Source organism: Lissotriton helveticus, chromosome 9 (assembly GCF_964261635.1).
Source record: "Lissotriton helveticus chromosome 9, aLisHel1.1, whole genome shotgun sequence".
Taxonomy (NCBI): Eukaryota; Metazoa; Chordata; class Amphibia; order Caudata; family Salamandridae; genus Lissotriton; species Lissotriton helveticus.
Window position 1 is genome coordinate 568,439,189 of NC_136070.1, and position 71,502 is coordinate 568,510,690.

Sequence of the window (71,502 nt, forward strand, 5' to 3'; positions counted from 1 at the left end):
GTGAAGCTAAGCTTCACTTCAAAGGTGTGGGAGGAGTGCGGCTGAGGGAACAGACAGCGATTTGGTGATGTGCAAGCGCATTTTAGGTCAATGCGCTTGCGCATTGACCTAAAAGCCACGGGCACAGCACCAAATCGCCACAGTTAGGTAAACTTTGTTTATAGCCCTATAGTCTCGCTTCTCTCAATGCGCATGCGCATTGATAGGTCACGAGACCTAAAAAACCAGTAGAAATGGCTGATTGTTCCCTTTTATTCCTTTCACTAACTACTTCTTTCCCTATTTCTTGTAACTGTTCTTTCTTGGCCTGCTCTGACATTCTCTTACCCTTTTCAACTTTATGCAATTCCTTCTGTTGCCTCCTATGGGCTTCTTTTCTCCATAACTCTACTGAGTCACTCTGTGACTGGCGGACTCTCTTTTTCTTCGATAACTGTTCTTCTAATTTTATAATACATTCCATGTCAAAAGTACCATTTTCAGGCCATCTATATCTGTGTTCTAGGTCTTTAGTATAATCCACCCATAAATCACAATAAATAATTGCACCGACACCATGTTTTGCATACATGAAGTGTCCTGGAGTATCCCGAGGAGGAAGGGGAATTTCCTTCTCAAGAATACTCCTTTTGGTTGCCATCTTACGTATTTTTGGGAAAATAGGCATGATGGCAAGACATTCAAAGATTTTAGAAGTGAGAAAAACACAAACAGAACAAATATCTTTACCGTACCAACGAAAGAGGTGAGTCTGTCTTTTATACTAGTTTAGTAGTCCTCACAAAATAAGTGAGAAACCCACAAAAACATGTATCTTTACCGTGCCCACAAGGTAGTGAGTCCGTCTTTTATACTAGTTTTAGTAGTCCTCACCAAAGATAGGTGAGAAACCAACAAAACGCGTATCTTTACCGCCCCCACAAAAGCTGTGGGTTCGTCTTTATACTTTTCAGCAGTACTCACCGAAAAATAACTGGAAGGCCTCTTGAAGATTTTGGAAAAACGCGGCGCGCAGTTTCAAGGTGGGATTTGTAGAACCTCGGACTCGTCTGCTTCGCAGGTTGGGCTTTGGTTCAGGACGTGTCGCTATTTCCTCACCACCTCGTGTGGATGCTGGGCCGCAGTCGGTCCCCCCTCTTCGCTTCGAGGGAGTTAGCGGGAATTCCCCGCGTTGTGCACTTTTGAAGTCCGTCAATGGTCAGGAGGGGACAGTACCGGGTCCAATATCGCCGGCGCGTGGGGGAAAGGGAATGTCCCTGTTCCGGGCGCCAATTAATGTGGTAAATTAAATTTACTTATTACCTAATTTCTGAATTTCTATGCTTAATAAATCATAATTTCTTGTCAATGCAAAGCGAGGAGTCTGTGGTGCTCAAATGAAGGAGGAGGAGACCAATAACTTGAGTTAAGGGGAGCGCTTCCAGCACCAAGCGGGCACAGGAGCAATCTCTCAAGTCCCTCTCTTGAAGTGGGGTGTGTTTATTTTCAACAGCAGGACATTTATACAGTCTTGGTCACGAGGCAAAATAGAGGAACAAACAGGTCATGGCAGATAGAGGAACAAAGATCAGCAAGAGGAGCAGATTGTGAAGAAATGGGGGCGTGTCTTAGGCTTCGTGAGGGGACTTGCGATGTGAAATAGTCTGACAGTTGGAAGGGGGAGGCTTCCTCATTTGGGGTTTGTGCTCGTGCTTCATGTCAAAAAAGAGGAACTATCTTGTGTAAAACAGAGAGCTATCTTGCTGGTTCTGGGAGTTGGCTGAACCACAAGAGTCAAAAAGAGGAACTATCTTGTGTAAAACAGAGACCATCTGCTCTCTGGCTTGCAGTAACTAATTCTTAAAACAGGAACTATCTGCTGGTTCTGGGAATTGGCTGAAGCACAGGAAAGGGTGGTCAATGAACTAAGATGCCAGGTGCAGGGTGTCTTACAGTTAAGAACAGGAACTATCTGCTGCTGGTTCCCAGAATTGGCAGAACCACAGAAATGTGTGTGTTCACAGTGTACAACCTTGTGCTTCCTCTTTCAGTTGGGGGTGGTCACAGGGCAGTTGGTGTGACAGGCTGAGTTACCAACAATGGACAGGATGTGGCTGAGTCTCTGGCACAACTGGGGGAAGGCACACAGGCAGGCTTCTTGGAATTGGCTCGACCACAAGGAGCAGGGGGTTGTGCAAGTTTCAATGGGGATGTGAAGGACAGTTTACAGACAAGTTGCTGAGAGCATGTCACACACAAAATGGGTGTTTGTCTGAGAAAAATGGCTACCAGGCAGAAACAGGGAAATGATGGGGCACAATTGTCAATTTTATTTCCACATTGCTCGTATTGATGGTTTTAACTTCTTACACTCTTTGGCTACAGCTGAAATCTGTATTGCAGTAGCTAATTACATAAGAGACTCCATTGCGATCAGAAAACCTTATGAGTAAAACCTGTAAAGAGATTTTACCTTTTTTTTTTTTTCTGAACAAAATGTTATTGAGCTGTTGAAAAATTGCATAAGACATACAGTGTTCCGAAGACCCGGAAGGACTGTGAGCATGAAATCAACAATCACATTGCAAGCAATTCAATCAGTCATTTATATGTAAGAACTAACCCCCAGTCTCCCCTCCCCTCGTCCCCCCCAACTCCCTCGCCCAAGCTCCCCCATCCCTCCCTCTGCACAGCGCCTATACCGTCTATGTGTAGAAAAGTATACAGCAAACGAAAACAGTGAGTGTGTAGTTCTCATCACGCGGGCTCAATGTCCAAGTGTCTTTCACCCGGTCCACTAGGTGCTGGCGGCTCCAGGAACAGCCCCCTGTACTCTGCCCACCTGTTCCAGATTTTATAGTGTTTGCGGGGGCAGCCTCTGGCCTCGAAGATCGGGCGCTCCAGTCCCATGTAAAAGTCAAGTCCCCTTTTCCATACTCCCAATAAGGGGGCTCTGGGGTCTTTCCAGGCACGGGCCACGTCTCTCTTAGCCGCCATGAGACCCAATAACAACAAGGGGCATTTATAAAGAGTGCCTCCCACCCGTTCCAGGATGTGAAGAAGGCCTAGTTGCGGTGTGCGGGGTAAGTCCCAGCCCAGCACTTCCGACAAACAGTCCCACACACCCGTCCAGAACCTCCGTAGACCATCACACGCCCAAACTGTATGTAGGAAAGTGCCCATTTCTCTGCCACACCTCAGACAATCAGGAGTCACAATCAAGCCTGCCTTCCACAGTCGTTCCCTGGTATAGTATGCCCTGTGTAGATACTTGAACTGAATGAATCGCAGTCGTACCGCAATGGCCGCCCCTCTGGGAGCTTCAAGCGCCTCTCTCCAATCCTCCTCCTCAAATGCCCCCAGTTCGTTTTCCCACTTAGCCCTCAGTGCATCCAGCGAGGTTGAGCAATGTGTGACTAGTGTTTGGTAGATTGTTGAGATTTTCTTGCTTTCTAATTCCCCCATAAATACCTTAGCCTCCAGGGGGCTAAATTCGGGCAGCGAGTCGAGGTTTCTCAGGGCAGGGGCAATGGCGTGACGGAGCTATAGGTATCTGTAAAATTGGGTTTGGGGCATATCATATTCCTCACGTAGCTCTTGAAACGATTTGAGGGTCGTGCCCTTGACCACGTGTCCAACGGCCCGAGATGCCAATCGCGTCCCAGCCACGAAAGCCCTGCAGGGACTGCAGCCCCGGCAGCTGCCCATTCTGCCACAGTGGAGTCTCCCTCGTCAGTCTATTCCACCATCCCATTCGACGAAGTGCCCCACGCCATATCTTGAATACTATCTGTGTGACCATTGGAAGCCTCTTCTTTTTAGCAGCCGAATACAGTAAAGTGTGTATTGTATCTGGGTCCATCAGGAATCGCTCCAGGGCGTAGGCGGGATCACTTCGATCCCCATACCACCAGTCATTCAGTATTAACAGGTGGGAAGCCTGATAATAGGACAGAATGTCCGACATTGGCAGGCCGCCACAGTACGTGGAGAGAAAGCATGTGCGGAGCGCTACTCTCGCTACTCCCCCAGCCCAGAGGAAATTACTAAGCGCCGAGTCCACCTGCCGGAACCAATGCGGCGATATAGGGTATGGATGGTTCTGCAGTTGGTATACGAGGCGCGGGAGGGCCACCATTTTAAAGATGGCTGAGCGGCCATACACGTTTAGAGGCATACGGGACCACACAGTCATGTCCGAGCGGATACGCTCCCATTCGGGCACAACATTGCGCGTCCAGGAGACTCCGTGCATGTCGGTCAGGAATATCCCCAGATACTTAATACCTCCCGTTGCTTCCTGTAGTGCCCCGGCCCAGGACCCCAGATTCCGACGCGCCCCCAGCACCCACAGTACTGATTTACGCCGATTCAAGCGAAGGCCCGAGACCTCCCCGAAAATCTGCATAATATCAAGGACCCGCAGACCGGATCTATTAAGGTCTGTTAGGAAAAATAGGACATCGTACGCGTAGAGCGCAATTCTGTCGGATGGTCCCGCATTCCACTCGATGCCCCGCAGCTGTGCATCCATCCGGACCCACACTGCCAGTGGCTCCATGGCCAAGGCGAACAGGTACGGTGATAGGGGGCATCCCTGTCTGGTGCCTCTACCTATGGGAAAGGAATCCGACACTGCCCCGGCCACCCTCACCGAAGCCGTGAGGTCGGTGTATAATAGTTGTAGATAGGATAAGAAGCGTGGCCCTAAATTCAGACGGGACAAGAGCGCACGAAGGTAGATCCAGCTTACCGAGTCAAAGGCCCTATCTATATCGGCCAGAAGAAGGGCCGCTGGGACCCCCGCTGCACTGGCCGCCTCTACCGCTACCTGCGCACGCCTGATATTGTGTTGTTTTGCCCTACGGGGCATAAACCCGGCCTGGTCTGGGTGGACGAGGTCTGTGATGTATGGGAGAAGGCGATTAGCTAGTGCCTTTGCCAAAATTTTTGCTTCGGTATTTAGTAGTGAGATCGGCCTGTAGGATTCGGGTTGGTCTGGGGGCCTTCCTGGTTTGTAGAAGACCACAATCTCTGCGTGCCGCCAGTCCCTTGGAAGTCGGCCGCATTCCCTGGCTGCCTCTAATGCTCTACTATAGTATGGGCCTAGTTGGAGGTGAAACTTTTTTAAGAATTCGCAAGGGAAGCCGTTGGGCCCGGGGGCCTTGCCTGTGTTCAATTCCCCAAGGGCCGTACTCAGCTCCTCTGCCGACAATGGAAGCTCAAGTCCAGCCCGCTCGTCATCCGAGATCGATCTCGGCGGAAGATCGGCCAGGAATTTATCAATGTCGCCGGGTGAGAGAAGCTCCCGGGGGGCGTATTGTGCGTCATAATATCGTGCAAAGCTAGCCGCCAAATCCGTCGGGGCTGTCATAGTGTTCCCGGTCTCATCCCGAAGACATGGTAGTGACTGCGCATGGAAAGTGCTCTGACAGATTCTATAGAGCATCGAGCTGGACTTGTCGCCCCACTGATAGATCCTACTCTGGGTCGCTAGCCACAACAGTCGAGCCTCGTCTAGCTGCAAGGAGGCATAAGACTGCTGCGTCAGCAGAAGTTGTCGTACCTCCTCCTCACTCCCGCCAGCTCTACATCTGCGTTCCTCATCCCTAACGTGATCCGCCGCCTTAGCTAGATCTTCCCTGCGTGTTCTGCGGGCGGCAGCGCACCAGGCAACATCCACCCCGCGAAGTGTGGGTTTCAGCGCCTCCCAGAGGGTCATGGCATTTATGTCTGGGTGTTCATTCTCACTCCAGTAGTGAGCAATAGCTTCCCTCATGTGAGACGGATATGGTTCTTGCTGTAAGTGCCATGTGGAGAGGCGCCATCGAAACGGCTGCCTTCTCCTGTCAAGAAGGAGGTCAAGTACCACCGGAGAGTGGTCCGACAGACCACGCGGCAGTATCGCCGTGGCATCCACCCTTCCGACCCAGGCGTGGGGGACAAATAAGTAGTCGATTCTAGAGAAGGACTTGTGAACTGCTGAGACGTATGTATATTCACAGTGTAGGGCATGTTGGTGTCTCCACGTGTCAACCCATCCCATACCACTCACCATGCCATTCAGTTTAGTATGTGTGTCCGGTGGCATCCCCCCCCCCAGCCTATGTCTATCCATCCGTGCATTCATCACATCGTTCCAGTCTCCGCCTATGACTGCCATAACATTAGGAATTTCAGCCCAGACACCAAACAACTTTTCTATAAGAGCACTCTCCAACGGGGGCGGAGCGTAAACACTTCCAAAGACTATCCGCTCAGTGCCTATCGTGCCCTGATGAACACATATCTGCCCTGTCTATCACTCCACTGAGTCTCATGAGCATAGGACAGCCTGCGGTGCACCAGGATAGCCACCCCCCAGGACCCTCTCACAAACCCCGCATGAAACACCTGTTGGTAACCATATCGCTGTAGGCTAAGAGTCTTTGAACCCATGAGGTGGGTCTCCTGCAGCAGCAACACATCAGCTCTCTCCCTTTTCCCCTGTCGCAGGACCGCCCCTCTTTTAATCCTGTCCAGCATCCCCCGCACATTCCAACTCATGACACGCATAGCTGCCCTCTGTAGGCCTGATTCAGAAGTTTCAACCGCCATTCATAAATAGAAGATTGGATATCCCGCACGCTAGAGGCCACACACACCCATCTCGCGTCAATAGGACCCAATAAAACACTGTGCAGACTTCCCCATCCCCCTTCCTAGCTCCCCCGCCCCACCCTGACCCCACCCCAACAACATTCCTCCCCCACCAACACCCCTGTTCAGATGCGCAACTACCCAACCACCCCCCAACCCCATACCTCACGAACATTGAAGTACCTGTCGCGGAATAGGGTATCGCCAGCCCCCAACGGGAGGCCGGGTACCTACTATGCCAATGGATCCCCACCCAACAACCCCTGCAATTCCTACTTACCCCCTACCCAACTAAGCTAAGAACTCCGTGGGTACGTTCGCCCTCATTCAGGCATCCCCCAACCCACATCAACCCCTTACACATACATTATGATGTAAGCAATCAAGCTGATAGTCATAGTTAGAGCCTTCACCACCTAAGCAACCATGTTCCACTAGGAAAGCCTCGCGCCCCATGTCAAGGATACGTGAACTGTCTCGGAGCCTCAGGACGCCGACGCCGGGCCGCCTGCCTCGCCAATTGTTTCGGTCGCCTCAGTGTGGGCGGGTTGGCCCTTCGGGTATCGTGATCGCCAGTTACTACTGCTACGTGACCTCCGGGGAGTCCTCGGGGGTCGGCCCGAAGAAGATGAGTCAGAGTCACGACCCGGAAGGGTATGTACCCTGATGCGAACTGTTTCATCTGTCCAAGCAAAGACCTCCTCCGGCGAATTGAAGAACTGTGTCCGGGACTGGAAGACTACTCGGAGGCGGGCCGGGTACAGCAAGGCATATTGAATTTTTAGTTCTCGTAGGCGCGCCTTTGCCGCCGTGAAGGATTGTCGTTGTTGTTGCACCAACCTAGTATAGTCAGGGAATATGAGGATCCTGTGATTGTCATACATTAAGGGTTCTTTTGCGCGAGCCTGTCGCAGAATAACATCCCGGTCATGGTAGTTGAGCAGCTTGGCTATCACCGGCTTTGGGCGAGCACCCATAGGTGGCTTCGGGAGAAGTGCCCGATGCGCCCCCTCAACCACAAAACAACGCGACAGGGACTCCGGGGGGAGCCACCCCTCCAACCAACGGGTCAGGAACGCCGCCATATCGCCTTTCTCGCTGTCCTCCGGAAATCCCACGAATCTAAGGTTGTTCCTCCTGGCTCGACCCTCGGCGTCCTCAACCCTGAGCGCAAGGCCCTTCTGAATCCCTTCCATGGCCGCCATTTTCTTTTTAAGGATCACCACGTCGTCTTCGACCCCTGTGATTCTGGTCTCGGTTTCAGTGATGCGGGCCACCGCATTGCGAAGATCTTGTCGGAGTAGGGTGACGTCCGCCCCCACAGCCCCAATTTTGGCATCAAGCATATCTCTGGATTGCGTTATTGCGGCCATGAGGGCCGCGTTGTCCGGACCTGGGCCTGCGAGCCTCCCGCGGCCCCGGCCCCGCCACTCGGCCCCGTGAACTTGTCGATCGGGCCTTGTTTCGCAGTGTTGCCACTATTACCGCCTCTCGTCATAGTGGGTCGCTGGCACAGCGATGCGGTGCAGGGCAGTAGCAGGGGCACAGGATGAGTGTTCCTTCCTGGGATTGGGCCCTCGGAGGACGCCCCCCCGTCTCCTCAATTGCCACTGGGGTATAGACAAGTCCCTCGGGGGATTACAGTCACAGCGCTGCCGCGGCGACCCCTTTCCCCGGGTATAGGCACCAGGCCGCAGAAACTCGCTTCCTTCGTCGCTGATGTACTACTAGGGGGCGGAAGCCCCAATTTTCGGCCAACCGCACACTCCGTCTGACTGCTGACCGTCTCCGTCGAATCATGGGTCGGGGCTAGCGACTCAGGACAGGCCCGCTAATCACCCCCACGCCCAGGGCCCGCAGGTCCCTCTTCGGCTCCCGGGCCTCCGCCTGTGGGGGCGGGGGGAGGGGAGGACAGTCTGTGAAGTCCGGGGGGGGGGCCCAAGGATAGAGCACCTCACCACGCCCGGGTCACAAGGCTCCCGCGGTCCGATAAGGCCGCCGAATGGGAGCAGTCTCAGCCGAGGGTGCTACCCCTCCCCCCGCAGCGTCTCCCGCCTGGAATGGCGGCTTACCGGCCTCCGACATCGCAGGTCTCCGAACAGCGCCTGGAACCTCTGCAACGGCCGTCCGCCGATCACTAGGCGGCCCCAGGTCCGTCTATCGCCAGGTATGAGGTCAGGCGCATTCCACTCCGCAGCGCGCCACGTCAGCACCCCTCCGGCCGGGCACGGGCAAACTCGAGGTCCCGGCTTTTCTCTGGCGGTACAGGCCTCCCAGCCGCCGACGCCCGGAGCACCCACTGCTATGTCGCCAAAATCGCCACCGGGCCTCCGCTGCGTCCCCAGTAGTCAGGCTCTCCACCAGGGACGATGTGGGTGAGGGCGACGCAGGATTTGGACAAGGATAGGTAGCCGGCGGGACGGAGCTCTCTAGAGTGCGTCCGCCATTTATTTTGAAAGTTTTATATAGCGCGAACAAGATCTTTGCAGATAACAGAGCGCTTTACATAGGCAAGGGAGGGTGGGTACACGAGGGAATGAAGATCAATTAAAAATAGTATTATTTTATTTATTTATTTATTTTGAAAGTTTTATATAGCGCGAACAAGATCTTTGCCATGTTCGCCGCTTCGGCCACGCCCCCGAGATTTTACCTTTTTATTGTGAATCGTGTATGTATTGTATTTTAATCATTTTAATTTGTAAATCTTTTCATGGTTCTCTGAGCTGAAATAAAGTTATTCTTGACTTGACTGGCTCTATACTCCATCATGATCGGGGGGAGCTCCATCTCACCATATTTCCCTCAATTTTGCATGTCAACGGGGTCATATTCCCGTCCTAGTTTTCCTCTGGGTCTCATGTGTTAGAAATTGGGTTTCTGGTTGACAAACGTATGCAGCCTGTCCAAGCAGAAGCCGTAATCCTAGTCAGGGTAAGCTAGAGCCACACTAAAAGATAACCTGTGTTCACCCTCTGATAAATTGGCATAGAGCAGTGAGGCTTATATAAAGAGGCAAAGTGTAAATTATTTTTGCAACACACACACACACACATTCTCTAGATTAATAATAAAAAACGGAATATATTCGTAGTCAAGCACTGAGGACCGCCATCTAGGGGACATTGCCGTCCCAACATTCTTAGAACACTACATATTGATCTCTGTTCAGTATCTTCCAGGAAATCCATTTTATGGCTGACTACAACTATGTTTGGATGGTTCCATTGACTGGAAAGTGTTTCTAGGTTTCATGCCACTCTGGGGTATGTACGAGGTGGATTATTTTGCCACACATTTGAATCACCAGCTGCCAAATCTTTTCAACTGGCATCCGGATCTTAAAGCCTTGGCCACGTATACCTTTCTACAACAGCGGTACAGACTTCTTAATTACCCCTTTCCACTGTTTGTAATGTTTCCAACACTGCCTACCCAACTGAGGTGGCTGAGAGCTGAGATCGTCCCAATCACCCCAATATGGAGAGCTCAATTGTGCTTCCAGTTTAGTTGGCCCTTACAGTGGCCTGACCAGCACTTAATCAGTTTTTTCCCCATTGCTTAGAGAGCTTGAGGGGTTAAGCTCAACCTTTTCTGGTATTCGCCGTACTCCAGCTAATGGCATGGAGAGTCTCTGAGGAATGGGGAAGGAGTCTCTGATGAAAAGTGTCAGAATGTTCATCTAAGTCATCTTGTATATCCTTCAGGCTTGGGCTGGTAGCACAGAAATTAGATAGCAGTCTGCCTGGAACGGGTTGGTTGGTGTCTTGAGCAGCACATAGATCCCATGGAGTAATATATAATACATATCTGCATTTTTCTGGTGGAGACTGCAGAGCGAGCTTGGGTTCGTTTACAAGACTGTAGACCTGTAACAGTTCCACTACTTCCGACGGTTATTCTGCAGCGGCCAGTACACCAGTTGGCGAACACCTGTTGATCAGGAAACTGCTGGGGGACAGTAGGATGACTCCCACCAGAGCATCAGTGTTCATATTTGTCAGATGTAGAGGCATAATTTAGTTGGGAGGATGGGAGACTCAGTCACAAAAGTGATGATATCCCAGCGATAGTATTTCATGTGCCTTAGTATATAATATAATGGACTTTTAATATGATGGACGGGAAATCCCTCATGTTTGTGACTGAGTAACCTGTCTGCCAAACTCTAAATCTGGCCCTAAAACCTTATGTTTATGGAGTTGTAGCTTTCTATGTCAGATGTCTCCATAAAGCAGTTATCAGCTAAGTTAGCTATGTCACTGTGCTTGTTTCTTTCAGGAGAGTGTCAGATGTTAAAGTCATACAACTAGAGGGAAAAACCTTTACCCCTAATGTTGTCACTTTTATTGTGGTAAGAACGAAAACATCCAAAGGAACAATTTCCTACCGAGACAATCCCAAACTATTTATGGTATGTTACTTGAAATTCAGGCCCGGGGGTGGTGAGGAGCAACTTCTTGTATCATATGTCAAATCTTTTAACCCAGTATTTCCTACTCATTCTTAGAATACAATCTTAAACTATTTACGGTACCTCACTTAAGGGAGTATGAGGAGAGGATAAGGGAATTTGGGTCCAGAAATGTGAGACAACTCATCATATCATGTGAAACCTGTTCACCCAGCATCCACAGCAATAATAGCTCACTGGGGTCAAATAGGTAGTATATTTTGCTGGCAGTGCTCTAAACGGATAGACCTTCAAGGATATGCGATGATTAAGAGGTACTTGTTCCAGTGTGTTGAACAGTTAGAAACAAGATCAAGAAGGAGCAATCAATAACTATATCTTCGCTACTAAGCAAGGAAAGAGGAAGTGACACTAACACTGTAATGAAGCAGTACAATGGAACAAGTTACTATTATGTTGCATGATTTAGTTTACTGACACGTTTGTCATGAAAGACCTATTTTTTTAGGTCGAGCCTACAGCAGCGCATGCGCTGTTGCTCGACTTTTAATAAGTGGGTTTTAAAAGTGCTTCCCACCGGCTTTTGCTGGCCTAATGTTTGCGATCACGCGAGGGTGAATGTGCACAGCTGCCAGCTTTCTGCGCCCCAGGCGCCATCTGGAGTGTGACGTGATTACTTCACTTTGAGCGCTGCTGTGTGCGCACCACTTGCGTGTTTACCGGGGCGCGCGTGCACACAACTCCCTCCGCCTCTCTCTCCCGCTGCAGCCCCCATCTTGGCATTCCCCGCGGCCAATGCTTGTTTCTTTTTGTTTCACTGAGCGGCCTCCCTTAAACGCATGAGAAGGGCGTTCCCTTCATTACACAGACGTGTAGGACAAGCGCTTTCAAAATCTACAGAGCCTCGTATCCTGAGTCTCTCTTCCCGGGCCCCACCCTGCCAGCCCGCAGGTCTTGGTCTTGTCTTGTCTGATAAATCCACAGAGCACTCGTTAAACAGGGTTCTGAAACCACTTTGTATGCAGAGTCTAACCATGTCGTCAAGTGAACTGCAAAGGGAGCTCTCTCCTTTCAGGGCAGTAATTCACTGCTTTTAAAACATTTACACCGCACAGCCTGCTCACTGCAGACTTGTTCTCACCATGGACGGATAAAATCAACCATACTAGCAGAATACAAATTTGTGACCTGCATCTCACAGCAGGCACACTGCACTTGATTGATAACATGAAATACATTCGAAATAGCTTTGTGAGCATTATACGTACACAGACAGCAAAAGTATTGCTTGCAGTATATACTTTGTGCTTACATTAATGCAGTGTTGAAAAACCAGTCTTGAAGGGTGTTAGACACTCACAGTAGGTAGCACACGCATACAGCTGAGCACCGAATCCAGTTACATGGGAATAAGGGAAAACTAACCGTGAATGGGAGCTTCTCCTGTTGGGGGACGAACAGATATTTTGCACACCCAGGAAAGCATGCAACTTGAACAACAACCCATTAGAATATCGTCTCCAAGTGGGGTATTGGTATACACATACGGGCCTCATATAGACGTACTATATATAATAACCTGAAACATGACAGACATTAAAATGTCATCATGCACTTTTCCACAACAAGTACTTTATTGCCATCTTTGTGCGCTTTGATTCAGTAATCGTTTTTCAGGATATCTGCATGGATCAGCACTTAGCAACATAGTCGCCTCTACCGATGCAGTGCTGTATAGAAGCAGCTTACTTTAGGTAATGTGAGCTAGAATAAGTCTTCTGCAACATAGCATGCAGCCATGCAACCAAGATTGTGAGGCTTACGAATTTTTGCATTTCTTATTCCACTGGACGTAAAAGAGCATGTCCAAAGTATTCTCACACTGCTTTCTAGCAGGTGATCTTTTGGGCATTGAAGCCCCACACCTGCTACCCGCCAGTAGCTATCAGAGAAAATAAGGAATGAAACACAGTATACCACAAGCATGAAATGCATTCAATGAAAAACACGTTTCTTTCTGCAAAGTTGAGGATATATTTCATGTGATTTATTGTCTCCATACTAGTTCACATTCCTTGATCCGGACGTGTTAGCCAATACAAACAGAGAGCCAACATATGTTTCATCATAAAAACTTTTTCAAGGCTGTAAAAGATAATGGTAATCAGCAATGATAGTATTCAGCACATCGGTAGAAAGCGCCTCACTGAAAATATCTGTGTGCTAGCAAACATGTACTACAAGCAATGAAAAGTTTAAGAGCAAGGGGCCTTAATAAGCCTCTGAAATGTCCATGCATTGTGTGTCAATACGTTTTTGTAGAAAGTACCTGGTGCAACACAGGGCCTTGATAAGCAGGTCTGTTTGTGAAGTCTCCCGAGTAAGATTGCCGGAAACAGAGTGAGCTTTAAAGCAATGTTGTGACTTTGGCCACCAGCACTTATTTTGCAAAAAAATAAAATAAGCACAGACCAGAGCATCTATCAATCTGGTTGCACTCACTGTACCATCTATTCATCCATGCATCAATTATGCATACTATCCATCCATTTAACCGTTTCCATTATCCAGGGCATTCGTCTGGTCATGCATGCATGCGTCCATCCATCCTTCCTAGACAGACGCTGCCATTCACTCATCCACCCATCCATATACGCATTCACAAGAACACCATTCATTAATCCACATGCAATCTTCCATCTATCCATCTACCTACCCATCCATCTGTCCATCATGCAGAGCATTCATTCATCGATCCATTCACCCTTACAGACACACTCTCCTGGACATGCTTCCACCCATTCATCCATGTACTTTTTCACCAGAGCATCCAGCCATTCCCATACATTATGCCATCCATACCTCCACCCATCCATCTTTCCTTGCACCCATCCATGTTTCCCATCTCTAAAGCTCAAATGATCTAAACATGCTCTCCCATTAAACCACTCATGCTTTTAAGTCAAAAGAATAGAAACGTTGACATTGGCTTGCCATGCATGAATGTTTTTATTTTTGGTGAGGCCTCAAGAAGTTTCAAGTTTGAAGAGCACCAAATGAAGACAACCCTCTAAGTGCAGACAGTGTCAGTGACAGCCTTCGTCCTTAGTGCACAGTCCTACAAGTGCATGCTGTAGGAGTTGCTACAGACATTATTAACCTGCAAACAAAAAGCAAAAACTTCTGTTTTCCTGCATGTTAAAAGAAAGCTTTTTGTATTTCTTTCTTTCTACTGCTAGAGTTTCTCGAACGATGAGTCATAACTGAGATTCCTGCCTTGTAATAGAATCTAAGCAACAGAAAATCATGCAAATTGCAGAGAAATTGCAACAGTAATTGGAGTCCCAGCACACATCCTCAAATCCTTTTTCTTCAACATAATAACCATATTATTCGTATTCATTAGCACTAATTCAGCAAAGAGCAAGATTTCCTTTTATAAGCAGACTTCGACACACGATTTCCAACAATTCGGAATAAAGCATTGCTAAAGAGTGTGTGCCAGCCAAGGCTGTGCAAATGTTCTAAGTTTGACAAAGCATAACATTATGCATTTTTGTTAAACTTCACCAGCGACCCCAAAATGCAAACAAGGTGTTCCTGTTCTGTAGTGATAGTGTCTCTGCTGCCGGTCAAGGCGTAAGAATACTGCTCTCCATCTGCGGCATTGCTGTGTTCGGTGAGCTTGGTACATCCCTTTTTACTGTTCCAGAAGTCCCATAGTAGGACTTTCACCAGAAATAGGGGGTGGGATGTAGCCTGTTTGAAAGCAGCCATTTTGATTCTTACATTTTATTGTTATTCAGAGATAGCAACTCTGAGCGACAGCATGGAAAACAATTTCCTACGTCCTGCTCAAGGGAATGCACTACCGAATGCACAAACCGTGCCCTAATACGCTGGAAATTTAAAAAATGTGTCTACTGTCAGGCAAATAATATTTTTTAGAAACGTACAAGTAGACCACTTATTGTGCACTTGAATATAACACAACATAATATAGTATTGTATTGTGCTGTGCAAAGCAGTATAGCATAGTACTAAGTAGCACAAAACATGATACCCAACAGTATACTGTGTGGACAGAACTACAAGAACAAGCATTTGCAATGCAATAGGTCTCGCATTTGCTAGAGTTGGAGCTATTGGCATTGTAAATGACAATGCCTTTTATTCATTTGTTTTGAAAACCTGCAAGCGGTACATAAACATGCACTTTGTACGTATAGTTCTTGCTTAAAGCAAGGCTGTCAGTAAAAGAGACAGCCAGCTTTGCTTCTCATAAGCAAGAGCTAGAAGTACAAAGTGCTTGTTTACGCAAAGCTTGCAGATTTTAAAAAGTATAAATAAAAGGCATTGTCATTTACAATGCCAATAGCTCAAACTCTCGCAAATGCGAGACCTATTGCATTGCAAATGCTTGTTTTCTCTCTCTAACCTTTTATATGAGCTGCTAATTGAAGGGCACACGGCATAAGCCTCGCCTCCCTGTATCAGATTAACCCTTTTAGACGCTGAAGCTAGCAAACTTCTCATTGTTCCTATTAATTTCTGAACTTCTATCTTGCAGCTATAAAGCACGAACTCGCTCAAGGGCACTAGAAATCTTTACGTGAGCACCAGTTACCTTACACAAGGTCACATTTTTATAGGCACCGGAAAATTGTGTATTGTGCCAAATCACGGGATGTTCAATGAGCCGGCCGACGCCGGGCTGGAAAATGGTTCCTCACTTTCAAAATGGCAGCTCTGGTCGTAACGCTACACCCTCTCCCTCGCTTACTACGAATAATCTGCTAAATTACCAACAGTCACCTCAAGATTTGAGTTTTACCTGGTGCTCTCGCACACTCCTATGTTCAGGGTGAGGTTCGCGCTTTATAAAATAAATACCAATATAAAGAAATGAATAGCACTTTAGCAAGTGTCGGGAATAAAACGTCTAACCCCACTCTCCGAGCTCCCACTGTGCTCTGCCGTGTGAACTATAAAGCGAGAGAAAGCAGACACTCCTCCGAATTTCTCGTAAATTACTTTTTAAATCTGGACTGTACGTACGTTCAGTTATTCCCCCTGACAGAGTCACGTGCATCTAAAACACTTTTATTTTGAAACTCCCCCTCTTTTTTCACGACACGCCCATTAAAACGACATCATTCCCAGCATGCCCTGCCCTGGGCTATATAATGGCAGGTCGCCATTTACTCAGCCTTCTTTGCAGCGTTGCGTTCGTGAGGTAAGCTAGTTATCTTTGGGCGGTTCCCTTACCGTCGTGTCTTTCGCAGTTTGGCTGCTTTGCTAAAGGCTTCTCACACGTTTGTCCCTGCCCGGATTTTGTGTCGAATGTATCTATTTTACCACCCTTTGCGTTGCTGGATGCGTAGTCTCCTTCCCACTGGAGGGGGCGTTACACGATCCTGCGTCCACACGCTCAGCCGGAACTTTAACGCACGTTCTGCGACGTGGCTGTCAGTGCACTTTTTAATAAAGTGTGTTTTTTATTATTTTTTGCTGTTGCAATCGTTAAGCTTTGCTGCTCCTGCATTTGTGGTCTTCCCTGGTATGAGCACGCATAATTCACTGTTGTAAGCAACGCAGTGGAGAATATCTGTTCTAAATGTTTCGCTAGATACCGAGTAAAATGCAAGTACCCAGCATCTACCGACCCTCTTACGTGAAATATGAAGGGGCCGAGTGTGAGCAAACGCAGACCCGGAACTTAACTCGACCACGTGGGGTGATTGCCCTTTCTGCAGTCTTCCTATGATGAGACTTTTCACAGACCTGTTCTGAATGTCCGTGCGGAAGTGTTTCTCTGAGTCAGACTGCGCCCCACGTGTCGTGCCACTTTATGAAATGTTACTTAAAACTAATAACTTTATCTAGACTCTAGCATCTCCCCATACCCTTGTTTTACACTTCTGCTGCAGGTACCTCGTTTTAATATTGACTTTATTTTTTTTTTTTAGCTTGACGATATGCGTCTGGGCCTTACTGAAAGGCGGGTGAGTAAATTCGAATCTGCTGGTTTCTCAATGTTGTATGCCCACAAGTTGCAGCGTCCTTAGTCGTAAACCATTTTCTTGAGGCAGTCAAAATACAAATTGTTTTTATGAGCAACTTGGATAAACTTCCTGATGTACTTGCAGTGGCCCTAGTCTTCAAATGGACATTACCACATTTAACCCCCCTCTGGTTCTAGTCATTAAGTAGAATACCGCCATTAATTGTCCTATTATAAATTTAACAAACTACCTAGGGTCCTTATACGCCTCGTCGGGTGTAGTAAGCGCTGTAAATGCAATGATCATAGAATTAGATAATTCGTCTTAAGCCAGTTTTTCACAATTGACATTGCGGGCCATTAACCGCAGGCATCTTATCTTTGAGTTGTTTTGCGGGGGGATGCTGTGCTGCAACGATGATAACCGAACTCTCTCTTTCTGACTGTCAGTGGAGACTTCTTTACCAGATCCTGAGCAGCAGAGCCTAACCACATGTGAAGGTGTTAATGTGCTTCCTTCCAGCACATCTAACGTTGGATTTTTGTTTCCTCTCCTAGAATGACTTGCCACATGTCGAAACGGCTACAACCAGGTATGTTCAGCTGCAAGCAATTTGAGGTGTGGGCCTATAATGTAGTAATCACTCGGTAGTATAAAGTGCCTTAAGACTGTCTAGCGATGATGTTTACCAAGCACATAGCTGACCTTTTGTGATGTATCCTAACGCTGAGCTAGTTGCCCTGCTTTTAGATTGGAACTATTTGTGTCGGTGAAACTCTTATGCTTCCATTTTTGCTTTCAGGCCTTGGGCTCCTGCTGCAAAGCGTGATACACAACCCTGCTGACTTTGCAGGTAAGTTTGTGTACCTTCATGTCACGATGGACTTGGTGGTTGCGCAGGGAATAATAAAGATTTGTCTCGTGAGGAGTGGGCGCTCTTCTGACATTGATGTACTGTTGGGTTCCCCACACTATTAAGCAATTAGCGCGAACTGAAGCTTTAACATCGACGCTCGAGAGGTTAAACTACTTGTGTCAAGCGTCTTAAACAACGTGCCGAGGATTGAGCTGCGTGGCTCAAGCAACTTTATTTTTGACCATTTTAGAGTTGTTTAAAGCATACAGGCCATCTTTTCAGACGAGGAATAATATAACCACACTCCTAGTTTAGCTGCACTCGTAGAATGTGGCAGGTTCTGCAGTAAATTCATTCAATGCGTATCTTTTACACACATGGCACCGAGGAGAGTCAGCATGTCGGACGCACAGTAATGTGCCATTTCTTCATTTTTGCGTTCTGTAATCATTCACTGGTTTTAAATTATTACGCCAAACTAGTAGCCCAGGATTCAGTTTTCTATGCGTTTAATGCACTCGCAACAAGGGTTCTGTTCCGTGATGAATTCTATAGACAAGCATATGGCTGACTGTATAGTGATGCCTTCTTTAATCTGAGAACAGAATGTAAGGGCGGGCGATGCCCAGAAAATGGTGTCATGGGCAAGAGAACTACTTGGATCCTTAGTGGCTGGTAATGCTCACACGACTAAGTCCCTAGAATGTAGTAATAAACCACTCGGTAGCTTGTAGTGCCTTAAGCGATGGTTATTAACAAGCACATAGTTACGTATCCTGACGCTGAGCTAGTTGCCCTGTTTATGAGTAAGACTAGTTGTGTTGCAACTCTAATGCATCCATTTTTTGCTTTCAGGCTTCGCGCTCCTGCAAAGCGCGTTACGCAACCCTGCCGACTATCCAGGTAATTTTTTGCACATTCTTATCGTGGGTTTTCATGCTCTGGTTACTTCTGCAAATGAGGAATTTTGAAGTGGGCGCACTTGTGACATTTGTAAAATAAGTACTATTGGGATCAACTACTCCTGTCAAGCGTTTTGAACAACGTGTCGCGGTTTGAGCAGCCTGGGTGAAAGCAACGTTGTAGTGTTTGACCATTTGATGGCACACATTCCTCCTGCTGACTAGGAATAATATAAGGTTCTACACAATTTTTACCTCCACTCAGAGAATTAGGCAGGTTCTGCAATAAATTCATTCAGTGGGGATCTTTTTCAGTACATGGCACCGAGGGGAGAGCCGGGATTTCATCTCCAGCACCCAGTTATATGCTATTTCTTAGTACGGTATGACGTGCAGTATATTTGCGGTTACTGACTAAATTTTTGACGCCAAACCATTTAACGCACTCCAATGGTTCTGTTCCGTGATGAATTCTATAGACAAGCATATGGCTGACTGTATAGTGATGCCATCTTTAATCTGAGAACAGAATGAAAGGGCGGGCGATGACAATAGTGTCATGGGCAAGAGAACTACTTCGATGCTTATTGGCTAGTACTGCGCACACGACTAACGCGCTTTGTTTTTCCCCTCCAGGCTGAGGCTCCATGAATGGACACTCAAAAGGTAAGTGCTCGTCTGTTAGGATGGGAGGACAGGGTTCTGATATTTCTTTACCTCCCCATGATGTTTTAAGTCTCGTTCGTCTGAACCTCTGTGAAGAACACTCATAGCATGGTGGAGTTCTGATGGTGGCAAAGCGGTCAGGGTGCGTGTGATGGTGTGACTACGACATGCTCTTATACCTGCTCGTCTTTTTTTCAGATCAGTCTTGACTCGCCAGGAAGCAAGCGTGGCAGGTAAACTACGTTTTAAAATGACTTTTAGGCTGGCTGCGGTAGTCTGAGAGGATGACATGGGTTAACCCATTAATAGCTGGACGACTTCGGTCTTATGGCATCTAAGTCACCAAAGCCCTGATCGGACTGCCATCTCTCACCTTTTCAAATGTTTACTTGGTGAGTCCGATACTGATGCAGTCTTTATTTTGTAGGTGGCTGTACTGATGCTGAGTGGACTCCTTTCAAGGTATGGATTACTACAGCTCTGGAAGTGTCGGGGAAGCTCTTTAGTTTGGGTACAAGGATAGGTTGTAGAGGCCTCTATTGCCGCCCCTCCCAAGTAGCTGTGATATTTGTGCCACTAGCGCGTGGTCCTTCTGCTTTTTCGGTAAAGAACAAAGCATGCATATTTTGGGACCTAGCCTGCCACAGGGAAGGAGTAGGAATATGTTAAGATCTCTACTGGGGGCCTTCCTAGTTAGGATTACCACTGCTCTGATGTAGGTTACATTCCGAAGCGCTGTCTGTGATGAGTACACTAGCTCACTTTGATGCCTTGTGAAACGTACCGAACAACTGAGACAACGCTGACGGGCTGGGAAATGTTCTTGCTCTAGCTGCTCACTACCTCACCATACTTTCACATTACTTTCCCGATAGGTCTCCACGGCTGACCGATGTCTTTCAGTGTCACATGGTAAGTTGTATTCTGGGGACGCGCTGTGGGTGTCTTGGATGTGCACTGATATGATGATTAACTCATGGAATCTCGTTCGGCTGAAAATTCTGATGAGACCTTTTTTCTGACAGTTGGGGTGTGGGGTTCTGGGAGTGTGTACCGTCTGAATAATGCAAGTGACGAGTTTGAGTTCAGTGTTTAAAATGTGCCTGTTTTTGTCTTGTAGATTGAAGCGGTATCCTAATACTTGTCTGGGATGAACTGCTTTGCAGGTAATATACTGGATGCTAGAGCTCGCATGTCACCCGCCCCTCACCCAGGTTATTTAAACCACCTCGTGGCTTCAATATGAATGCTGCCCTTTCCCAGGTGCCTGCAGTCCCATCTGGAATGATGAACTTGTAACCACTATACCTTGAGCCTTGGCTATGATAATTCTCGTCGCTATCCTGACTAGATGGGACCAGTCTCCCTGCCTCGCCCCTCCCATTTGAATTATTTTTTCGTTAAGTCTTTCCTTTTGATTTACAGGCGCAGCCTCTCCAGTGGGTGTCTCAGGTGAGAACGACTTAAAACTCTATTCTATAGAAGGGGGTGCGATGCTTAGCCTTTTATGTACTGCGGGGACCAGTCGAGATGATGACATCCTCACATGTCTTACTATCTGTCTGGTGCCAGAACCTGCAAAGGTGAACCCACTGGCACCACTGGTGTGATAAGAGGACAACTTGTTCCAGATGGAACAGTCTGACAGACTTGGTTCAGCTGTCAACATTCAGCTTTAGCTGGCATGTACTGCTGAGTCTTAGTATTGTAGTGCTTGCTGACTATGATGTAGCCAAACTACGGGTAATTTGTGAAGTACTCAGATTTTGGTGTGGTTTGTGGTACAAGGAAAATGGCCACAGACTAGAACAAGACTGCAAAAAGGAGTTTTTTTGGGGGGTGGGATAAGGGCGTCATTGACTTGGTGAATTTGGGGCCTTGTTGATTTGCTACATTACGAAGAGTGGCTTCACGCTGAACTTGAGCATTCTCTGCCTTCAAGAGATGTGGGCTGTATATTCATTTAACTTGTTATAACGTATTTTCACCTGCGACTCATTCACTCTCGGCGAGCAAAAGGAGGCCTGATGGTATACATCTCCAATCTACTCTCAATCCAGGAAATTAACTCCCTTGAAACTGGAGGCTAACTTTCAAATCACTCTTGATATAAACAAACTTGATATATTTATCCTAGTTAATTTCTATAACCATTCTAACAGATATGGGTATTGATCTCTCCTTAATCAACTTCTTCCGAAATGTGCTCCCAACGCCACGGCCAGGGTGAGATTTGGAGCTGACAGCGCCGTTTAGGGGTGTCGGGCAGGGAGGTGTCCTGGCGCCCTTCCTTTTTTACTCTATACAAATGGCTTAGAAACAGCAATGTTGGAGGGGTGCCAGGACCTTCCCTTCATAATTGCCCAATACCTGCTCTCTACGCAGACGACGCTGTGATCATAGCACGTACTTCCCTGGAACTCACTCAATAGATAAAATACCTATGTCAAAATTAGACTTAAAACATTCATATTAAAAACTTTTATAATGAACGCAGGGCCAAGACAAAAAGACTTTTATTAACCATACCGAGGTCTATATAATATTTGAAAAGATCAACTGGGACCCCATCAGTAAAGGAAGCTTTACGCATCATCCCTTAAGGGGGGAAAAGTGTAAATCAAAGGGCTGTTTTAATAGCGCCTGTACCAAAGCACTTTTTAATCTAAACTGCCCTTCAAATTCCAATGAGACGAGAGAAATCATTTGACTTGGAAAAATGTATCACTCCGCAATAAATGCTAGGAAAGCTGAACTGGTTGAACTTAATTAAAGCTGTTCAATGAAAGACAATATTGCTTTCTGGAAGATAAAATCCCCTTGTCTGGATTCAGGGAAACTGATAAAATAGATATAGCCATCGATGAATCATCTTGGGTGGAACATTTTTCAGACTTTCGGATCAACTGACAGTGTACTCAAAAGTCCAGAACCAATTGGGGCTGAACAGCTCCTGTATTAAAACCGCATTTCCTCCTCTCTTTAAACTTCACCCAGTCTGATATTGAGTTTGCCTTCATGTAAATGTAAATGTAGTATACTTGTAAAGCGCACAGCTGCCCCAGCAATGGGGCGTCCCGGCGCTGTATAACTCTGGGGGAACCCGTCCTGGCTTTCCCTGTGGGATGGTCCCTTGCTGGGAGTCCCCAAGGTGGAGCCAAGCATCCCTGGAATTGGTGGGGCCGTTGTGGAGATTAGGCAAGCTAATGCCCAGAGTTGCCGAGTGGAACCCCTGATTAGAGTAAGCACCGAAGCGAGAATTATCGAGTCCGCTGACCAAGGTCCACGACCCTGCCGCGTCGGGAATTGAACCCTGGTCCCGGCTGACTTCTGCTCTCAGGCCTGCCGCCTCTAACCAGTGAGCCACACTACATGGCAAGCAAAGGCGGCAAGGCGCCAGGCCCTGATGGGGTCCCGGTTGATCTTTTTAAATATAATATGGACCTTTGGACGCCAATTCTGCTAAGGGTTCTGGAAGCAACCCGTACAGTAGGTTTGTTAGATTCTTGGTCCGTTTCTATCTTGGTCCCTGTATTTAAAAAAGGTGATCGTCCAAGCCCCATCCTGTTATTGACCATCTCGTTACTAAACTCTAGGAAAAGTTGTTGGTCGCATTATTCTTCAGCGTCTTCAACACTGGGCTGACAATGAGATCCTGTCAGATCTCCAGTACAGGTTTAGGGAAGGTATGGGCACAACTGAGCAAGTTTTAAATGTAACTCTTTTAATGGGTAAGTATGTTAATGCGAAGGCTGGGAGACTTCACATGGCATACGTAGAACTAAACCGCTTTTGTTTGCGTAAGCCATTTGAAACTGGGGCATTTTAAGAGATGGGTATTTATCTCTCCTTAGTCAACTTCTCCTAAATGTACCTCAACGCCACAGCCAGGGTAAGATTTGGAGCTGGGCGGAAGCTGACCGTGCCGTTAATGGATGAGGAGTGTCGGGCAGGGATGTGTCCTTGCCCCCTTCCTTTTTACTCTATACAAATGACTTAAAAGCAGCCATGTTGGAGGGTTGCCAGGACCTTCCTGTACTCCAAAATTGCCCAATACCCGCTCTCCTCTACGCAGACTGCGCTGTTAATCATTGCACATACTCCCCTGGAACTCCAACTTAATAGATGCAATACCTATGTCTAAATTAGACTTTAAAATCAATATTAAAAAAAACTTTCATAATGAATGCAGGGCCCAGACAAATACATTTCTATTAACAATACCAAGGTGGAGAATACTTTCCCCTATCATGGAATTTTAATAGATTACAAATGCACTTGGAGAAAAGCTATTGAGGCTAGAAAACTGCTATTTTTAACCCCACGCATGTGGCGCATTTTCCCGCTGTGCGCTGACTTTTTCAAAAACCCGTGGTTCATGACTAGCTCAGCTCGTCATGAGGGAACAAGAGGCGTAACTCATGATGAGCTGAGCTCGTCCTGAGTGTCGAAGGGGTTAAGGTCTACCTCGGCGCTAGTAAGTTTTTCACAGAGGCTAGGTATAAGACCCCTGGCTGAGATCCTTTTGTATCCGGCAAAATGCATTGGCACTGCCATCTATGGAGCAGGGATGTGGGGCTATGTACAGCTGAAAGCCCTCCCAAAAGTGGGGAACAGTTTTTTGTTTGAGGTTCCTCCTGGCTGTCCCTCAAAGTACCTCGACCTTCGGCTGCCACCTAGTACTAACTCTCTTTTGTGAATTCAATGCAGAACCAAGAAAGCGTTGGTTAATTCCAAAGTCTAAGCTTATGTCAAATGTCGTCCTGCCTTCATTGTCCTACAACGTATGGACTCCGATTGCTTGGTGCTAAACATTGTTAAATTCCTGAAATATTGTATTAGACAGTCATTTATAACAGAAGTTTGTACTTCTACTCTTCAACTGTACAATTTGTTTTTTTAGTAACATTTCTGTATTTTAAGCTATTTTATATGGATTGATTTGTCTTTTTAAATTTGTATCCAATATCATGAATTTGGCCTTTATATGCACTTTTATGGTTTCTTAATTGAAACCGAATAAAGTAATTTTTGATTAGACTTGCTACATTTATTTACTAAGGCTTTTTGTTGCAGGATTCAGTCCAGGGATGCAGCGACTTAACTCCTAAGGAGCAACGGTAAGGCACATGTCATGATGTAGGGATACCAGTGCTAAATACTGAGCAGCTCTTTATTTTCCTGTCTGAGCTTTGTGATGAACCCGTTACCGCCCCAGTCTGATTTATGTGACTGATAGGTATTTTCTGAAGCTAAACTAAAGTACTGTTATCTACTGCAACCGTGAGATGTGGGTTATAACTCCTTCTCGTGTTTCTTACAGTTTGGAAAATCCTCAACTCCCACGTTGTGGCAGGACTTGGAAGTACTCTTTCAAAGGGCGACCACTGCAATGGGTAAGCGGCTATTGTATAGATTGGCACTGAGGTCCAGATGTGGACTAGGACCTCCAACTGTATGCGCCTTTTCTTCGGGGAGGGAGGTTGGCTCTTATGAAGTTTAAAGCTGTGCTGCTGAAGTTGGTGTGCCTTCGAAATTGCCTTTACCCGATCACTCCATTATTTGTACCTCTAAGACCACCCTAGCTCACCAGCAGTGCAGCACAACCAGTTTGTACCCCTTAAACAGTTCACACCGGAGCCCATGTCGACTGGTTTAGTTTCTTGTCCTTTATTTTGGTATAATTTAGATCATATACAGACATTTTATTTTGAGAGTTTTATATAGCGCGAACAAGATCTTTGCAGATAACAGAGCGCTTTACAAAGGCAGGTGGAGGGTAGGGGAACAAGGGGGCATAGTGGGGAGGTAGATCAACATGATCATGTACATAGCACCAATATAGTATATAACATAGTACCAATATAACGTATAGTACAGGTATGAGGTAGCAGGCATAGTTGGAGCGTAAGTCATCAACAGGTTCATGTACATAGCACCAATATAGTATATAACATAGTACCCATATAACGTATAGTACAGGTACGAGGTAGCAGGCAAAATTGGAGCGTAGGCTGTAAATAAACACGTGCATAGGAATATATAGGCAATATAGCGCCAGACTGGTAATACTGTTCTTAATGTAAAACACGCAAAATTGTTCGTGTATTTAGCCATAAGGATACTTTTAACTTCTTTCTTAAAAAGAAGGGAGGAAGAGATGAGTCTTGTTTCAGGAGGAAGTGCGTTCCAGATCCTGGGCGCCATACCAGAGAAGGAGCGTTTGTAGGTTTTTTCCTTCCGGAATCTTCGCGGTTTCAGCAGAAGATTGTTCGTGCTCCTGGTGGTTCTGGACCCACCTGAGATTGTCAACTTATGAGTGAGGTAGCGGGGAGATTTCAAGTGTATAGCCTTGTGCGTCATGCAGGCAATTTTCAGCTGAATTCTGGCTTCCAGAGGCAGCCAAGCCAGTTCAAGGCTTTGAAGTCAGGAGAGATATGCGAATGCTTTTTTGATCCAGTGATGAGTCTTGCTGCCGCACATACATTTCATACCATAGTTTACACAACTGAACAAGCTTAAAATTAAACCACCGTAATAAAATGAGAACCTTAAGTCTTGCCAGTCAGATGGCACATTTGCACCTAATCGGCTTCTGGTGTATTTCAGAAGAGACATTACTGTAGAGTGTAGTAATGGCTTATACCTTTAAATAGAACTTTGTACATGACATGTGGAATGTTTTCATATGAACGTAGTGAGTTTATCTGTTACTGGAGACTCTGCATTCTGACCTAGCCTCCAGCTGCATGTATAAATCTTTACTTGTAATTAAATACTTCAACTACCAGATCTACTTGAGGATTCTTTTCTTCATAAGAGGGTTTTCCTGCATCTATTCTGACGGATAATGGTGTCCAGTTAGATCAGATATGATAAACTTTCACAAGTACAGGCATTGAACAAAAATTTACTGCATTGTATCATCCCAGAGGCAATTCTGTGGTAGAAAGAGTGAATAGAATGCTCAAAGGTGTATTACAACTAGCAAAAAAGTAACGAGAACTGGGATGAGTTGTATAAATTAGTGTGGTCTTACAGAATTACAGAACACGACACTGTTGGTGAAAGCCCTTTTTGTTTGATGCGGGGGAGATTTCCTCATTGCAAAATCAATCCGGGGTGGATTGGTAGAAGTAGGAAGGTGGATTGGGACTCTGATAAAATAAGACCATCCATTTTGAAGTCCGTGTAAGAATAAAGTATTTTGAAGCATGGTACTAGTGAGTTGAATATTGAAGTTGGACAGTTGGTACAAGATAAGTCAGCCAGGAAAACAGGAAAATTGCATTCTAAGTTCTCTGAACCCAGGACAATAACTAAAGTTATGAGATACTGTTGAATTGGATGATGGCACGATGCTGATGGCACGATGCACCATATGAGTCGAATTGCTTTGGCAAGAAACCTCTGTATGGAAAGATCAGACAGTGGTAGTTTAGAAAGATTATTGGTGGCTAGATGTGTTTTCTCAATTTGAAGGAGGGTGAGGTGTTAAAAGATCCTGTATTAGAAATTGCTTTTCAGACAAACCCACAGGAAGGCGTGGTTCAGAAACTCCTGTTTGTTTACACAATGGTTTGATTGGTGAAACTCCACATTCAGTTATTTGGTTTGTACTCCTGACACTCTTAGTATGCATGACTCATCACAGCGTGAGTTGTCCGAGCAGACACTTGCAGAAGGTTCTAATCCACAGGAGATGGTCAGTGTAGATAGAAACTGTTTCTGATAAACATACAAGACACGGAAGGGAAATTGTTCCTCCCAAAAGATTTGAGGATTTTATTCGTTATTTAGAATGTTTGTTTTTGTTACAAATATTTCTATTTTTGTTTTGTTAAGGGGGCTGTGTAGTATTAAATAGAACTTTGTACATGACGTGTGGAATGTTTTTTTCATATGAACGTAGTGAGTTTCTTACTGGAGAGACTCTGCATTCTTGTTCTGACCTAGCCTCCAGCTGCATGTATAAATCTTTAGAAATAGTAACTCCTAAACTACATGTGTCCTAGAATTGACGTGTGTTTTTGGGGACCATGACTTATCAAATGTGAGAAGCTAACCCTTAAAATCTAGGTTCAGCAAAAGTGAAGGAGTCAAGCAGTCACTGCCTATATTTAACATTTCTCAACTTGCAGTGAAGGTTTAAGACACCACCATGCCCACAACACACGGTAGCCAAATTAGATTAGAGATCATGTTAGTCTGGCTAGGTATTTCAATGCATCTGAATACCCTCCCTAATTATCTTCAAGTTGAATCCAGCTAAGAGGTTTGTATAATTACTAGACCTGGCTTGCTTAGGTCGAGCCTAGACTATGTGCTGTTCGCAAAACGTATCTTCTGTGGCCTTTTGGCGCACACGCATTGATTTGCCATTAGTGGTTTCCTGTGGCATTCTAAAAATCTTGCTTTTTATTTGTCTTTCTCGTGTAACTGGCCCTACATGGCTCGTTCCCCCTCATTGCAACTTAAGTAAGCAATCCTTGTTTGTCCTATCACATTCAAGTTTATTATTTTTTATTTTGAAAGTTTTATATAGCGCGGACAAGATCTTCGCAGATATCGGAGCGCTTTACAAAGAATAGTACATGAGGGAGTATAGTCAGACAGATGCATCAATAGGGGAGACCTGGAGATGATCAGGTCGAGGATAGAACCTTTCTCGTGGGTCGGGCTGTTGCATATTTGGGTGAGGTTAAGGGCATCGAGGAAGTTTTTAAGACTTTACCACCGCGTCATTGCGATCGTTCCAGTGGAGGTTGAAGTCGCCAAGATATATTTGGGTGAGCTGCCTTCCGGAATTGGTTGATCATATCCATGATTTGTTGGGAAAAGGTGAAGTTGTCCCTGGGTGGGTGGTAGATGCTGTGAAGCAAGCATATCGGTTTGAAGTTCCTGCTGGTCGGCTATCGCATCATGTTCAGATGGGCTGGCTGACCAGGTCAGATGCAGTTTAGATATGCCTGCTGCACTCGCTCACTGTTGGTTCGTGAAGCACGCACGTGCTCATCCCCAAAGCATTCTTTTGCTGAAGTAGCGTGGGCGTGTATCTTCGGCAAGCTTGTGTGCACTTCAGAGAAATAACAATGTTTCTAAAGCACTTGCACTCGCTTCCCCAAGTTTAAAAAAAAATTGCATGTGTGTGCATATACATTTGGGAAAAATGCATTGTGCCTGCTTGAACACTGGTCAGTGTTCTGTTGACTAAACAGTCTATTGCAACTCCAGCTCAGAGGCAGCATGACCAATACTATTCTGATCAGAGTTCCACAAGCTTCTACGGTTTCGACTAATTCAAGCCCCGTGAATCAATCTAGATCGTTCATAAAAATGGGCATCAAACGGTTATAATGTTTACGCCCTGGGCAGGCTTTCTCTCCTTTCAAATATGAATTATCCCAATATCTTTAATGGGGTTCATAGTAAAACATCAAGGGCTGAATATCCTTTCAAAAAGTGTGGCTGAGATGGTTTAGAGTGCCACAAGTTTGGGTTTCTTAAAACTAACCTTTGCAGTCTTGAGTTGAGCAGTGCCCAATTTAAGCTCCCAAACAAGAGGATCGAATTATTAAAGCCAACCCCCATCGAATTTCTCATGAGCCAGTGAAGTACTTTAGCCTTCAAACCTACTTCCTGTATTGAAGAGGCACATCTCAATACCACTGCATATGGAGGGCCTGTAGGTAGGTTATCAGTGTTTTAAACCGATTCTGCCAATAGTTAAGCATATTTAACATAGTGACCCAGGTATTTGAGGCTGGGCCCTCCTACATTTCTCACTTCCCCCAACATTACTAATGGGCAAGGCCTGTGACCAATCCTGGGACTGCTGGTAAACTAGGTCTATTCCTCAATTTGGTTTTATATTGATCACTTCCATAATTGTAGTGAGTTTGTGATGGATGGAGAATTTGAAACATCGTACTTCGAGGGAAGGCCAAGAGGGATGGCCCCGCCTAGTACTACACATGCACCCCCTACTTTTAGTGTGGCTTCCAAGGTATGTCGGGGGATGCCACAACAGCCACGTTCAACAAGTCCATTTCTTGTACTCTACCACTGCCAGCTGAACTTATGACAGCTGCCATTGTAAGTAATCCTAAAATGGGGGAGTTTCGCAAACTCTCCGCCCTCGACGCACACCAGGCCAGGTGACTGGATAACCTCACCACTTGGAGCCAAATGCTCCTGGTTGCAGCAAATAGCCTCCTTGACCCCTAACTGTTCTGCTTCCAGCTGAAGATAAAGCTAGTACTATTGCACACGTTTTCATAATGCTTATCCCAGCTGATTAACGTCCCACATCAAATGCTCTTACTCATGGAATGTGCATATTTCGCTCTTGTGGTGGAAAAACTGGGTGCTGTATTGTAATCCTGTCAGTGGGTGAGGGCGGAGGCATGTTAGTACAGCAGGTCTAGGTAACTGCAACGTTACTTTGTATTGACACGTAACCTTTTCTCTGACCAGGTCTTTCAACCATGCCAACCTCTCACTGTTCCCTCGTGCTAGATGCTGCCCAGGGCTCTTCCAGGTGAGAAGTTCTCAAGTAAATAGAATGTGCGTCTGAGTAAATGATGAACCTGATACCGCCCCAGTCTGAATATTCCATGACTGACGGTGTTCTCTGATGCTCAACTGGAATAGTGCAGGAAACCTATGTTGTGTTTTACGGTAACTAATTCAGAATCATGCTTTTTTCATTCTAGGAGATTTGGATTGCAAAGCCAGGTGTGAAGCCCGCCAGTTGAAAATGACAACCTACATTTTGCTTTTCTCCTGAACCTGCTTTGTGAATATTAAAGTGTTTAAATTGGAGCTTTATATCTCGTATTGCATTCACTTATTTCTAGTGCTTCATACGAGGCTTCTTAATAACCAGTCTGCACCGAATTCTGGGTTTATAGTGAACATGTAATGTACGGCAGCCGTACTGGTCTATAGGCTTCCCATATGGCTGCACAGAACTTGTTAAAACATGCATGCACACCTGATTGCTAACTTGTAGTTTATGAAGAACTATTCCTTGTAAGCTGGAAGAAGGGCAGATAATTAAGGTTTTAGAGTTGAGAGTATTTAATGTAGTAATCAATTCGGAGACTTCTATCCAGCTCTTGACTTTGTATCATTAGTTTGAGCGATATATACTCCTAGAATGCCTGATGTACAATCTGAGTTAGACACAAGAATTGGATAAGTTTGAAACGTGTATTTTTAATGGATTTCTTTGTTATAGCCCACTTTTTACAAGGGATACTAACTTGATACAATGGACTGAAAATGAACCCTACCCTATCTACAGAGTTGACCGGGTAGTGCACTTTGTTTATGCATTTACCACTTTAGAGATACATGGGACTAAAATAATCAAGGTCATGTCGATTACTCAATTACAAAGGTAATTGCCGCTCCCTTAACGGTTTGCTCTTACAGTTTGGCTGCATTTGTATTTATAAATAGGAATGAAACAATTTGTCAAGTGTTTATTTTTTAAGTCTTTTGTTATAGTTTTAATCAACCGATAAAAGAATATTACTGGTTTACTGTGGCAAATGTGAACTATCCTAGAGCGCAATAAAACAGATACTGCCCAGTTCTCTGAACAATTTTCTTCGGAATTCAGAATAGTTTGACTTGCAGTTAAGGAGGCAGGCCCTTAGCTGATGGCATATTTTGAGACCCTTTTGCCAAAGAGGTAGCATGTTTTGTCAATACTGCCACTTGGGTGGATCAGATGTTTAGTGGGTGTGAGGCAGTGGTTGAGGTATGCAGGTCTGGTGATGTGGAGGGTTTGTAGGCATGAGGAGCTTGGAAGGTAATACTTTGACAGGTAGCCAGTGAAGGTCTTTCAGGGGGCCGGTGATGTGGCTGCGGTGTGGAATGTTCAAGATGAGTCTAGTGGAGGCTTTCTGGATATTCTGCAGTTTCCTTGGGAGTTTCTGGGTGGTGCTGGTGTACAGTGTGTTGCTGTAGTCTGCTGCTGAAGAGCGCAGGTGTGACAATTTTCTGGAGCTCCACTTAAAGATCTATGAAGCAGGTGGCGCATGTGGGGAAGGATGAAACACTGTTTATTAGATGGTTTATTGGCAGTGAGGACTCCAGGAAGATGCAACGGTTGTGTGATCTTTGAGTGTGGGGGATTCCAAGCGCTGTGAGCAACCAGGAGGGGTGGGGGTGGAGCCCCGGATGAGTACTTCGGTCTTGTGCCAGTGTCAAGGAGTCTTGCACAGAGGGTGTGGTAGGCAGCTGAGAGGTCCCATAAGGATGAGAGCAGCAGGTTTGCAGAGGGTGTGGATGTCGCCTGTAGTGGTGAGCAGATCGGTCTTGGTGCTGTGGTTGCTTCTGAAGCCCAATTGGTAGAGGTCCAGGATGTGGTTTGCTTAGATGAACGTGGAGAGTTGGGCATTGATGGCTTGAGAGATCGGTTTGTAATTGTTATGGTCCGTTTGTCAGCAGAGGGTTTCTTCAAAAGGTCTGTCTTTATCAGGGCTTACAAAGGTAGGGTCCACTCTTACCAGCTGCTTCTTACACCCTACTTCAGAGGACAGGATGGCAAGCCTCCTGAAATAAATCTCGAAGAGGATCCACCTGCTTTCTCGCAAGGCAGCGCATATGTTTCCATGGTGCATCTACTGACTCATCTTTGTAAAGCAAGACACTCCCCTTCTATCCCTCTAGTCCTCTTCTGGTTTATCCTTAATTTTTTTAGAAGGATCTCTTCTACCCAGCTGTGTCTGACCTCACGCCCTGGTCAGCATTGTAGTCCAGTACTTCTGTGTCCATTTGGGGACTTTTCTGGGAGGTGCCTTCTGCTTAGACGCTACCTAGTGTCAGCTGGAAGGGGTCAACCCCATCTCTGGCACAGTGCCACTAAAATGGTGACATCCAGGGCTACTGGACTGACCGACAGCTAAAGTCTCCATCAGGAGTCTGCTTCATGACAGATGTGTGGGTTCTTCAGATGGCCAATTAAAGTTTTATGCACCTCTTGTTTAGATGTCTTTAACAAAACAGCGTGGGAATTTGTCCGATCTGAACAACCTTATGCACTGCCTAATAACTCACATTTTGAGTGTAGATAACTAAATCTTGGCCGATTAACCGTGGTAGTAAACATACACATTCGTTAAACATACCAAAAATCATGAAGTAATCAACGTGGAGTCTTCTGTGTTGCAGTAGAGAAGTCTTTATAAGAAATCAAATGTTCGTGGATAGTGTTAAAAGTTCACAAAATCCAAACGTAAGGTATACAAACAAATCTTCAGAAACTTGAGTTTCAAAAAATCCCAATGCATTTCGGGCAACGGGAATTCGGGAATCTAAAGAAACAATACAGTAGTTGAATCAAAATACGGTCAGTGCGAACATTAATGATCTTAAAGGGGCAGAGGAAGAAATAAATCAACAAAAGGTTCAAAAGAATCAAAGGCTAAAAGTGAGTTAGTGAAAAGAAAGTGAGTCAAGAGAACCTTATTGTCCCTGGAGGAGCATGCAAGACATAATGTCAAGTATAGCTTAGAAGTGAACAAAGAATATGTCTCATTCGGAAAATATCGTGAAAATCACGTGTGGGTGGGCGGTCTTACCATTGTGAGCCAAGCGCTCATATATAAATGCAAGTCTGGTGGTCGGCGGCTGGCGTAGTAAATATGGAGGCTAAAAGACAAAGGAACGTGTGAATTAACTGAAAAACGGGGCTTGATAGTGCAGTGCAACCGAGGGCTTACCCAACCTTAAGTAAGAGAACGTGGTGATGGAATATCCTTGATGAGCGCAATCAAACTATAAACGAGACAGGCGATACAAGTTGAAATACCGAATAGGACGTGCAATAGCTAAAAGAACAAGATGTGGAAAGTTACTCGCCAGTGTCTAGAAAGAACACGGCGTGCCAAAAACCCGTCGTTCATGAAGTGAGAATTGCAGATGCAGTCTCTGCGGTGAGCCGGATGTGAAAACAGCAAACGATAAGTAAGGAGAGAGAAACAAAGGAAGGACAAATCACCCGAAAAAAGGATCGGCCATATTAAAGTGTAGCTAAGTGAAAAACAGAATAGGAATCGTAATAAAAACGAGGAAAAAGGGCAGAAAAAGCTAATCAAAAAAATGAATACATGAAAATGTAGTCACGAAGGGAGATCAGCAAACGGCATATGTATTCATAATTATGAAGTCAGCGGACACATGTAATACATTATTAATCTGGGTGACTGTTTAGATAGGATACATATACAGGAATGTATGATACAGGAGTCACAATTAAAATGTCTTAACAAAACAGCTACACTTTACACTTCCCAAGCAACTTTTAAAAATTATACATCCTACCGCCCACCCAAGAGATGAGGAATGCCCTCCTTGCGGACAAGAAAGAAGTGGTTTTGCCTGGTCATCCTCAAAGATTCCAACACATAGATCCTATATAGACATTCAAAATAAGAGGGGATACATTTGTTGATAGACATACTAGGAGAAGGCGACTTCATGGTCAGGTTGGACCTGAAGGGTGCTTACTTGACAGTCCCAATTTTCACACCTCAGACGCTTCATACTATTCTAATTGAGGCAAATTGCCTTCAGGCTCTCCTCCACTCCTTTGTGCTTTACCAAGTTGCTCAAGCAACAGAATTTTTTTGAGCAAGAGGCAGTCACTTGATCCTCTATTTAGAGGAAATCCTTTTGAGCTCTTAAGATCCCATTCTATTCAAGCAACAATTGGACCTGACTATCTTCTCTCCTAGCCATTACTAAAATGGGGTGGCCCTGGACCTGGGTTGTGTATTATACGAAAAACAATGGTCCTGAACTTAATTTCAAAGAGGAGTTAAATCACAGCTTACGATAATGGTTAAACAAATTATTTACTGAGCCCAAACTCAGTCGGCTTGCAGCATTCAAATACAGTTTTAGGTAAAAGCGCAGCAACCACAAAACTAAATTCAATGCAAATGGTCTTTATTCCATCCAGTTATTTAACAGTATATTGATTACTATAGTTGGCAGTGAGAGACTGGGAAAGGTCCCTTGGATCCCAGGAACTACAGTAATGAATGCTGCGAGCCAACTGAGTTAGGGCTCAGTAATTAATTTGCTTAACCATTATTGTAAGCTGTGATTCAACTCTTGGAAATTAAGTTCAGGACCATTGTTTTTCGTATCATCTCTCCTAGAGCTGCTGGGTTTGTGATCAACTGCCCCAAGTTAGATCTCACCCCTTAAACAGATCTACCTAGACACCATCTACATTACCCTAGATACACTGGAAAGGGGTTTTTAGGAAATTCAGATCTCTAGGGCGCACTGCCTCAGTTTTTACGTTACAGTGTGTGATGTCAAAGGTTTGAGTGTAGTGCGTGAAGAGCAGGCGGAAAAACACCCTTAACAGTCTAAAAAAGTCAAAGGACTAAACATATATACAGCTATGCTCTCGCAACTACAATAAGGTATCACATAAACAGTACAATGACTCAATGAAACAGAAGCAGATTCTTTAGTGTGTTCTTAGTCACAGCAAGAAGATGGTTTATTCTCTCCAGACTTGAGGAATGTCAATTGTATGACATTCCTCACGTCTGGAGAGAATAAACCATCTTCTTGCTGTGACTAAGAACACACTAAAGAATCTGCTTCTATTTCATTGATACTCATCAGTCATTGTACTGTTTATGTGATACCTTATTGTAGTTGCGAGAGCATAGCTGTATATATCTACATTACCCTAGCCCTTCCCATCCAAAAGATCCGAGCCATCAAAAAGGAAATTCACAAAGTGCTAAAACTCTTCATTCTCTGCTAGCATGCAAGACTAGTACGCCCCCGGGCTTCTATAATTTTTTGGGGCCCGCTTCAATATCGAGCTTTGCAATGTCTTAGAATACAACACTTGCATAAAAGCCTTTGCATACTCAGACCAGGCTTCTCTGACCCAGTAGTCCAGCAAGAACTTCAGTGGTGGCTCGAGCACACAGATGCTTGAAATGGAAGGGCCATTGTTGACCTTATTATAGACGTGGTGATCGACTGGGAGGGGTTTGGGATGGGGAGCCAAGTGAGTCTATCTGACAAGGGTGAGACAGTCCAAAGAGGAACTCTCTAGACCTCAACTGCCTCAAATTATTAGCAGGTTGTTTTGTGATTCATTACTTTTCACCTCAAGCCCACATCTGTATTCTACTGAAGATGTACAACATTCCAATATGTCAACCGACTGGAGGGAATGAAATCCTGTCTTCCGGTACAGATCCAAAGACTTATGGCATTATTGCCTAACTATCAACCTTTCTGTGAGTTCTTCATTTGCCAGACAAACAGAACGGAGTGGCAGACTGAAATTACAACGCTGGGATTCCAGTGAGTGGAAACTGGATCTGTCCTTGTTCTCCAAGATTATAACCACATATGGTCTGTCATTTGGATCACTTTGCTCTTGTCTGACTTACCAATTACTATTGCTCTACAGCTTGAGACTGGACCCTGTGGTGCGGGTGCCGTCTTACAGATGTGAAAATGTCAAAGCTATGCATTTCCTCCCTTTTCTGTGAGTCTGAGGGGCCCTCCAAGTCAAGAAACAATCTGCAGAATTAATTTAGATATTGCCTTTGTGGAAAATACAGAGCTGCAAGTCTCTGGTGTCCTTCCAGTTGTGATTCCTCTGTTTCTCCTCCTGGATCCTCTGGGTCAATGTCACCATTGGAAATTCGTCATCAGTTGAGATTGGCTAGACGGAGACATTGGCAAATGCCAGAACAGGCTTTAGACCTCATTGATAAAGTTCTGGCTGACTCAACTCACTAAAGGTACAAATCAGCCTTGAACACATGGTCATTCTGGTGCATAGAAAGGAATTTGGATCCCGTGGCCGCAGATATAATCTGTCACTAATTCCCTTGCATCTTTGCTGTCTGACATCCTGTTTTACAGGAAAAATAAATTTACAGATTGGCTATCTCCACTGGACACATTCCCATTGCCAGCAGCCCTGCTGGTGAACAGCCTGTTGAGCGACATCAGATTTTCATCTCCTCCTAAACCCCAGTATTCAGTCCTATGGGAGGTTTATTTCTGAGATTTATTCAGTCTTGGCCAGATAATGATTCCTTGACTAAGAAACAACTTCCCACGAGCTAACTTTACTTCTTTATTTGGTTTCCAGAAAAAATGTTTCAGACATGCAATCCTCGATTTAGTAAATATGAAGACAATGGAGCTTTTTCAAAGTGGGGGCGGAAGGTCGAGAGTCACTCTGGCCGCCGCATTCTGCAGGGTCTGCAGTTTGGAAAGCAGGTTTTCGTTGAGTCCAAAAAACAGAGCATTGTCATAATCGAGCCGGCTGATGACCAAGCCCTGCACTAAAGGCTTCCTGGCTGCGATAGGAAGCCATCTGAAGATCTTCCGGAGATTACGCATAATCCCGTAGCAAATGCCGATTACCTGGCTGACATGATTTTTCATGGACAGGGCGTGATCTATTGTTATCCCTAGGTTGCGGATTGCAGGTTTAGGGGGAGGGCAGGAGCCCAGTTCCGACGGCCACCATTCATGTGACCAAAATTCCTCAGCCTTGCCAAACAGAATGATGTCAGTTTTACTGCTGTTTAGTTGGAGTTTGTTGCTGCTCATCCAGTTACTAATATCAATCATGCAGTTTAGTTTTTAAAGCGGAGACTAGTGTCAGGAGTCTGGGCCGCATGTAATAAGTAAAAGCGTACGATACGGTTTCGAAGCCGTGCGATTTAATGACGTTGGCCAGCGGGGTCAAGTATAGATTAAACAGCATAGGACTTAGGATAGATCTTTGGGGTACCCCTACGGTGACTGGGCGGCTGCTGGAGGTCAGGGAGTCAACTTGAACTGTGGTGGAGCGGTCAGTAAGATAGTTACCCAACCAGTCCAGGGCGTTTCCTCTGATACCCATCTCCCACAATCGATGTTTCAAAATGGTGTGGGCGATGGTATCAAAAGCTGCCGATAGGTCCAGAAGGACCAGAATTGCTGACTCCCCTTTGTCCAACGTAAGCCTGATATCCACAATCTCTAGGACTGTGGTCTCTGTACAGTGGGCAGCACGGAAGCCTGATTGGGACGGATCTAAAATCCTGTGTGCCTCCACAAATGTAGTGAGCCGTTAGTTCACTAAGTATTCCACTACTTTCCCAAAGTAAGGTAGTAGGGAAATGGGCCGGTAGTTAACCATTAGGATAGGGTCATTTGAAGTTTTTAGGTCGAGCAGACGTACGCTCAATGCGTGAGCATTGAGCTGTCTGCTTCAGACCTAATGTTTCCCGTCTGTAGTTTTGAGGACACCAATCTGACACGCGCTTTGCAGTTTTCAGCGCGTTAGCGCCGCGCATGCGCAGAGTAACTTGCTCACACACAGGCAGCCCCCACCCCTCCCACCCCAACCCCGGGACACATGCACACGCAGGCAGGCAGGCCCACATACACACAGACACGCACACGCGCCGCACCCACACACATACACATACAGAGACACCACCCCCCCCCCCCGCGCGCACACACATGCGCTGCCCACCCCCCCAGCAACCCACTCACCGGCTTCCTTCGTGCGGCGGCTCTCAGCTTCAGGGCCCGGCAGCAGGACTCTTCTTCCTTCCTTCGGCACCGGGGCGCAGGGTAGGCTCCTGCCTGCTCCGGTGCTCCAAACACGGCTCCAATCGCGGCTCTTCCGTGGGAGGCGGGGTAGGCTCCCCCCCTCCTACTTCCTGTTTCCTGTTGTCGCGCCTGCCTGCCTGACTTCCTGGTCGCAGGCCGGCAGAGTAACGAGGATGTTTTGCGGTATTTATTTATTTACTTAATTATGCATTTCTATATAGCGCAGACTTTACCCGAAGGCGGTATTTATTTATTTATGGATTTATGCATTTTTATATAGCGCGGACTTTACCCGAAGGCGGTATTTATTTATGCATTTTTCACGACAGTTGTCGCATGAACTTTCCAGCAATATTACTTTCTACAAGCTGTCCAGCGCTACTGCCCTGGGTATTGGTAAACCGGTGTCGGTTCAACATGCTGGGAAAATCGGTGCCTAATAAGCTACAAACAATAATAACCTTTGGCCAAGTTCACGCTATAAAAAAACTGCAAGCATACATTTTGCGTTATTGTTTACACTTCTTTACCATGTGCGGAGACGGGCGCAGGAATCAGCCTTGAGGAGGCCAGGCTGGAATGCAGACAGCGGTGTAGCGGGACTGGTCCCGTTTGTCTGGGGTCTCAGGCTGGCCATCCTGTTTGGCACTTGTGTGAGCCAGAGATAACTGGCTGTAAGTGTGAACAAATGGTCATGGGGCGGGGGTGGGGCGGTCCGACGCCCATCAGAGAGATGGATGAGTGTCTCATTCACTGGAACTAGAAAATGACGCACTGTGACTTTCTTCTTCTGATGGGTGACACTGGGCTTTGGAACGCAGGCGGGAGCGTGTAGGATGCCTATAGCATTGTTTGTTTTTCCGTTTGTGTTGGCGGGTCACATGCTTGGGATACAAAGTTTGGACAACTTTGGGGCTGCTGGAGCGGTTTGTCAGTATGATGAGGCTGCGCTGCAGATAACGAAGCCTAGTTTATTCCAGTAACATGACTGCGCAGAGATGCTGTTTCATGATATATTGAGGAAATGGCATGTTTGACTGTTGCGCCAGACAGTATGCTACTGTTTGGAATTTTAGGAGTTTTCTGACCCAGGGGCATAGCTACCATTGGAACTGCAGTGGCATCGGGGCACAGTGACTGCACGGGCCCATTGAACGCCAATAATTGTTGTTTATTACTACCCCAGCAGCAGGCAAGTGGACAGTTTTCATTGCTTGCACCAGGGCCCACAACTACTGGTCTGGCATACTCGAAAAAGGACTGTAAAGTTGTTGGGCACAGTGGTGCATTCATAGGACAAGGGCTTAAGAGTAGTTATTCACAACGTTTGGAAACTGGGGTCATGCGCTATTTTGACTTGGCCAACCTTACATGACTGGGGTCATCTTTAGTCCAAGTGAGTTCTAAAGTTTTTATATAAATGTATTACGCATATGCTCTCCGCAACGCCTGTTGCCCTGGTGTGGCTGAGGGGCACAAACCGTGCCCTAGCTTTGGTAGCGCACACCACTGAGATGGTCTCCTGTTTCTTAATCTAGTGAATATGGATGACTGAGTGGGTTTTCTGTGACCTGAACTGTGTGTATTGCTTGTTACTGTTTTTTACTCCTTATTCACCGCCTTCCCACCCCTTATCCACTCACCCGCCATTCACCCCTTTCCTGCCCATTCACCACCCTCATGCCCATTCACCACCGTCCTGCCAAGTCACCCCTCTCCCCCATTCACCCCTCTCATCCCCATTCACCCCTCTCCTGCCCATTTCAGTGCTCATGTCCATTAAGCGCTCTCCTGCCCATTAACCGCTCTCCTGCCCATTCACCCCTCTCATCCCCATTCACCCCTCTCCTGCCCATTTCAGTGCTCATGTCCATTAACCGCTCTCCTGCCCATTCACCGCTCTCCTGCCCATTCAGCGCTCTCCTGCCCATTCACCGCTCTCCTGCCCATTCACCGCTCTCCTGCCCATTCACCGCTCTCCTGCCCATTCACCGCTCTCCTGCCCAACAACCCCTCTCCTGCCCAACACCCCTCTCCTGCCCAACACCCCTCTCCTGCCCAACGCCCCTCTCCTGCCCAACGCCCCTCTCCTGCCCAACACCCCTCTCCTGCCCAGTCACCCCTCTCCTGCCCAGTCACCCCTCTCCTGCCCAACACCCCTCTCCTGCCCAACAACAACTGTTTTTTTTTTTTTTAGGATAGGCCTGACTAGGGCATGTTTCCATTTAGTTGGTACCCTGGCTTGATCTAATGAAGAGTTAAAAATATTCATGAGTTGATTGGCCAGAAGTGGTATGATTTTGGCGCAAGAACGGGGAGGGAGGGGATCCGTTGGGGAGCCAGATTTTACTTTGTGTAGGCCCTCAAGTACATCAGTGATTGTTATCGGATCAGATTGAGTTATTGATTGGTTATTTCCTTACCTATGGCCTGGCCCTGTTCTCTTTGGTTGTTGGTTTTCCTCAGTGCCTTCTGATTGGTTTTCAGGGGTCATATCACTGCTTGGGGCAGTATTTAAGCTACATGCATTCTGGGTTTTCAAAATTCATTGGTAACTATGGAAGGCAACCCTGCAGAGAAGAGATGGCAAATTGAGTCGGATTCAGGGAGTGAGCTGGAGGCTGGGCAGGCTACCCAGTCTATTGGTGGCACTGGCTTGCTTTCAGCTATGATCAATGAGGCGGTTGCCAAGGCGTTGGCAGCTAAGAAAGTCTAAAGCTAAGCATTTGGTCACGCCCAGAGAGTCTGACTCCGACTCTAATTCATCTTCCTCTATGCCTAAGACTGCTGGTGGGAAGTATGTTTCCTGTGAGGAGTTGTCTCTTATATTGGACCACATAAGGGTGAATCTTGGTTTAGAGCCATCTGCAGTGCCTGAGCAGGGGGAGATGTTTCACTAGTATTCCAATCCTGCTGGGCGGGGGCTTTGCCTCTTCACCCTCTGATTAAGGAGTCTATATTTCGAGGGTGGAAGGATCCTGACCATTTCCAGGTCCCCAGATTCATGATGAAGGCTTATGTCCTAGAACAGGGGGAGGAATTGCCACATTCGGTGTAGGTGGATAATATCCTGGCTCCACTGATTGGGCGTTCTTATTTGAGTGCGGAGGGCTGCTCCCGTCGGATCAAGTGAACAGGAAAATTGATGAAAGCTTGAAGAAATCTTTTTCAGCTGCTAATTTGGCTTTGAGAGCAGTGTTATATGCAGCCCTGACTTCTCAGTCTTTGGTTAAGGATTTTAAGATTTTGTCTGATGCCTTGCAGACGGGCTCGGACATTTCTGATCACTTGGTGAGCATGGAGCTGGAGGCTAAGCTGTTGTCTGTTATTTCAGCAGATGTGATTAAAGCAGCATTGGAGGCATCCAGTGCTACGGGTATGGCTTCGAGGCATTTGTGGTTGCGGTATTGGAAAGCTGATTTCGCTGACAAGAGTGCTTTCTTAAAGTTGTTGTTTGATGGGCGCAAGGTGTTCGGTGGACGACTGGATTATTATATTAAGAAAGCCTCTAAGGATAAGAAGCATACTTGGTCTTTTAAATCCTCTGCTTCTAAATCTTCTGGGTCCTGGAATAGGTCTACCTTGGACAGTAATAAGGAGTCAAAATCCTATGCTACAAGGAAGAGGAAATATCAACCAAGGAAGGGGAAAGGTCAGGCTTTTCCTGCCAAGGCTGGTTCTTCAAAAGCAGTGGTCCTGACTATCCCGTGGGAAGTCGGATTATGGATTTTTCCCAGGTATGGGCGAATTCCATTTCAGATCCCTGGGTAGTGAACATTGTGCAGAACGGTTATTGTATAGAGTTCAGTTCTTGGCCTCCAGACTCAGGTGGCATCCATACACATGTCCCTCGGAGGCCGGAAAAAAGGAAGGCACTGCTCGACGGTGTCGCAGCTCTGCTTTCCAAAGTGGGGATTATGCCAGTTCCTCCTCAGGAGCAGGGACAAGGAGTTTATTCTGTCCTGCTTCTGGTTCAACTGATTCCGCTGGTGGCCCCAAGGGATTTCATCTCAACTATATACTTACAGGATGCGTACCTGCATGTTCTGGCACACAAGGACTTTCAGAGATTCCTCCGCTTTGCGGTAGGGGGCAGACACTTCCAGTTCCGGGTGCTTCTATTTGGACTAAAATCAGCTTCTCAGGTGTCTACCAAGGTTCTAGCTCCCTTGGTAGGCCTTCTTCAGCTCCAGGAAATTGCAGTTCAGGCTTATCTGGATGATTGGATTGTGGTTGCACCTTGCTTTCTGCAAGCGGAAACTCATGTTCAGATGATTCTGCAGTTGTTACAGGATCATGGGTTTCTGATCAATTGGGAGAAGTCCAAGCTGGTTCCGGCCGAGGATCAGAAGTTCATTGGGGCTCGTTTCTGGACTTTAGAGGGGAAAGTGTTGTTACCCAGCCCCTGGGTGTTGACCCTTCAGTCCCATATCTTGGAGCTCATGTCGATGTCTCACCCTCCTCTGTCTCTCTGGATGAGGGTTCAAGACGACTTCACTGCTTCTCTGTTTGTGGTTCCTTGGGCGAGGTGGCATTAAAACATCCTGATGCGTTTTCTCTTAGTTCATTGGAATCCACAGTCTCAGGATTTGACTCAGGTAGTGCCATTGACTGAGAACATTCGTCAAGAACTGGGATGGTGGCTGCAGCTGGAGAACTTGGAGAAGGGGGTTTCTCTGTCAGGTGGATCCTGTAGTCATAACTACCAATGCCAGCAAGACAGGTTGGGGAGCTTGGTTGGGGTCTCGGGGTTCTGGTCTCCTGTCCAGGCTTGTTGCCCCTCCAATTGGAGGAAGCTTCAGGTGGTGTGGCTGGCTCTTCTGCATTTTTCAGATATTGTACAGGGGAGGTCAGTATGGGTACATACGGACAACATGACCGCCAAAGCCTATCTCAATCAACAGGGGAGACAAAAGCCTTGTCTTTATCGGTAATCTCTGATCTGATTTTTACTTGGGCACAAGAGACGGTTCTTTCCTTGAAGGCAGTGTACATTCCGGGGTGTCTCAATGTGCAAGCAGATCTGTTGAGCAGGGTGATTCCATCCTCCCAGGATTGTCTGGCTCCTCAGGTCTTTGCCCAGATTTGTATTCGTTGGTGGGACCCTTTTCTGGATCTTTTTTCTTCAACCCAGAATTCTCTTCTTCCTCGGTTCTGTTCCAGGGGCAGGGAGTTGGGTGCTTGGGCCATGGAGGCGGTCTCCTGTCCATCGCCTAGGATGTTTCTGTATGCTTTTCCCCTGTTCCCTCTCTTACAGTGATATCTTCTTCGGGTTCAGAGGTAAAGGACTTGAGTGATCCTGGTTGCTCCGCTATTGGTCCGCTCCTCTTGGTGTCCTCTGCTAGTGGAGATGAGGGTGAGTCAGGAGTAGGTGTTCCCGCTAGTTCCTTCTCCTCTGAGGTTCCCGGTTCTTCCCTTGGAATCCCTGAGCAGGCTTCAAATGGCGGCCTGGCATTTGAACGGGAAGGTTTAAGGGCGCAGGGGGTGTCGGATTCTGTGGCGCTCTCTGTTCAGGCCTGTACGAATCGATCTACTCGGACTTCCTATGCTTGTCATTGGGCTTCATTTGGAAAATGGTGTGCCAGGGCATGATTGTGGGGCTTTGCATTATCCTCTTGCTCTGGTTCTAGAGTTACTGCAGGATGCATTTGCTCTAGGTTTAAGTGTTTCCACTTTAAAGGTTCAATGGGCTGCCATTCGTGCTTTCTGTGGTCCCAGGAATAAACTGAAAAACTCTTTGGGGTTGGTGATTAAACTCTTTAAGGGGTTTGGGAATTTGCGGGTTCCTCCAGTACGGATTTGTCCTTCCTGGGATCTTCTGATTGTGCTGCAGGCATTGAAGTATCCTCCCTTTGAGCCCCTGGAGTCGGCGTCCCCCCAGATTTTGACTCTGAAAGTTTTTTTCATTTGTGGCGATTACCTCTGCTAGACGCCTAGGTGAGTTGGGTTCTCTGTCCTACAGGACTCCTTTTCTTTGAGTTTTTGAGGATCGGTTGGTTCGGCGGTCGAGGCCTGGGTTTGTGCCTAAGGTCAATTCCGCTTTTCATTTGCAGCAGGAAGTCATCCTCCGGGAGTTTGAAGAAAGTGACCCAAATAGGGTCACCCGGGTCACTCACGACCACCTCTCCGCCTTCCCAATAAATGAAGAGTCGGTCAGACAGTAGAGAATACAGACCAGTCAGTTTATTATAAAATACACTGCAGCAGAGCCCAGTCTGACCAGTCTCTTTAGGTGACTGCCGAGGGGGTCTAACTCTCGTCCGCTCTTTAACACAAAATATACATTCCCAACACCTCTAAAGTCCTGCCCAAACTGGAATTTTCCAGCTCAGGTCATGATAAAGAAAGGAGGCAAACAAGGATGAGAGATGGCACAGAGCTGGATACATGCTATCTCGACCCCAAGGCTACTCGGCCGTTGTCTACCATTATAAGATGTGGGAACGAGTTTAACAGACCGCAAAGGTATGCAACAATAGATAGCCTTGAGAAGTACAAGCTGGAGGCGTCGGGGCAGCCTTTCTGCTGAGGCAAACATCATGAAACAGAAGCTCGATCTTAGTTACAAAACAAGATGGTGTCAATAAAGATGGCGCCATGAATGCTAACTTAACCCCGAATAGAGTTAGAACATAGCAAAGGAAGCATTTTAGTTCTGGGTGTCACAAAAATAATATTTAAAATCTAACAGAACCTCCTTTTAGCATTAATGCTCAACGTTATTGGTGCCATCAGGCAAGGGTCTTTTCAATTTTAAAATAGGGAAAAGGGAAACGTTCACACACAGACCATCATTGCTGGCACATAAGCTGTATGTTAAAGCTATTACTGCAGGGTGTTAACACATATACTCAATATTAGAAAATGCCCTCATCAATATTAAGCAAGTCCTGAACACCCTGCATCACCAGAGTCTTTGCAGTAGAATCACCCCTCTGGAACCGAGGGCATGCCTTGAATGTCGATACACAGCAAGCACAACAGGCAGGGAGACAGTGTATACACAGGCAACATGTTAGGATGATACCCACTATGGCAATGAGGAAAGTAAGAATCTTCCAACCCAAATTAGCGAATAGACCCCAGAACCATCCAGTGAACGACCATGTACCATTCTCTTGGTGAATCTCCGATGCTATCTTATGCAATTTCTGTATGGCTGCGTACACAGTGGGGCCGTGGTCAGGAATATACATGCAACAGCTACTACAGATGATGTGACAGGCCCCACCCGATCAGCTAGTATAACGTCTAAAACCATACGGTTTTGGAGGGCAACAAGTCTCGTAGCCTGGACTACTTCTGTGATATTTGTCAATATTCCTGCAGTTGTATTAATGACTCCTTCCACCACTCTTGTGAGCCGTCTAATATTGAGACTATTAGCCATAGGGCCCCAGAAAGGTATGATGCCTTTCATTGCATCTGTAAACTGCTGCAATGTTGTGTCTGTCTGATCTATGTCATCTGTGTTAATCATTCTCTTAATGTGGGGTACATTGGCCTGTCTACGTTGTAGACAATGGTCCTTATGGTAATTGGGAGGGGCTATATATACAGGCGACAGAAGGTAAGAAAGGTAACACCTTTCCGACTATCCTTCAGGAAGCCAAACATAACCGCAGGCTTCAAAAACTAAATAAACTTCTGTAGTAGGGGATCTCTGTGTATAGTCATAATCTAGTGAATAGTCCCGCCAATGTGTGTGGAGCCCGGAGCAATCAAAAATAATCTCTTAAGTTGTCAAAAAATGCAGAAGTGCACAGACACTTAAGAGAGAATTTAAAGACAGATAATGCAGCCTATATCCACAGGCTACACTGTCCAGTACTTCAACTAGAAATTCCACCAAAAATCCACAAACAGCACAACCTGTCCAAGTTTTTCCAATAGAAAAACTTGCTTTTACCAGCAAAACCCTCAGGAATGATAGAGAGGAAGAAGTGGACAGACAAGCCCCATAGGCTGCCATTATGTGCCTCAAGACAGGATACTGTGCCTTTAAGAGAACCATCCAGATCTCTCTCAGTATCCCAGAATGCACAGCAGGTCCCTTTTACTTTCAGTTCTTTTTTCCAGCTCCTACAAGCAGGACCCTGGAGGGTTTGCAGCCATTATCCCGCATTTTTTATCCCGCGAACTTTCAGGCCGCATACCATTTTCCCGCAAGGTCATTGACCTTGCATACCATCATCCCGCATTTTTTCAAAACGCATGTGCATTTATCACGCATGCCTTTACAACGAATTACGTTGTAAAGGCATGTATGGTAAATGCATTTGCGTTGTGAAAACCACGATGACGAGAGCGGTAAGTGGGTTTGGGTTAATTTTCTCCTCGTGCTGGGTTAGTGATTGTGTAGTGTAGCGTTGTGTTAGTGTAGTGTAGAGTTGTGGTTGTTTAGTGTAGGGTCGTGCTGGGGGAAGTGTTATAGGGTTTAGGGTAGTGTTTGCGTAGTGTAGGGTCATGCTGGGGGTAGTGTTTTAGGGTAGTGTTGTAGTGTTTGCGTAGTGTAGGGTCATGCTGGGGGTAGTGTTTTAGGGTTTAGGGTAGTGTTGTAGTGTTTGTGTAGTGTAGGGTCATGCTGGGGGTAGTGTTTTAGGGTTTAGGGTAGTGTTGTAGTGTTTGTGTAGAGTAGGGTCATGCTGGGGGTAGTGTTTTAGGGTTTAGGGTAGTGTTGTAGTGTTTGCGTAGTGTAGGGTCATGCTGGGGGTAGTGTTTTAGGGTTTAGGGTAGTGTAGTGTAGGATCATGCTGAGGGTAGTGTTTTAGGGTAGTGTTGTAGTGTAGGGTCATGCTGGGGTAGTGTTTTAGGGTTTAGGGTAGTGTTGTAGTGTTTGTGTAGTGTAGGGTCATGCTGGGGTGTAGTGTTTTAGGGTTTAGGGTTGTGTTGTAGTGTTTGTGTAGTGTAGGGTCATGCTAAGGTGTAGTGGTTTAGGGTAGTATTGTAGTGTTTGTGTAGGGTCATGCTGGGGGTAGTGTATTAAGGTAGTGTTGTAGTGTTTGTTTAGGGAAGTAAAGTGCTTTATGGTAGTGTTGGGGGGTCGTGCTGGGTAGTGTAAATGTTGGAAAAGGACTGTGTGTCAAGGGTGGGTGGTGCAGGGGTACTACATTAGAGTGTAGTGTAGGGTAGGGTAGGGTACTCTTACTTACCTTTAGAACTTTTACAACGAGTATATCTTTAACATGCATGCCTTTTCGTTGTAATGGCATGCGTGCTAAAGGCATATTCGTTTTAAAAGTTTTCGTTCTCTTATTTTGCGGACTAATAGTACTTGCGGCATTATATTTGCGGGATGATGGTATGCGGGATGTTTGTCTGCAGTCTGACATCATATATTCCCCTGGAGCATTGAGCTGTCCCTTTTCAAGTGTTTATTGGTGATTTTTTCACTTTTTTCGAATTATTTGAATGCTTTTCTTGAAGTACTTTGGTGTTTCTTCCTTGTGTGTTTTGGTGCACTCTTTGTTTGTCAATATGCCTGCATTATTTGACAAATGCCCATAGTGTTCGAGGAAGAAGGCCAAGTCGGACCCACACGAGGTGTGCATCATCTGCCTTACCTCATCTCATGTCCCAGAGGAGTGTGACATTTGCCAGGGCTTCTCTAGCAGGACCCTGAGGGATAGGATGAAGATCAGGCTTCAAGGCCTGGAGGACAGAAGACTGAAGGCACAAGGTAGGTCTGGAGGGGCTTCCTCTGCCAATTCTGAGGCCTCTGGGGGCTCCCCAGGGGCAGGAAGACCAGCAAACGTCTCCATTCTTCGTCGGCGTCGATTGCACCGACTACGGCGTAGAGAGGGATGACTGCAGTCTGTTCCCCGTCTCCCCAGGGCTCTGGGTTGAAGCGGCGTCGACGTCGAGATCACCGGTGACGATTTAGACGTCGTCTTCGTTGTCGTCGAGTATTCGACGGCGAGAGGTGGCCCGGAGTCGGCGCTCGCCGTCGAGGCGACACCGCCGTTCCCCGTCGCCGAAGAGAAGGAGGTCGTCGAGGGGATTCTTGACGTCGAGGAAGTCACCTAGGCGTTCGGCGTCGAGGAGACGCTCGCCGTCGAGACGAAAATCGCTGTTGAGGCGAAGATCGCCGTCGAGGCGAAGGTCGCCGTCAAGGCGAAGGCGTTCGCCGTCGAGGAGGCGTTCGCCATCGAGGGGGAGGCGTTCGCCGTCGAGAAGGAGGCGCTGGCCGTCGAGGGGCCGACGCTCGCCGTCGGGTCGACGTACTTCGACGCCAAAGAGGCGCAGAAGGAGTTCTGGCGCCAGGAGTCAGTCTAGCCGGCGCCAGGTGCCGATAGGGGATTCTCCATCGCCCCAGCCTAGAAAAGAAGGCGGATCACCGGGCTCGGTGTACTCTGCAGTGTATACACCTTCTAGGCCAAAGTCGGTTACACCCCCTCCTCCCTTACCCAGGGGACCGCCTCCGCGGGCTCCCACCCCTCCTCCACTTCCACAACCTCAACCTCAGCCTCAACCGCAGCTTCCGGCTGACAGGCCTCCTCCGATTCCTCCGAGGGCGGCTTCGCTGCCTCGATATCCGACGCCTCCTAAGGGGACCCCTCGGCTGAGGGCCCCAGCCCGGCCAAAGTCGCCGACTCCTATGAGGCCGGCGGAGCGCCCGAAGCCAAGGAGGTCGCGATCTTGCTCCGGTCGGAGGGGGAGATCGCGGAGTCGTCACAGGTCCTCAACGAGATCACGCCGGCGCCACAGGAGGCACAGATCACGGTCCCGCACGGACTCTTCCGGGACCATAACCTACTCACCGACTTTGTCGGAATCCCCGGGGACGAGAGTGTCTCCGGTGGACAACATCAGTACATTCCAGGATGTTCTCCTGAGCGGTGCGGCTAAGTTGGGTATCACGGTGACGGTGCCTACTCCCACGACGTCCGTGATTTTCGAGACACTTCATAAGAAGCACTTGTCTCGACCCTTACTGCCTATAGTACCAGGATTGGTAGAGCCCACTGAGGAGTTGTTTCTCACTCCTGCGGTGACGAAGGCCGCTCCCTCCCGGCTCCTTAAGAAGTACATGGCCCCAGAATCTGACCCGGCTTTTATCCGGATGGTTCCGACTCCGGACTCTGTCATCGTGACGGCGGCTAGGAAACAACATGCCACCTCCCCATCTTCTACTGTGCCTCCTGATAAGGAGAGCCGATGGATCGACTCGGCAGGCAGAAAGGTCTGTGGGACGGCATCTACTGCGATGAAGGCGGCTAGTGCTGCGGCTTTGCTAGGGCGATACGATCTTGCCCTATGGGAGTCCCTCCAGCAATTCGCGGAGTTCTTTCCCCGAGAGAAGAAAGAGGACTTTCAAGAGACCCTGAAGGAGGGGATGCTGGTGTCTAACCAGCTCATCAGCGCTGCTGCTGATGCGTCTCTTCTGGCGGCCCATGGGTACTGTCATGGTGTCAACCAACGACGCCACGCTTGGCTGCGACTTACATCGCTCAAGCCAGAAGCTCAGCAGTGGGTGGCCAATCTGCCTTTCTCGGGGGGGAAACCCTGTTTTGCAAGCATGCAGATGACAAAATGGCCCGCATGAAGGCGGAGGCCGAGACCCTGACGGTGGTCGGGTTGGAGAAGCCCAAGGAGAAGACCTACCACCCATTCCAGAGACGGTTTGGGGCGCAAAAAAGGAAGATGTCATCCTTCCGTATCTTCTACGTTTGGCGCAGTCTGGCCTTAATGTCCATTCCATTAAGGTTCATCTCGCTGCGCTGACTGCCTACAGGAAATGCCCTTCACAGACTTCCTTCTTCCAGATCCCTGTGAACAAAGATTTTTTGGAAGGCTTGAAGAAAGTGTTCCCTCCTGTCCGGCTTCCTTCGCCTTCATGGGAATTGAACGTGGTGCTGTCCAGATTGATGAAGGAGCCTTTTGAACCTATTCATAAGGCTTCGTTGCAGCACCTGTCCTGGAAGGCGGCGTTCCTCGTGGCCATTACATCGGCCCGCAGGGTGAGTGAAATTCAGGCGTTGTGTTGCCAAGAACCTTATACTGTATTTCATGCTGCTAAGGTTATGCGTACTCACCCTAAATTTCTTCCAAAGGTTATCTCTGATTTCCATGTGAACCAGACCATAACGTTGCCTACGTTTTTTCAGAATCCTTCATCTCCAGTGGAAAGGTCTCTGCATTCCCTGGATGTTCGGAGGATATTAACATTTTATCTGGATAAAACCAAAGATATTCGTAGGTCAGACCAATTGTTTATCAATTATGGATCAGTCAGGACCGGTCTTGCTACCTCGAAACAGTCCATCTCCAGGTGGATTGTGTCCTGTATACAATTGTGTTACCAATAGGCTAATAAGACCTTAGGGGGTAAACCTAAGGCTCATTCCACCAGGGGCAAAGCTGCCACGATGGCTTTGCTTCGTAATGTTCCTATTGTGGAAATCTGCAAGACAGCCACTTGGAAGCCGGTCCATACCTTTGCTAAGCATTACTGTCTGGACACTGATGCCAGGACAGACGCTCAGGTTGGGTAGGCTTCGCTGCGAAATCAGTTCGCACAGTAGTGGTGTTATTCTTTTTCTCCACCGCCGCTTTGGTGTGGGGATGGGCTTGCCATTCTATTCACTAGATTATGACTATACACAGAGATCCCCTACTACAGAAGGAGTAGTTTCTGTCCTGTACCTCCAGTTCTGTAGGGGTATTTCTGTTATAGTCATAAGCGCCCGCCCTACTCCCCGGTGGAGAGAGATATATTCATGTAAGGAATGCTACAGGTCTGGCGTGTTACGCCTTCAAAAAGAACTGAAAGTAAAAGGGACCTGCAGTGCATTCTGGGATACTGAGAGAGTTCTGGAAGGTTCTCTTAAAGGCACAGTATCCTGTTCTGAGCCACATAATGGCAGCCTATGGGGCTTGTCTGTCCACTTCTTCCTCTCTATCATTCCTGAGGGTGTTGCTGGTAAAAGCAAGTTTTTCTATTGGAAAAACTTGAACAGGCTGTGCTGTTTGTGGATTTTTGGTGGAATTTCTAGTTGAAGTACTGGACAGTGTAGCCTGTGGATACAGGCTGCATTATCTGTCTTTAAATTATCTCTTAAGTGTCTGTGCAGTTCTGGATTTTTTGACATTGTAAGAGATTATTTTTGATTGCTCCGAGGTCCACGCACATGGGCGGGACTATTCACTAGATTATGACTATAACAGAGAAACCCCTACTACAGAACTGGAGTTACAGGACAGAAACTACTCCATTTCATGGCGGGATCAGGGGTTGACTCCTTGTTGCTCTCAAGTTATAAGTAGTGTTGCATCTGCTCTCCCTCACCTCTATGTCCCCAACCCCCTAGACACAGAAAGGAGCCATGACATCCACCACTGACAAGGGTATCGGCTTATCTTCAGTAACGTTGCGGGCCTGGAAAGACTGGTAGCATTCTGATGACTTGAACTATAGGAAATTGTCCCTCTCCATCTGAGAGCAATTTCCCCCTCCCACCTCCTTGTATGCATGCGTGCAAGAGCTCAGGAACAACCTGCAAAACGGCTCTCGGCTGGTGGGAGCACCAGGGGGAACTCTATGCTGGAAACGTACATTCTGTGTCAGGGTACGAGAACTAGTGCTCTTCTGTTCTGTAGTAGGGGATCTCTGTGTATAGTCATAATCTAGTAAATAGTCCCGCCCATGTGCGTGGACCCCGGAGCAATCAAAAATAATCTCTTACAGTGTCAAAAAATGCAGAAATGCATAGACACTTAAGAGAGAATTTAAAGACAGATAATGCAGCCTAAAAAGGCTACACTGTCCAGTACTTCAACTAGAAATTCCACCATAAAATCCACAAAACAGCAAAAGCCTGTACAGATTTCCATTGCTTTAACAGCAAACTCCCTCAGGAATGATAGAGAGAAGAACCTGGACAGACAAGCCCCATAGGCTGCCATTATGTGGCTCAGAACAGGATACTGTGCCTGTAAGAGAATCTTCCAGAACCTTCTCCCAGTATCCCAGAATGCATAGCAGGTCCAACTTACTTTCAGTTCTTTTTTCCGGCTCCTGCAAGCAGGACCCTGGAGCATTGAGCTCTCCCTTTTCAAGGGTTTTGTTGGTGTTTTTTCACTAAATTCGATTTTGTGTACTTTTAAAGTACTCTGGTGACTTTCTTCTTGGTTTGCTGCACCCTTTTGTTGTCCATAATGCCTGCATTATTTGACAAATGCCCAGAGTGCTCCAGGAAGAAGGCCAAGTCAGATCCCCATGAGGTGTGTATCCTCTGCCTTCCCTCTTCCCACATCCCAGAGGAGTGTGAGATCTGTAAAGGCTTCTCTGGCAGGACCCTGAAGGACAGGAGGAAGATCAGACTTCAGGGCCTTGAGGAGAGAAGACTGAAGGCTCAAGGTGGGTCTGGAGGGGCTTCTACTGCCCATGCTGAGGCCTCTGGGGGGCTCCCCAGGGGCAGGAAGTCCAGCAAACGTCCATTGTCTCCGTCTGGGTCGGTTGCAATGACCACGACGTCGAGAGCAAGGTCCACGGCCAGTTCCCGGTCTCCCCAGGGCTCTGGGTCGAGAAAACGTCGCCCGTCGACGTCGAGGGACTTACACAGGCCGCCGTCGAACCCGGTGTCGATTTCTTCGGCGTCGAGTGGACGGCGTCGAAGGACCCGGCATCGGCGCTCGCCGTCGAGGCGACGCCGTCGAGGACGAGGACATCGTCGTCGTCGAGGGGATCCTCGTCGTCGAGGCCGCCGTCGAAGCGGACAAGGTCGCCGTCGAGGCGGGAGAGGTCTCCGGCGCAGAAGAAGTCGACGTCGAGACGATTGAGGTCGACGTCGAGGCGATCGAAGAGGTCGCCGTCGAGGCGTAAGCGCTCGCCGTCGAGGTATAGAGGATCATCCATCTGGTCAGGATCGACGTCGAGGCAAAGAAGCCGGTCGACGCCGAGGCGTGTGAAACGGTCGACGCCGAAGGGCCGCTCGACGTCGAGGGGACCACGTTCGACGTCTGGACACCGGTCTTCGACGTCAGAGGGTCGTAAGGACAGGCCGAGGACTGTGGGGGGCTCCCCTCAGTCCGGAAAGGCTGGTGGGTCGCCGGGAACGGTGTACTCAGAGGTGTATACCCCGAAGAAGACTATTACACCTCCTCCTCCTCCTTTGCCTAGAGGTCCTCCTCCGAGGGCTCCAACCCCTCCTCCGTTGCCTCCTCTACCTGCTCTTCCGTCAGGACCACAGGCCCCTGTGCCTGGTGCTCCCCCTACGGTTCCACCGAGATCGGTGTCAATGCCCAGACTTCCGACACCTCCGAAGAAGACTCCGAAGTCGAAGGTTCCTCCTAAGCCCAAGACGTCCGTCCCGGGGAGGCCGGCGGAGCGTCCCAGACCCAGGCGCTCGAGGTCGCGCTCAGGGAAGAGAGACAGATCTAGGAGTAGACACGGATCCTCCTCTAGATCCAGACATCGTCATAGGAGGCATAGGTCCAGGTCCCGTTCGACCTCTAGGACCCGTTCATATTCACCTACATTGTCGGATTCACCAGAGACGAGGGTGTCTCCGATAGATGACATTGGCACTTTCCAGGAGCTTCTCCTGAGAGGGGCGGCGAAGTTGGGGATCAAGGTGACGGCCCCTACGCCGACGACTTCTGTGATCTTCGAGACTTTGCACAAGAAGCACCTGTCTCGCCCCCTACTGCCTTTGGTGCCAGGACTGGTTGAGCCTGCTGAACAGCTCTTCCTTACGCCGGCGGTGGTGAAAGCCGCTCCTTCCAGGCTTGTCAAGAAGTACAGGGCGCCAGAGTCGGACCCGGCCTTCTTACGGATGGACCCAGTGCCTGATTCGGTGATTGTGACGGCGGCTAGGAAACTACATGCTACCTCCCCGTCCTCCACTGTACCTCCGGATAAGAAGAGCCGCTGGATTGACTCAGCTGGACGGAAGGCGTGTGGGACGTCTTCCACGACGATGAAGGCCTCCAGCGACTCGGCGTTGCTGGGGCGGTACGACCGTGCGCTGTGGGACTCCATGGAACAGTTTGCGGACCTTGTCCCGCGGGACAGGAAAGAGGACTTCATGGAGATCGTCCAGGAAGGGATGCTGGTTTCGAACCAAGCCATCAGAGCCGCAGCGGATATCTCCCTGTTGGCCGCACATGGATACTGCCACGGTATCAATCAGAGACACCATGCTTGGCTCTGGCTGACGTCGCTCAAGCCTGAAGCGCAACAGCGAGTGGCGAATCTGCCGTTTTCCGGCAACACCCTCTTCGGGAAACATGCAGATGACGAAATGGCCAGGATGAAGGCCGAGGCTGAAACCCTGACGGCCGTGGGCTTGGAGAAGCCCAAAGACAAGAAACCCTACCGCCAATTCCAACAACGGTTCGGGTCGCAGGGTAGAGGAAGGGGACAGTCTTCTGGGCACCAGCAGCCGCAGCAACAACAGCAGCAATACAGAAGACCCTTCCATAAACGTCAGAGGGGTAGAGGTGGACAGCAGTCCTCTACCGCGAACAAGGGCCCGGCTGGGTCTCGACCCTGAGCGGTTACTTCCCCTTCGTCCGTTACCCGCTCTGGTGGGGGGGAAGTGTTCAATTTTTTCTGGCAGAGTGGAGAAAAATTACTCAGGACAAGTGGGTGCTGAATATTGTTTGCAATGGATACAGTCTTCGGTTCATCAGCCCTCCTCCATCGATTCTGCCGATCAGCTCGCAGTATCATCTGCGCGAGCTCCAGGCGGAGGCAGACATCCTTTTAAGGAAAAGGGCGATAGAAGATGTCCCTCTGTCTCAAAGAGGAAGAGGTCTGTACTCCCGGTTCTTTCTGGTCCGCAAGGACAAGAACGAGTTCAGGCCCATTCTGGACTTGCGACAGGCAAACAAATGGATTCGCAGAGAAAAGTTTTGCATGCTGTCGCTGCATCAGATTTATCCTCAGCTGCAGCGGGGAGACTGGCTTTGCGCCATAGACATACAGGATGCGTACTTCCATGTGCCCATTGCACGCAAACACAGGAAGTTCCTGCGATTTGAAGTCGGCACCAATCTCTATCAGTACACAGTACTTCCGTTCGGGCTGAAGTCTGCGCCCCGGACGTTCTCGAAGTGCATGGCAGTGGTAGCGGCACACCTGAGGAAGAACAAGGTGTTTGTCTACCCATACCTGGACGATTGGTTGATCAAGGCCTCCTCCTTCTTGGAAGCTCAAGCACACTTCCAGAAGACGTGCGTTCTCTTGAACAAGCTGGGGTTGCACATCAACATGTCCAAGTCTGTCCCGACTCCGGTCCAGTGCATCCAGTACTTGGGAGCCTCCATCGATACGCTGTCAGCAAGCGTGTCTCCTTCGGAAGAGCAACGTTTATCACTCCTTCGGAAGGCTCAGGCTCTCATGTCCACTCCATCCACGACAGTGAGGACGGTGTCTTCTCTACTGGGATCGATGGCTTCCTGTATCTTCCTGATGCCACATGCGCGGCTGCACATGAGACCGCTGCAGGAGTGCTTGGAAGATCAGTGGGACCAGAGGAGAGGATCTTGGGACGACAAGATACGACTGTCTCTACATGCTCTTCAGTCTCTGAAGTGGTGGTGTTCAGCGGAGAATCTCCTCAGAGGGGTTCCCTTCCACAAGGACATTCCCACACAGACTATCGTGACGGATGCTTCTCTCCTGGGATGGGGAGCGCACTCCGGAGACCTACAGATTCAAGGGACGTGGTCCCCGACGGAGTCCACGTACCACATCAATTTCCTGGAACTCAGGGCTGTTCACTTGGCACTGAAGGCGTTTCGCCCATCCTTTCAGACCAACTCTCTGCTTGTACAGACGGACAATACGACCACGATGTATTACCTCAACAAGCAGGGGGGCTCGAGATCGCGCACTCTGTCGCAGGAGGCGCAGGCGATCTGGCACTGGCTTCTGGCTCGAGGACTCTCGATAACGCCCACTCATCTGCCAGGTGTGCAGAATGTTCAGGCAGACGAGCTGAGCAGACTGATTCAGGAAAACCACGAATGGGTCATAAACGACGAAGTGCTAGGAGAAGTCTTCGCAAGGTGGGGAACTCCAGACATAGATCTGTTCGCCACCGCCGAAAACAGCAAATGCCGAGACTTCGCCTCCAGGTACTATCAGCCAGGGACGCTGGGGAATGCGTTATGGATCAACTGGTCGAACAGCTTTCTGTACGCTTTTCCACCCATTCCCCTGATCCCGGCGGTTCTCATCAAGCTGTCCCAATCCAGGGCGAAGATGATTCTGATTGCCCCGGAATGGCCCAGACAGTGGTGGTTCACGGACCTGCTTCACCGGTCTCTCCTTCCTCACATGAAGCTGCTGTGCAGGCCGGACCTTCTCACAAAGTTCGGGGGGCGGATGTTGCACCCCAACCTCTCGTCTTTGAGTTTGGCGGCATGGCTCCTGAAATAGTGCAATATGGCCATCTGAATCTCCCAGAGGATTGTATGGACATACTGAAGGAGGCTAAGCGACCTTCCACTAGGACTTCTTATGCTTACAAGTGGAAGAGGTTTTGCATCTGGTGCAAGTCTAAGAACTATGACCCTACGTCATGCAAGGAGGATGTCATCCTTCCATATCTGCTATATCTGGCGCAGTCTGGCCTTAATGTCCATTCCATTAAGGTTCATCTGGCTGCTTTGACTGCCTACAGGAAATGCCCTTCACAGACTTCCTTCTTCCAGATCCCTGTGATTAAAGATTTTCTGGAAGGCTTGAAGAAAGTATTCCCTCCTGTCAGGCTTCCTTCGCCTTCATGGGACTTGAATGTGGTGCTGTCCAGGTTGATGAAGGAGCCTTTTGAACCTATTCATAAGGCTTCGTTGCAGCACCTGTCCTGGAAGGCGGCGTTCCTCGTGGCCATTACATCGGCCCGCAGGGTGAGTGAAATTCAGGCGTTGTGTTGCCAAGAACCTTACACTGTGTTTCATACTGCTAAGGTTGTTATGCGTACTCACCCTAAGTTTCTTCCCAAGGTTATTTCTGATTTTCATATCAACCAGACGATAACTTTACCTACGTTCTTTCAGAATCCTTCATCTCCAGCGGAAAGGTCTTTGCATTCCCTGGATGTTAGGAGGGTGCTGAAATTTTATCTGGATAAAACCAGTGATATTCGTAGGTCAGACCAATTGTTCATCAATTATGGATCAGTCAGGACGGGTCTTGCGACCTCTAAGCAGTCCATCTCTAGGTGGATTGTGTCCTGCATACAGCTGTGTTACCAATAAGCTAATAAGACCTTAGGAGGTAAGCCTAAGGCTCATTCCACCAGGGGCAAGGCTGCCACGAGAGCATTGCTCCGTAATGTTCCGATTGCAGAAATCTGCAAGGCGGCCACTTGGAAGTCGGTTCATACCTTTGCTAAGCATTACTGCCTGGACACTGATGCTAGGGCAGATGCTCAGGTTGGACAGGCTTCACTGCGAAATCTGTACGCAAAATAGTGGTGTTGATTCTCTTTTCTCCACCGCCGCTTTGGTGTGGGGATGGGCTTGCCATTCTATTCACTAGATTATGACTATACACAGAGATCCCCTACTACAGAAGGAGTAGTTTCTGTCCTGTAACTCCAGTTCTGTAGTAGGGGTATCTCTGTTATAGTCATAAGCGCCCTCTCTCCTTCCCGGTGGAGAGAGACATATTCCTTAAGGAATGCTACAGGTCTGGCGTGTTACGCCTTCAAAAAGAACTGAAAGTAAGTTGGACCTGCTATGCATTCTGGGATACTGGGAGAAGGTTCTGGAAGATTCTCTTAAAGGCACAGTATCCTGTTCTGAGCCACATAATGGCAGCCTATGGGGCTTGTCTGTCCAGGTTCTTCTCTCTATCATTCCTGAGGGAGTTTGCTGTTAAAGCAACGGAAATCTGTACAGGCTTTTGCTGTTTTGTGGATTTTATGGTGGAATTTCTAGTTGAAGTACTGGACAGTGTAGCCTTTTTAGGCTGCATTATCTGTCTTTAAATTCTCTCTTAAGTGTCTATGCATTTCTGCATTTTTTGACACTGTAAGAGATTATTTTTGATTGCTCCGGGATCCACAAACATGGGCGGGACTTTTCACTAGATTATGACTATAACAGAGATACCCCTACTACAGAACTGGAGTTACAGGACAGAAACTACTCCTTCCGATGTATCAGCCTGGTGAAATGAACGGACCATGCTAAATAATGCAAACCACCCCATATAACTATTAACATATGACAAGGACATGGATAGCAAATTCTCACTTGCATGAGTCACTGAGGGCAACAATCCACATACCCAACACGTTGTCGTATTGTAAGCAGCGTGCTTCTGATGTAAAGTTTGAATGAAAACATTATCCTTATAGGACCTCCTGTGCTCCTGCTTGTGGGGCGCCAGAGTAACGAAGATATGCGCTGGGGAAACAGGGGTGGTACCAATCAGAGTGTGGGCAGGATATTTCTCTTCAAGGAAGTACGTTACCCCAAGTACCAATATCAGAGAAATTGGGATAATTGCTACGAACACAACCTTACTTCTAAAAAACCAGGCGGACCAAACAGGCTCATTTCGCTCAGGACACTGGGCTGCCAAGGGCTGCTCCTCCTTCTGTGATGGGCGACCAAAGGGATCATTTTTTTGTGTGTTTGTTATAGAACTGTGAGAAGACTTACACTTGGAGCCAAGCTGGAATAAACAGAAAGAAATCAAACAATATTTCGTCCATAAAACATTGGTGCTGTTGAGCACCGGCGATAAAGCTGCTCGTCCAGCTCATATTCAGATCTCACGTTGCAGGGCAAAGTATCTTCTGTAGTAGGGGATCTCTGTGTATAGTCATAATCTAGTGAATAGTCCCGCCCATGTGCGCGGACCCCGGAGCAATAAAAAATAATCTCTTAAGCTGTCAAAACATGCAGACCTGCATAGACACTTAAGAGAATTTAAAGACAGATAATGCAGCCTATATCCACAGGCTACACTGTCCAATACTTCAACTGGAAATTCCACCAAAAACCACAACAGCACAGCCTGTCCAGGGTTTTCCACAGAGAAAAACCTTGCTTTTAACAGCAAAACCCTCTGGAATGATAGAGAGGAAGGAGTGGACAGACAAGCCCCATAGGCTGCCATTATGTGGCTCAAAACAGGATACTGTGCCTTTAAGAGAACCCTCCAGAAGCCTCACAGTATCCCAGAATGCAGTGCAGGTCCCTCTCACCTTCAGTTCTTTTTTCCGGCTCCTGCTAGCAGGACCCTGGAGCATTAGCTCTTCTTTTCTGAGCTTTTTCTATGCTATTTTTGTGATATTTTTGGATTTTTGTAGCTTCACTCGACGTCTTTGGCCTTTATCTGCATTCTGCTGTGGTTTTTTGGCAGAATTTCTGCAGTCTTCTTGTCTTTAGACTATTTGTAGTCTGACATGTGCTTGTCTGCAGCTGAGCTGAAGGCCGAAGCTGAAGCTCACAGGGTTTGTACTCTGTGCTTGCCTGTGTCTTTGGACACCTGTCTTCTCTGTACCTTCTTTTCTAGGGGGCTTCGGCTTCCAGGTTTCAAACAGAGGAGTGTGAAGGCATCTTCAGCCTCTGGGTGAGGTGAGGGTAGGTCCTCTACCGAGTCCCATGCTGTAATCTCTGGGGTTCTCCCCAGTAAGGGCACGTCTGAGCTATGACGCGGTTCCAGTCGGCGTTGGGGCCGTCGTGGAGTGCCTGGACGTCATGTAGTGCGTCGACGTCATGTAGTGCCTCGACGTCGACGTCATGGAGTGCTTCGACGTCGACGTCATGGAGTGCTTCGACGTCGACGTCATGGAGTGCTTCGACGTCATGGAGTGCTTCGACGTCATGGAGTGCTTCGACGTCATGGAGTGCTTCGACGTCATGGAGTGCTTCGACGTCATGGAGTGCTTCGACGTCATGGAGTGCTTCGACGTCATGGAGTGCTTCGACGTCGACGTCATGGAGTGCTTCGACGTCGACGTCATGGAGTGCTTCGACGTCGACGTCATGGAGTGCTTCGACGTCGACGTCATGGAGTGCTTCGACGTCGACGTCATGGAGTGCCTCGACGTCATGAGGTGCATCGACGTCGACGTCATGGAGTGTCTCGACGTCGACGTCATGGAGTGTCTCGACGTCGACGTCATGGAGTGTCTCGACGTCGACGTCATGGAGTGTCTCGACGTCGACGTCATGGAGTGTCTCGACGTCGACGTCATGGAGTGTCTCGACGTCGACGTCATGGAGTGTCTCGACGTCGACGTCATGGAGTGTCTCGACGTCATGGGATGTCTCGACGTCGACGTCATGGAGTGTCTCGAGGTCGATGTCATGGGGTGTCTCGAGGTCGATGTCATGGGTCAGTGAGGCTAGACGTCATGGAGCGGTGAGGCTCGACGTCATGGAGCGGTGAGGCTCGACGTCATGGAGCAGTGATGCTCCTTTTGGGGCATTGGTCTCTTGGGCTCTGCCCTCTTCCGTTGGGTCCGGCCGTCACCGTTAGGGATGGCTCGGCGTCTCCGTGTTTGACACCTAGTGACATTTTGACGTCTGAGTGTTGGTTGTCGTAGAGACAGTCACTATCTTAGTGATGGTGACGTCGTAGTGAGGTCGGCGTCATGGGTTACAGCCGCAGAGTACTGCCGGCTCTTGACGCCTGGGTCTGGTTCCAGGCCTTGCTCCTTGGTGAGCCTCCCGTCGTAGAGGGGACTTTGTGTTCCCGGCACCTTCCACTCACGACGCAGAGCAGTTGATCAGCGTCGAGGAACCCTTCTGATGGGGAGTTGGTGGTTACTCACCACGTGTACGCGGTGGACGTTTGTCCTTTTGCTTAGTTTTGAGTGCTTGCATGCCTGCACGTCTGCTAGGTCGCCTCCTGCTCATCCACTACTGGTGAGACCACCGGGGATGTTTCAGAATCCTCTCGGTTCCCTCTTCCGTCCACCACCCCAGGGGCCTTTTGCCCCTCAGTCTGCGAACCTCCGTGTCTTGATGCCAGGGATGCGTCTGCCATGAGTACGGGGAGTCCCTCTCCGACTCTTTACTGGTTGGCGGGACTTACCTTTCGTCCACTACCGCTTGGCAGGAGGTTCTGGCTCCGACCGTGCTCCTGACTTGGTCGCAGGGGTGGCGGCATGTGGACCTCGCGCTGTGGCCCGCTGTTGTTGGACCGTTGTTGTGAGATCCCTCTGTGGGGGGGTTTTCTTAACCGATTTGTGGTTCCTCTGCCGAGAGACAGGAGGGAAGCCTTACAAGAGGTGGTCTAATGGCCTGATAGTTTCGGTTTTAGGCATCGGTGTCGGAGCGAAGTTTTTCTCTCCTGCCGACCCCCAGGTATTGTGGGTTTGTCCTACGTTGCCATACTTTTCTTCGCCTGACGTCCCTGCAGCCTGCGGCTCAGCAGTGTGCTTCTACTCTCCTGTTCTTTGGGCAGCCCTTGGGTTGCCATCAGAGTAGTGAGTGGCCCGCACGAAGTCTGAATCGGAGACTTTTGGACGGCTGTAGGTTTGGGGCGCGGAGAACGGCCTGAGGCCTTCTGCCCTTTCTAGCGGCGTTTTCCTCCCAGGTTTTGCCGGTGGTCCCGGGCCGCCATTTAATGCTTTACAAGTATGTTGTGCGCATATGCGGGAGAGCTTGTGGCTCCTCGGCGAACAAAGGCCGACTGGGTCTGAGTCAGTCTTCGATTCATCGGCCCTCCTCCAGCACTTCCTCCGGTTGGCTCGCGGTTTCAGCGGTGCGAGCTCTAAGCAGAGGCCGTTGTCCTGTTTAGGACAAGGGCGGTAGAGGGCGTACCTCTGTCCCAAAGGGGGAGAGGTCTGTGCTCCCGGTTCTTCTGGTTCACGAGAAGGACAGGTACGAGTTCAGGCCCATTCTGGATTTGCGACAAGCAAACAAGTGGATTCGCAGTAGAGGAGTTTCGCATGCTGTCGTTGCATCAGGTTTATACTCAGCTGCAACAGGGAGATTGGCTTGGTGCCATAGATCTACGGGATGCATACTCCCATGTGCTCATTGCACACAGGAAGTTCCTGCGATTCCAAGTCGGCGCTCATCATTATCAGTACTCAGTACTGCCAGTCGGGCTGAGGTCTGCGCCCAGACTATTCTCGAAGTGCATGGCAGTGGTAGCTGCACGCCTGTGGAAAAACGAGGTGGCTTCTCTAACCGTGCCTGGACGATTGGTTGGTCAGGGCCTCCTCCTTCTCGGAAGCTCAGGCGCACTTCAAGAGGACGTGCGTTCTCTGGAGCGAGCTGGGGTTGCACATCAACATGTCCAAGTCTGTCCCCATTCCGGTCCAGTGCATACAGTACTTGGGAGCCTCCGTCGATACGCTGTCAGCAAGTATGTCTTCTTCGGAGGAGAGTCGATTATCTCCCCTTGGAAAGGCTCAGGCTCTTGTGACCGCCCCATCTGCGGCAGTGGAGACGGTGTCTTCTCTACTGGGGTCGGTGGCCTCTTGTATATTCCTCACGCCACACGCACGGCTGCTCATGAGACCTTTGCAGGAGTGCTTGGAGGATCAGTGGGATTAGAGGAAAGGATCCTTGGTCGATAAGATACGACTGTCTCTGCGTGCTCTTCAGTCTCTGAAGTGGTGGTGTTCAGCTGAGAATCTCCTAAGAGGGGTTCCCTTTCACAAGGACATTTCCGCACAGACTGTCGTGACGGGTGCGTCTCTCCACGGCTGGGGGGGGGCGCTTTCCGGAGACTTGCAGATACAAGGTACGTGGTCCCCAAGGGAGTCCACGTATCACATCATTTTCTGGGAACTCAGAGCTGTTCCCTTGGCATTGAAGGCGTTTCTTCTGTCCCTCCAGACCAACTCTCTGCTTGTACAACGGACAATTTGACCACAATGTATTACCTCAACAAGCAGGGGGGTTCGAGATCGCGCACTCTGTCGCAGGAGGCGCGGGCGATCTGGCGACTGACTCTAACGGCTACCCATCTGCCAGGTGTGCAGAATGTTCAGGCAGACGTGCTGAGCAGACTGATTCAGGAAAGCCACGAATGTGTCATAAACGACAAAGTACTAGGAGAAGTCTTCGGCGAATGCCGAAACTTCGCCCCCAGGTACTGCCTGTGGGGAAGCTGCGGAATGCGTTCTGGATTAACTGGTCGAACAGCTTTCTGTGCGCCTTTCCACCCTTTCCCTTGATTACGGCGGTGTTCATCAAGCTGTCCCAGTCCAGGGCGCGGATGATCCTGATTGCCCCGGAATGGCCCAGACAGTGGTGGTTCACGGACCTGCTTCACCGGTCTCTCCGTCCTCTCCTACGGAAGCCTTGCAGGCCGGACCTTCTCGCAAAGGTCAGGGGGCAGACGTTGCACCCCAATCTCTCGTCTTTGAGTTTGGCTGCATGGCTCTTGAGATAGTGTGATATGGCCATTTGAATCTACCAGAAGTTTGTATGGATATACTGAAGGAGGCTAAGCATCCTTCCACTAGGACTTCTTATGCTTACTAGTGGAAGAAGTTTTTGCTTCTGGTGCAAGTCCAAGGACCATGACCTGTCGACGTGTAAGGAAGATGTCTTCCTTCTGTATCTTCTACGCCTGGCGCAGTCGGGCCTTATGTCTAATCCATTACGGTTCATTTTGCTGCGCTGACTGCCTACAGGAAATGCCCTTCAGACTTCCTTCTTTCAGATCCCTGTGATCAAAGTTTTTTTTTTTTTTTTTTTTTTTGGAAGGCTGGAAGAAAGCATTCCCTCCTGTCTGGCTTCCTTCGCCTTCATGGGAATTGAATGTGGTGCTGTCCAGATTGATGTAGGAGCCTTTTGAACCTATTCATAGGGCTTCGTTGCAGCATTTGTCCTGGAAGGCGGCGTTCCTCGTGGCCATCACATCGGCCCGCAGGGGGAGTGATATTCAGGCGTTGTTGCCAAGGACCTTATACTGTATTTCATACTGCTGAGGTTGTTACGCATACTCACCCTTAATGTCTTCCTAAGGTTATTTCTGGTTTTCATGTCAACCGGACAATAGCTTTGCCTACGTTCGTTCAGAATCCGGCATCTCCAGCGGGAAGGTCCCTACATTCCCTGGATGTTAGGAGGGTGTTGGAATTTTATCTGGCTAAAACCAGAGATATTCGTGGTTCAGATCTATTGTTTGTCAATTATGGATCAGTCTGGACCGGTCTTGCTACCTCAAAACAGTCCATCTCTAGGTGGATTGTGTCCTGTACAATATTGTGTTACCTACAGACTAATACGACCTTAGGAGGTAAACCTAAGGCTCATTCCACCAGGGGCAAAGCTGCCACGACTGCTTTGCTGCTTAATGTTCCGATTGCAGAAATCTGCAAGGCCGCCACTTGGAAGACGGTCCATACCTTGGCTAAGCATTTCTGTCTGGACACTGTTACCAGGGCAGATGCTCAGGTTGGGCAGGCTTCGCTGCGAAATTTGTTCGCACAATAGTGGTGTTATTTCTCGTTTTTCCACCGCCGCTTTGGTGTGGGGATGGGCTTGCCATTCTATTCACTAGATTATGACTATACACAGAGATCCCCTACTACAGAAGGAGTAGTTTCTGTCCTGTAACTCCAGTTCTGTAGTAGGGGTATCTCTGTTATAGTCATAAGCGCCCGCCCTCCTCCCCGGTGGAGAGAGATATTCATGTAAGGAATGCTACAGGTCTGGCGTGTTGCGCCTTCAAAAAGAACTGAAGGTGAGAGGGACCTGCACTGCATTCTGGGATACTGTGAGGCTTCTGGAGGGTTCTCTTAAAGGCACAGTATCCTGTTTTGAGCCACATAATGGCAGCCTATGGGGCTTGTCTGTCCACTCCTTCCTCTCTATCATTCCAGAGGGTTTTGCTGTTAAAAGCAAGGTTTTTCTCTGTGGAAAACCCTGGACAGGCTGTGCTGTTGTGGTTTTTGGTGGAATTTCCAGTTGAAGTATTGGACAGTGTAGCCTGTGGATATAGGCTGCATTATCTGTCTTTAAATTCTCTTAAGTGTCTATGCAGGTCTGCATGTTTTGACAGCTTAAGAGATTATTTTTTATTGCTCCGGGGTCCGCGCACATGGGCGGGACTATTCACTAGATTATGACTATAACAGAGATACCCCTACTACAGAACTGGAGTTACAGGACAGAAACTACTCCTTCTCCATCAGAAACACAGTCAATTTGCCCTGTTCGGTGATTGTCCGAATAACGCACTAATCCCTCTGTCCCTGAGCTAACTTTGGTACCACAAGCAGGGTACATGCATTCTATGCTTCAGATAAGCAGCCCATCCCTACTAACCTGATTTTCCCTTTGGTGCACTGTTCCTCTTACGGGTGCGCAAGATGTATCTCAAAACTCCAGGCACAGCAGGGTCAGAGAACAAGGAGTCGGGCTCAAGGGGACCAAGGGACAAAAGGCCAGGCTCAGGCACATAGGTGTATTAGGTCTCAACTGGACGTGACTCGATCACTGGTGGGTCAGCAGGCTGGGGCTCCTGTATGGCCTTAATTTCAGGTGGCACAGCTTCAGTCAGCACTGCATTACTCTCCTCATCCGTCAGTGCCCATGTGAGCCGGCATCCGAAAAGGGGATGAACGCGGCACTTGCTCTGTCTCGCAGTCCCCAATCCCGACCGCGACCCACTGGTCATAGGGAAGTGGAAGGGGCACCCTCTTGCATAGGGTGCTATGTATCCAGTTCTTCTGCCCGTCGACTTTTACTGCTGTCCTGGTGGCCAGAAGGACCTGGAGAGGTCCCTTCCAGCGTGGCTCCAAGCTGCTCCTTTGAAAGTTCCGGATCAACACCCAATCTCCAGGCTGTAAGTCATGACCAGGAGCCTCCGGATGATGCTGCAGCGTCTCAGCGATCTGTTGGTGAACAGAACGCAGATTTTTTGTTAAATCGTAAAGATAATCGATAAGGTATTCAATTTCAGAGAACCTGCGCGGTCGCGGGACGTCCCAGACATTTGCTGGGGGTTCAAACACGACTTCATACGGGGACAATCCTGTTCTAGAGTGGGCTGTGACTCTCGTTGACATTAATGCTAGGGGTAAAGCATCGGGCCACTGCAATCTTGTGTTCTCTTTGATCTTAGCCATTTTCAACTTGAGAGTACCATTGTACTTCTCGACCAGGAATGCGGATTGGGGGTGGTTGCTGCATGAAACTAATGTGCAATCCATGGCACACCAACTGGATAACATTGAAATGGCTGCCGTTATCACTCCAAAGCAAACGAGGAAAACCAAAACGCGGGTAGAACTCTTTCAGTAGTACCTTCGCCGTCGCCACATTGGTGTTCTTTTTCGTGGGGTAAGCCTCAACCCATTTACTGAATGCACGGACAACCACCAGTACATATTTCAAGTGTTTGGCCCGTTCCATTTGGATGTAATCCTTCTGGAGAACCTCCAAGGGAAAGGAGGGCGGTGCAAAGTTGCCAACAGGAAGGAAAGTACCTTTTCCAGGATTATGCATTAAACAAACCATGCAATACTTCAGTAGGTGAGCTGCAACCTTGGGAATATCGTCACTTCACCATACAGAGTCCAACATACCATGGTAACCACAGGAAGGACATACGCATCAGGCAGCATCCATCGCTTCTTCTCGGATTTGTCGGTCCAACACCCATCCTCATACAAATTACCCGTGCTTTGGATTTCCTTCACGTTCTCGAAGATATCCTCAAGCATCCCATTTTTAGGCACCCATCTAGCTGGACCTGCCACAAACATCCCCTTCGTTTTAGTCCACACTGTCTCTTTTGCTTTCTGGTCTACAAATGCATTCCCCCTTCCAATATCCTCAGTTATTGCATTGTGAACACTACACCTCACTATCGCTAGTCTCTTAGGAAGTGTCAAGGCCGACAGAAGTCTGTATATTAATGGACCATTCTGTATCCTCGTGCCATGCGACGTCAAGAACCCCATTTCTGCCCAAAGCCATCCAAAATTATGAGCCACACCTTATGCGTACTGATTGTCAGTATAAATATTGACAGTCAGTCCCTCACTCAGCTCACAGGTATGAAGGAGGGCCACTAACTCTGAAGCTTGCGCTGATTGGTAGGGAACTCATGTTGTCTCAACTACAGTGCGTAAGGTGGTAACAGCAAAAGCCGCTGTTGTTGTGCCGTATGGTAATATAAAACAAGAGCCAACAACATATAGTTCCCCTTGGGGATCAGATAGGTGAACATCAGTCAGGTCTACCCGTCCCTTCGTCTCTTCCTCCATGCGGTAGATGCAATCATGCACGTCTGTCTCATCACTCTCAGAAGGGAGTGGTAGTAAATTGGCTGGGTTCAGAGTGGCACAGCGTTTGATGGGGACGTGTGGTGCAAATAGGTTCTGCTCATAGCCAGTCAGACGTGCACTAGTAAGGTGCTGTGTCTTCTTTCTGTTCAAAAGTATGTCCACAGCATGGGGAACCATAACTGTGAGATCAGTATCAAGGACAAGCCCTGCCGATTGTCGGATAGAAATGACCACTGATGCGGCCACTCTCAGACAGTTCAGGAGGGCTCGGGCGACGTTGTCAAGCAGAGCGGAGAAGTAAGCGCACGGCCTTTGCTTACCTCCAAAGGCCTGTGTTAAGACAGAGAGCACCCAGCCAGCCATTTTGTGGACATACAACATGAACAGCTTCTGGTAATCTGGGGTGCCAAGCACAGGTGCAGAGCAAAGCGCTATTTTTAGCTGCTCAAAAGCATGCTGACAATCATGTGTCCAGGGTAAAGGTTCACTTTATATTAGTAACAATGGTCCTTAAAAAGCATTTATAACAAGATAATAAATATAGACCAAGATTAGTACTATATTCCAAGGTGTCCAGCCGGACACATAGTTTAATCAATCAAATGAATGTTCAATATTTTTAAAGAGCAAGCAACAACAGAGTGGGGCGCAGTCCTGCATCCAGTACACAAAACAGAAGACAATTACATTTGAACAATTAGGATTTCAGGCAAAGGACAAAGGAGGCTTGGAGTCAGTAATAATACAAAACAAGCTATCCATAACAGTATTCACACTGATTTAACACAATGGTTAACCGTGTGAATCTATGCCATAGGTCGACGACGTTTCGATCCCTTTTAATGAGATAATGGGATCATCATCAGGACAGTAAGATTACATGCCTGAATGTGAATAACTGCCTTCGGTAAAGTACAGAGCCTCTCAGGCTAGAGGTCCGATTACGAGTGAGTATAGCTCAAGGCAATAGCTGGGATACTGTGCTTCTAAGCACACAAGGGAGCCTGGAGGGGGTTTGCACGAGGAGCAAGTTAACGAACCTCAGCGAGGCTCACGGCGGAGCCAATACGTTTAATCACGGGTGGTACTAGCCAATGCGGTCGAGTACGTCGGGCGTGGGTGGCCGGGTCTAGGGAGTTCTGGTGCACAGTGGCAGTGATGAACATCTTTAGTGATTAGTTGCAATAAGGGTTTCGTTAGTAAAGCAAAATTAGGAATCCAGTGGCAACAATACGAAGTGATGCCTATGAACGTGCACACCTCCTGCTGTGTCTTAGAGATAGGAATCTTATAGCAGCCTCATGCTCAGGTGTTAGTCTTCGTCCATCCTTTGACACTAGGTGACCTAAGTAGATGACCTCCTGTTGACAATACTGGAATTTAGAAAGTGATACTTTATGTCCATGGTGTGCCAAATGCCACAACAATATAACAGTACTCTTCTTACAACCTTCTTCGGTGTCAGAGGCAACGAGAAGGTCGTCCACCTACTGGAGCATTATATTACCTGAGGGAAGAGTGAGGGAGTCCAATTGGCTTTCAAGGCTTGGCTATATATGCTGGGACTCTCAGTATAGCCCTGAGGAGCCCGGCAGAATCTAAAACTCCTGCCAGCCAGGGAGAACTCAAAAAGATACCTGCTTTCTGGATGTATGGGAATGCTGAAGAACGCATTCTTCAGGTCAATGACCGAGAAATATGTACTAGTAGGGGGATCATGGTCAGGAGAGCAGTGATGTCTCGAACAAAAAGGGAAAAGGGGAATCACTATCTTTTTAACCTCACACAAATAAATCACAAAGCTGTAGACATCAGGATGGTCATCCGGGGAACCTGAGGGAACCCTTTTTAGAATGGGAAGAATAGGGCTATTGCACACATTCGCATTCGTCTCCTCTACCACACCAGAAGCAATCAGGTCCTGTATAATCTGCAGCAGCCCCCTTTCTTCCGTCTGTGGTATCTTATTCTGGGAAAGACGAGGCAAGACAGTATTGTCCTTAATTTTGATGGAAACCGGAGGTATCTGCAATAGCCCTACAGATGTGTCACCCGTAGCCCATAATCTCGTCAGCACCTCTCTAAACTCAACAGGAAGAGGCTCATCTTTTGACAAACATTGCTTAGAAGTCACATTTGGTCCTATGACGGAGGTACACTCATGTGTGCGAGAGGTTTGAAAGGAGGTGACTGACTTGGGGGACCGAGTCGATGGGCTGGAGAAAACAGTGGATGCTCAAACGGAGGATCAAGAGCAGTTGTGGCAACGTCTTGCAACGCTGGAGGAGCAACACATAGAGCTTCAAGTAAAGCAGGAAGATTTGGAAAACCGGAGTCGCCGGAAACAACCATCGTGTTCGGGGGTACCTCTTGGTGCAGAGGGGAACGACATCATGACCTACGTGGCAAGATTACTCCATGAGGTATGGGGGGACGAGGATGCCTCTCCGCCGGCTTTGGATCGAGCCCACAGGGTCTCCGGGCCAGCGGGGAGGCCGGGTCTCCTCCCGGACATCTTAACTAGAGTCCATTTCTTCACTGAAAAGGAGGCTATCCTCAAAGCGGCCCGCGCTAAGCCGGATCTCTGCTACGAGGGACATAAGATCCAACTCTTTCAGGACACCCTGAAGCGGCGCCGTGCCTTCAAGCCTGTGACAAAGAAGCTGTGATACATGGGCATCTCGTACCAGTGGGGGCACCCATTTGCCCTCATCTTTCAGTGGGAGTCTAAATGCAGAGTGGTGCGAACATATACGGAGGCGGCCCAACTGCTTCGCATTCTGACATCTCCGCCGACCAGCCCTTCTCGCTCCAGACACCAGGAACGCGTGCGTGCCAAACCATCCTGGACTACTGTGTCCCGCCCTCACCGTTCGCCACGAGTAGATGAGCAGTCTGCCTCCCAGGCCAAGCAGGATATTATCGCCCACATACGATCCCTCGAGGGGGATAAGGAAGACCTTAGCTCACATCCCTCGACCCCATGACAGACTGAGTGCAGGCCTGCACTGGACTGAGAGGCATATCCCCTCTGACATGTGTCCTTCCTTTTCGGATTGCCGATCAATGTCCCACCCAGATCTACACCCTGGCTCCTTCCTTTTAGGGTGGGGGACGCCGGGGTTCCCCTGCATGACGAGCTTGAGGCCGACTGCACCCTTACCCCCGCTGATTCCTGAGGGAGTGACATCCCTGGGCTTATCCGAACCCTAGGGTGTAGGATACTCGGTGACGGGTACAGATGGACTTGGCCCGGTTGGCCACTGTTGGGTTACTACCTTTCTCCCCTGTACCTTTCTTCTCTCTACCTCTCGCTGCTTCCTTTCCCTCTCTTTCTCCCCTTCTCTGTGTGCGTTGGGTTGGGGCTATGCTGCGGCGGCACTTAGTGTGGGGTGAGGGGGCTGACCTTCCCTGCGGATGTATGCTGCTGCGGAACTGGGATGGGGGGGCGCGGATGACACCTGTTTGGATTTTAGTATGACAGCTAACTTGCCTAGCCCCTTAAAGGTTTTAACACTTAATGTCAAAGGCCTGAACTCCCCCAATAAGCGGCGGCAAACATGGCGTTACCTTCTGCAGCAGAACCCTGACATCATATTTTTACAGGAAACCCACCTCTTGCAGGCAGATATTGGGCGCATGGCGCACCCTAGATACCCTCTCCAATTTTGGGCTGCAGCAGACACCAAGACAGCAGGTGTAGCGATATTGTGCAGGACTGGCATCAGGCGGGGGAGGCCAAACCCTTCAGGAGCGGGGATGGACGCTTTCTTAGAGCAAGTGTAGGGATTGGGTGGCGCATGTAGGAAGGTGGATATCTGACTATGGTTACCCCCAACTTTTTGCCTAGTGTTTTGCTGGTTTTTGAATTAGTTGGCCTGGGATCCTGCTATTCAGGACCCCAGGCTTCCTGCTCTCTCTGTTAAAATGGATTCCATGTACCTTGGGTACATATCCAATTGGTACTGGGCCACCTTATCAGTCCCTGTACCCAGGGCATAGGTGTACCCAGGGCCTACCAGGGGCTGAAGCATGTATTATGCCACCCCTGGCTGGCCATCTAAATCTGACACAACTGGCTGCATGACAGCTGGGGCATGGTGGTGTAAACACCCTTTGCTGTAGCTATAGTATACCTATATCTAACCCCAAAATGGACACATATATTCCTATCAGTCACTCCTATGGAAGGCCTTATCAATCCTGAAGGCAGAGTGCTTGGAATTATGTGAGATGGTGCTCTGGC

General features: G+C 48.1%; 1 long non-coding RNA gene and 7 other non-coding genes across 8 annotated transcripts; all 8 read left to right on the plus strand.

Moving 5' to 3' along the window:
• The first annotated feature begins 16,242 nt into the window (after positions 1-16,242).
• Positions 16,243-30,291, plus strand: LOC144781583 (uncharacterized). Its single transcript, XR_013601013.1, has 15 exons — positions 16,243-16,268; positions 17,002-17,037; positions 17,595-17,629; positions 17,840-17,890; positions 18,749-18,796; positions 19,432-19,461; positions 19,660-19,694; positions 19,889-19,923; positions 20,337-20,373; positions 20,582-20,627; positions 20,887-20,913; positions 24,538-24,581; positions 24,785-24,857; positions 29,938-30,001; positions 30,177-30,291. It is a non-coding gene; the product is annotated as an uncharacterized LOC144781583 (long non-coding RNA).
• On the plus strand, positions 17,446-17,516 carry LOC144783534 (small nucleolar RNA SNORD26). The gene has a single exon (XR_013601492.1). It is a non-coding gene; the product is annotated as a small nucleolar RNA SNORD26 (small nucleolar RNA).
• LOC144783533 (small nucleolar RNA SNORD27) lies at positions 18,428-18,496 on the plus strand. Its single transcript, XR_013601491.1, has one exon. It is a non-coding gene; the product is annotated as a small nucleolar RNA SNORD27 (small nucleolar RNA).
• Positions 19,254-19,322, plus strand: LOC144783532 (small nucleolar RNA SNORD27). The gene has a single exon (XR_013601490.1). It is a non-coding gene; the product is annotated as a small nucleolar RNA SNORD27 (small nucleolar RNA).
• LOC144783535 (small nucleolar RNA SNORD30) lies at positions 20,420-20,488 on the plus strand. The gene has a single exon (XR_013601493.1). It is a non-coding gene; the product is annotated as a small nucleolar RNA SNORD30 (small nucleolar RNA).
• Positions 20,987-21,111, plus strand: LOC144783541 (small nucleolar RNA SNORD22). Its single transcript, XR_013601498.1, has one exon. It is a non-coding gene; the product is annotated as a small nucleolar RNA SNORD22 (small nucleolar RNA).
• LOC144783536 (small nucleolar RNA SNORD31) lies at positions 24,649-24,716 on the plus strand. Its single transcript, XR_013601494.1, has one exon. It is a non-coding gene; the product is annotated as a small nucleolar RNA SNORD31 (small nucleolar RNA).
• Positions 30,035-30,104, plus strand: LOC144783538 (small nucleolar RNA SNORD31). Its single transcript, XR_013601496.1, has one exon. It is a non-coding gene; the product is annotated as a small nucleolar RNA SNORD31 (small nucleolar RNA).
• Positions 30,292-71,502: the final 41,211 nt, after the last annotated feature.